The following is a 72,089-nucleotide window of genomic DNA, read 5'->3' on the forward strand; positions in this document are numbered from 1 at the left end:
GTTTAAAATATCTAGTTAGTGTGTATGTGTTGCAGTAGTGCAACTTCTAGTTCAGAGACGTAAACTTTTTTAATGTATAAAATTAATTACTTTCAGGGTGACTTGAAATTTGTTCATAATTTTTGTTACAGATTAAAAATATCTTCTCCTTGAGTTCGATCCTTTCGTGAAATGACATCTACAAGATCTCCATGAACATTGACATCTGAATCGACACTCCTTACGAATATAGCTAGCTGCGCCGTATCTTTGCGGTCGGTGCTTTCATCAAGAGCTAGTGAGTAACAAGTAAAAGTTTTCATTCTTGCTATCAGTTGTCCTTCCAAGTTACCTCCCATTTCTGATAAGCGCTCTGCAACAATATTACGAGACAAACTTATAGATTTAAAATCATTAACGTATTCCGGACATATCTCTTTTGCAACAGCTATGAGATTCTCCGTCAATAAATATAGCTTTGAAACCTTACAATAATTTCACAAATTTTGTAGCTAGCACGGATCAAGCTTGTTGTGCTAACACCCGATGATAATGGAAGATTTTCTAAATTCGATCTTGATTTTAATTCCTCTATAGCTTTTTCACGAGCGTAACAGGAAAACTTTTCGGTTCCATAAGCTTCAGCATGTGTTGAATTTAAATGTCTTTTAATATTATGATATCTTAGGTATCCGAGTTCCTTTCTACATATTAAGCAATGTACCTTTCCGTCCTTTAAGGTAAAGAAATATTTATCTATCCACTCACTATTGAATCGTCGTTCCATAACTATACCAGCCGCCAGAGTTGATAAACACACTTAGCACAGAATATCTTACTCCTAAAGCGAGCTCAGGTTGACCGTACTGACTGATGTTTCAACTCAGCTATACATAGTAGGAAACAGTACTAATCGTTTCACAGTTTGAGAGCGCTGTTCGACATCTCTGGTTTATAGGATACCTATAAAGTTCTTAGCCAATAAAATTTGTACAATTTCTTGCCAACACACTAGTAACTCGGAAATTAAACTTCAGGGATATCTTCCTCTTAATTTAAACACTTTTAAATAAAGTAGAGAAACAAAGGAAAGAAAGGAAAGTTCATACAACCTCGTTCGTGAGTAAATAAATCAAATCAAGAAAGAGAGAGAAATAAAGAATACAGGCTAAAGGAATGAAAAACTTATTACTCAAGACTAGAATAAATCAAGAGAAGGAACGACCATCTTACATGAAAGGAACATAGGATACACAAAAAATAAATGGATAGAACATGAGCAAAGATTGGCAAATCATTAGACTATTGTTCCTAATCTATTTTATAGATTATCAGGGATTAGATGTAGTGCATCCAAGTAAATGTGGGTAGGTACAAAATTGTTTCAGTATAAGTGAGATAAAATTATGATTGTGTCTGTACGACTACATGAGTCAGATATAAGTATTTTGATTGTTGTAGAGGATTCAGTTCATAAATACCTTAATTTTTGAGAGGCTAGTCTTTAAAAGATCACGAAAGGCCAGCTGATTATCACATGCAATTCAGAATTAATAAGAAATATAAAAAGAATAAATAGCATGGCCATGCAGTAGAAATAAAATTGCTCCACGCAGAATTTTAAAGAAATCAGAGATCGAAAAAACGTTGGCCGTCTTACAAAGAGGTGGGTTATCGTATATGAAGTGTTAGTGATAGAACAAGGTTATGTATGATGGTAATCATGATAACCTTCGTGATACTGAGGTAACATAAAGGTACAAGAAATTGTAACACAGTTTTAAGCAATCCTGTACCCGTTATAAAAAGGATTTCTTATGTCACTCCACCGCTACTAACTATGCCTTATAAAATTCAAATATGTTATAATTACAGGCAATAAAATTTAATACACGCCACAATTCCTGCGGTCGGTCGAAAAGCCGCACCTTCTAGTCTTTCATTATGCATAGATTGTAAAGCAATGTAGACTCCCCAGCCAGATTTGAGCCAGTTTCAGCCATATGACAGTGGACCACACGTGTTCCAGTTAAAAATTCATATCAGAACTATGTTACCACATACGTATTTAAAATCATAAAATTGTTATGAGATTTTTGTAATAAAGCACGAGATATGAATGTATGTGGACATTTTTAAACACCCGGGTAGCGTTTTTTTTTTTTTTTTTTTTGTAGTTTATATTAAATTTGATTTACTTTCTGAGTTTTAGTCACGAATTTTTATTCCTATTTTTATCATACAAAAATATAGAAAAGTAATGTGATACTGGGAAAGGAATGAAATGGAATTTCGGGAAGGGAGCACTACGACCCAGCACTGTGACCTTTCCAGATGTATTCCTCTAACCCTCAAGCTAGGCGCATTCTCAAAACCATACCGGCTAACTACACTAAGGTTCCTTGCCTACCCATGCATGCAAACCTCCTCGTCCCTAGGCCATTCGGAGTTCGGGGAATGCTATGGAATGATGATGGAATGGAGAAATGTTGACATAATGATGTAGACGCCAAATTTTTGGGGAATGGCGAGAGTATAATCCTAGATCATATATATCCAGATTCCTCGGCCTTCTAGGCTTTGACGGTAACAACTTTTGTCAGGTTTAATATGCTGCCATCTTGTTGTTACATAAGGAATCACGTCATAACTCCCATTTGAATTGCATTAGCGACTGTACTGCCATCTCGTGTTCGTTACGGCGGACGGGTGGTGATGCTGACTGTTGTTCTCTTCAAAGTGTTACCATTTTAACATATAGATGAGCAATCTGTTACATATGTGATCTGGGTTATAATGCAACATATGCGCCATCTAATGGGTGCGTGGTAAAACAGTGATTTACAGCTGCGGTTCTGGCAAAAATTCGAATAAGAGGGGGAATATGTCACCCGTGAAAGCTCTTGTTACCTTAATTTTTAATCACCCTCGTACTTGTAATTGGGCGTTTTAATTAAAATTGGTAAAATTATTGTAATGAAATTAATATTTTACTTGCACTTAACCTACATCACCATTATCAATGAATATATAATCTTGTATAATTTAAATGTTAGTGAAGGTTGCACGGTGAGGTTTTACGAAATATATTACCATATTTTTTGCGCAAATACACGTTTTCAGAATCCCTGGCGTGGAAAAATTGGTTTTCACCATGCCGGCTATTTATAGGTCTAGCGAATTGCCTTTTACCGTAAGTAGAGTTTTGTTCATATTGCGAGTATTCCATATTGGTGCTGGAATTATATAAATAAAATATAATATTATAATATTATAGCAAAAATTTAATGTTTTTATTATAAATTATAAGTATAGTGGCAATTTACTCCCAGTAAAATTAAGAAATTGTCTTCATTATTATTATTATTATTATTATTATTATTATTATTATTATTATTATTATTATTATTATTAACATAATGTACAGCAAACTAATAAATGGGAAGGGGAAGTTGTTCATTTTCTTAGTCACTGCCTCAGATTTTGAAGTGGTATTAAAAGTTACTGAGGAAATGGTGATCTTGGTGATTTGGCAACAACGATGTACTAAATTATTTTTACATAGGCCTACAGTATATGTAATACTTACTTACAAATGGCTTTTAAGGAACTCGGAGTTTCATTGCCGCCCTCACATAAGCCCGCCATCGATCCCTATCCTGTGCAAGATTAATTCAGTATCTATCATCATATCCTACTTCTCTCAAATCCATTTTAATATTAACCTCCCATCTACATCTCAGTCTCCCCAAAGATCTTTTTCCCTCCGGGCTCCCATCTAGCACTCTATACGCATTTCTAGATTCGCCCATACGTGCTACATGCCCTGTCCATCTCAAATGTCTGGATTTAATATTCCTAATTATGTCAGGTGAAGAATACAATGCGTGCAGTTCTGCGTTGTGTAACTTTCTTCATTCTCCTGCAACTTCATCCCTTTTAGCCACAAATATTTTCCTAAGAACCTTATTCTCTAACACCCTAAAACAGTATTTGTAATATGAGACAAAATCGAATTGGCCTATAACACTAATTGTGAGCTAATATTTGTCTACTAGTGCATGTTCTGCATTTACGAAGTATCCTACTAATTGGCTAAGAATATATATATATATATATATATATATATATATATACATAGCCTAATTTCAATTAATTTCTCGTTCTAAATGGAGATGTAATATGATTTTCTATTGCATTAATCTTTTTAATGTTTTATGTTTTTAATAATTTTCAATTGGCGTAAAAATAACATTTAAGAGATATGAGAGAATTACCTATTTAACTAAAAGATATTTCTTAATGAAATAAAATAGTGGATACAACGATTGTGAAATAAAACAGATTGTAATTTATCAATGACAGCATGCTAAAGCGAATTAAGGGGTAATGTAGGCCTAAATTCTGCTGATGCTGATATTAAGAAGTTTACGTTTTACAGTAAATGGCACTCACTTTTCTAAATTAAAATGTTAGTTATCTGTTTTACTCCCAGACCTGTGTGGTTCAGTGGATATCGCTTGCGTTTTTTTAGACAAGTGGTCCGGGTTCGGTTTCCGGCGTGGTCGGAAATTTGTTTCCACTATAGGATACTGAATGTATGTTCTTTGTCTTGTATTTGTTTTGTGGCGTCTCCAGGGTAGTCTTACATTGTGCGGACCACATGGTAAGGGAGCCCTGTTATGTGAGAGTGTGCAAAAATAAAGTTAAAACATCTATATCTAGCATTAGAAGGAAAAGAATGTACGTACCAAAACATTTATGTTAAAGTTTATTCACATATAGGATTTTATGCCCGTTTTTATGTTGGTACTCCCGAATTGCAGTGATGAATATTTGAGGATATTTTTCGATATCCAAAGGAAGTAAGTCATAAAGCTGTGTACAAAGTGAAACATTCATCTCACCACATCTCAAAATGGAGATTTTGGATTCAGTTCTTTCTGGCTTCTGAGATAAGATGGCCTAGGAGACCACAAGAAGAAAAAATATACTTCTCAGAACATGGCCTGTTTTGTATTTAGTTTTTTTTCGTTGTGGCTCAAAAGGAAGGGTATTTAACTGCAAAGGCAACAAATATTTAATTCAGTTCTCTGCAGAGAAGTGACTATTCTTTTCCTTTCCATCAAGACTACAGTATGACCCCTGTCTTGTGTTTTTCTTAAGTAATGATTTCGTGCTAAACTGATCACATGATCAGGAAGCCACGTTATTTGTGAATATTCAATATGTGGTTCATAGCACTGACAAACGTGAGGAGCTAAATTCTGCATAATTATTTATTTGTTTATTAATTTATTCGTTTATTTACATATTTAGTAGTTACTTATTTAGTTGTTTACTTGTTTATTTGTGTGTTTATTTATTTACTTCCTTACCTATTTATTTATTTGTTTGTTTGTTTATTTGTTTGTTTGTCTGTCTGTATGTTTGTTTGTTTGTTTGTTTGTTTATTTGTTTATTTATTTGTTTATTTATTTGTTTATTTGTTTGTTTGTTTGTTTGTTTATTTATTTACTTACTTATTTACTTACTTATTTATGTATTTATTTATGTATTTATTTATTTATGTATTTATTTATTTACACGAATGCAATTTAAAAATTCACTTACACAATATAGACCTGTATATGTCGTATTACTTTCCCGACTCTTTTCTCGTATCCTGTTTCCAGAATCCGGTACTCCGAATGGACATTTTCCCAAATCGATTTTACTGAATGATTTTATCCAAATTCCCATTTATCAAAAAACCGGAATGCATATGTACTTTTCCTGAAATTTGTCGAAATAAAGTTGCCAGAGTGAAAGCTGGGCAATTGTTGTAAACAGTTTTTGTTCTCATTGCTTGGTTATCACAGTTTGCTTATCCACACTATGAAAATTAAATTTAAAAATTGGAAACGGAACAAAAAATTGTATTTACTGCTACTACTACGTTAAAACTGCTTCTCACTGGATATATACAGTAATTCCCATAAATAATTGGACTGGACACTTTAAAGTATTTAAACAATTTTATTAAATAATGAAATAGCTTACATTGTAATGTTGATTGAAATAATCAGATATAAACTGTATTATATTTGGAAAATAAATATATATAAATTTTATATTATGAACACATGCTAATATGCTGATATACAAAGCAGAGTCGACAGCAGGAACGAAGATGAAAACTTGCGCTTGGTTACTGTCAGAAACTTGCTAAAAGGACGTAATAGCCTACTTAAAGCGCTTCCTACTACCAGTGTTGTCTGTATCAGCGTATCTCTTTGCATTGATGATATTTGCCTGCTGAACAGCTAGTGCTTGAATTAATTTCGCTGTTCATTTCGAAGTCCGACTTGAAAAGCCTGATATCTGATAGCATTGTCTTTAATACCGCGAATCTGTACTTCTGACAGAAAGGATTGGAACACGTTTCTCCGGCTTTTCGAAGAATAATACAGAATAAACCTGCAAAACTTACTTTGCTCCATGAAAAGGAAATAGAATAGGACAATAGCTCAATACTATTGAAAAAGTCGACAGAAGTTGACTAAAGCATTATACTGTAATTTTCGACACAAATACAAAGAGAATATTCTCATGCAAGCGAAAGCATTTGCTGAATTAATCTGATTGATAGTAAAACATGAACTATAAACTTTGCTATTGACTATTCTGATATTTTCGTCTTCGTTCCTTCGGTTGAATTAGTCCCATACCATAAAATTATATAGCCTATGAATTAGTATTTCTTTGATTATGCGTGTAGAACGTATATATATATATATCATTATGTTACGAACTCAGTACTTTTCAAGTTGAACGCTTTGTTCATATTTTCATCCAGATGTTGACTATTTATTATTATATCATAATAATAAAATATTTATTATATTAATAAGTATTAGTGTTACATTTAATCATTTTCATTAATTGCTGTGTTATTACTGTAACTCTTGTGCTAACTTATCATTGGCTAATCTCTGTTAAGTAGCAGAATAATAAAAATATATAAATAATAACTATTATCATTATTTATTATTATTATTATTATTATTATTATTATTATTATTATTATTATTATTATATTAATAGATCGTACGCTGTACTATATAGTATTAAAACTAAGTCTGGAGGAAGTTTGCGCAATACTTTAATTTTTCTACAAGTTTGATTCCGCTTGAACATTAAATACATTTTTCATTATTTCATTTAAAACATAGTTTTCTCTTTGAAAGTACAAAAAAAAAATAATAATATGGTTCAATTCAGAAAACTCAGCGTGAAAAATGTTTTAACGCCGTTATCTGAAGCCTGTCCATGTGTCATCAGAATAAAGGAGAGACGTTTTTAGGAGAAAAAAATACGTGAAAGGTTTTCGGCAGTTTCAAAGGCCTACACTAGAATCAAATCGGGGGAGAGCTGCCATTACGAAATACGGGGAAACTACAAAAGTTTGGACGTGATAGGTTTCAGTAAATTCTACTGAAAGCGAGACTAAAATGATAATGGATTTGAAGGATCTTGTACTCTTATCCCTAAAGGTGTTAAACTAGCTATCACGCACCCTCCTAAAAGACTGATACATTAATACTGATAAAAGCTAAGCTCAAAATAGACTAACTTTATACTCACAAGGCATTGACAAACAAAAGTGCACTCAAATTAGTGTTAGAAAGAAAGGCTGTTTGACTGAAACTTCCTGTAATGGATTGAAAATCAGAAAATAAACAACTACAAGTGCGGAAATTTTTTACGTACGTAGGCTGTGTAGATGGAATTAAAATGTACGCACATGGAGATATGTAATCATTCAATGGAGTTTGTTGTGTAGCTGTATGTTTGCTCTATCTCAAACGCGATATAAAATTACGGTCTGTCATACATTCTCTTGTAATCCATCCTTGAAATAACCACAATAAAATTGGTATTGTTAAAGATGTATTATCCTGTTATAGCTACATACATGTGGTAATGGGAATAATCATTATCCTTGACCACATTCCTTTGAACAGCTTTATTTTCAGAATTAGGCCTAGATATAAAAGGAAGGTTGCTATAGTTAAAAGAAAAGTCCATAGACTACTCAGACAAAGCTGGGATAAATATATAATTTACATGGAACGTGATTTACATGGCAGAAAGAATTGTGCATATAATATTTTAAAGGAAATAAACCAACAAGAAAATGATAAACTTAATTTTAACTCAATTTACGAAACCAAAATGGTTATATTATTACAAATAATTACGGAATTTTAACAATCCGGATGAAACAGAAAGAACACTGAAATAGAATGTATAAATCGGGAAGAATTTACTAACACAGTAGGCCTTATTAGTTTTAAGACTAAAAAGCCGCGGGTATTGACAGAATAAATATTGAACTCATCAAATGTGTTATAGACCTATAAGCCTAGATTATTTAATTTCATAAATATCTACTGCAAAATATTGCTACGATAGAAAATCCATAAGTATCCTCGCTTTTGTTAAAAACCTTACATAAGTTGGGTGTGCTGTTTTGTGCTTTGTGCGCGTTTACGTCGACGGTGGAGCTTTTGTTTCAGCTTGTGGAATATTTGACCGTTATCACTTCAGTTAGTGTTGCACAGTAAACATGACTACATCTCTCGCCGTGTGTACCAAAGAAGAACAGCGTGAAGTGAACCGTTTTTTGTCATCTGAAGGTATACCAGAAACCTAAATCCATTGAAGGCTTACAATATAGGCACAGTGTTTTGCCACAGTGAAGTGTGCTCGAATGTATTGAAGAGTTCAAAAATGATCGGACAAGCGTCAAGGACGAGGAAAGAGCACGACGCCAATCCACATCCACTAGTGACGCCAACATTGAGCAAGTTCGTGCCATGACTCGGACAAACTGAAGGGCGACTATCGATGAGATTGCAAACCATGTGGAAATCAGTCATGGCTCTGAATATGACACTGATAACAGGTTTGACTTACATAAAGTATGTGCAAGGTGGGTCCCAATACAGCTCACTGAAGACCACAAGCATAATCGTGTGTCCAACTGCCAACGCTTACTGGACAGCTAAGCTGACTAAGGTGAAGCTTATTTGACACGAATACTCACTGGAGATGAAACATGGATCCATCACTTTGAACCTGAAAGCAAATAGCAAAGCAAGTAATGGAAATACTCCGAATCTCCAGTCAGAAAGAAATTCAAGAGTGAATTCTTCGCGGGAAAAGTGATGCTCATACTTTTCTGGGACTCAACAAGGGCCAATAATGCAACATTAGTCGGAGAAGGTTTTAACAAAATAATATAATACACGTTACAGTGATATGCTAAGCAACGAGCTGAAGACCACAATTCGAACCAAACGTCGAGGCCTATTCTCAGGAGGAGTTCTTTTGTTGTTCGGCAATGGGCGCCCACATACTGCCATCCACACTGCTCAAACTATTGAGAAACTGAGTTTCGAGATGTTTGGGGCATCCTGCTTACGGTACTGATCTCGGCCAGTCAGATTTCCATCTTTTTGATTCGCTTAAAGATGCTTTAAGGGGCTGTCGATTCATCACAGATCAAGAAGTGAAGGAAGGGATGCATACGTGGCTTGCTGCTCAGCCGAAAACCTTTTTTGTGAGGACATAAGGAAGCTTGCAGGAAGTGCACTGGGAAGCAAGGGGACTTTGTTGAAAAGTGAAATAATTGTAAGTTATAAAGAGACTGTGTGTACTTATTGACTTACCAGATCATTGGAATGAGTCTATGTATTCTTAACACAATATGCAAGAGGTTACTGCACAACCCAAATAATTATAGATGAATAGTATTTTGGGAACATGCAGTAAAATTTATACTAAAATATCAACTTAACATATCGAAATAATATCAGAGGAAATAATGTCAAAAGAACAGCATGGATTTAGAAGAAGCCGCTCAACAAGAAACTGTACTTTTTCTCTCCAACAATTGATTGAAAAAAGAAGGAAGTATAATCAGGAAAATCATATATGCTGTTTGTGGATTACGAGAAGGCGTTTGAAGAGATCACACGTCCAAAATTGAGGGAAATTCTAAAAGATAAAGGATATCCAACTCATATTATAAAATGCAGTACAGAGTCTGTACCGAAAAACAAAATTTCGAATAGATGAGGAAGGAAGATACTGGTGAAATATCAACAGAGGTAAACAGTGGAGTCAAACAAACTTGCCCAATTTTGTCATTAATTTTTAGTGTATACACGATGCCATGGATAAATGACAGAATATTTTAGTAGAACTCATTATTGTAAATGAAATGAGAATAATTATCTCTTATTTAGAGATGACCGAATTCTAAGATTCTAAAAAAAAAGAAAAAAAATTACAAATTACGGAAACAAGTAATTATAATTTAAACATATCAATTCAAAAATGCATAATGTCACATATCGGAATTTCGTACAAAAGAACAAATATATTAATAGGCCCGTAGCTAGGAACTTCTTTCAAGGGAGGCAGCTGCAGCATTAGGGGAGAAGCAGGACTTACAATTTTTCATGGAATCGTGTAACTATTAATCAAACAATATATTTCTATGCCACAGTTGACTAACCTAACTTCATTGTCATTACTAGTTACGTGTAGGTTCTCTTTTCCAATAGTCGGTTTAAATATATCCATCCGTCCTACTTTAGCATTGAAATACCCCAATAAAATTTTAATGTGATATCTAGATAACTGATCAAAAGTGTGTTCCAATTCCTCGTAGAAGCTATCTTTATATGGTCGTCTTTCTCTTCTGTAGGGGCGTGAGGATTTATAACTACGATATCTCACCATCTATCCTTAAGTACTAAATATGATATCCTATCATTGATAAATTCGACCTATTTTACTGCTGTTTTTATTCTTTTATGAACAAAGAATCCCGTTCCTAATTGGCGATTATTGTTTCCTTACCCATAATACAACAAGTAATTTCCATTTGTGATGTGATATGACATTCCCATCTAATCTAACCTCTTGTGCTCCCACAAAGTGTATATCATATCTAGCTAGTTCTTTTGCTACTAATGTTACCCCTCCTGTTCTATAAAGACTAGTTACGTTCCAAATACCAAATCTCATAACCTTTGCTATGGTCGTACCAGAAAACCAGTTCCATTCCGCGGCTAATTGTGTGTGGTTTCGTAACAAGCTGTTTTCTTTACGGTGATGAGTTGTTAGCCCTTCGCCCAACCCCCAAGCTAGAGAACCATCCCTTATCGGCTGTCCACGACTGCTTTATTCGCAGCTATCCTCCATATCCGGAGGCCGTCTCCTCTATCCGCAACCTGAGGACGCGCCATGCCGTGGTGATAGGGATCCACAACGGAATAATAATAATAATAATAATAATAATAATAATAATAATAATAATAATAATAATAATAAAATGAAAATGTGACATGCATAGTAGCAAATCCTGACATATAGGTTCAAAAGTTGGGAAACGATCTTAAATATGCGCGTATATCCAGTTATTATAGGCATATTTACTAAATTTTAAATGGACGAAAATAGGTCGGAATTCAAGAAACGTGGCCATATACCGTATAATAATACACATCTTGTATGTTATGTTATGTTATTTTATGTTATGTTACGTTACGTTACGTATGTGTGTATGTATCGGTATGTATGTATTGGGTTATTTTACGACGCTGTATCAACATCTACGTTATTTAGCGTCTGAGTGAAAGTAAGGTGATAATGCCGGGGTCCAGCACCGAAAGTTACCCAGCATTTGCTCGTATTGGGTTGAGGGAAAACCCCGGAAAAAAACGTCAACCAGGTAACTTGCCCCGACCGGGATTCGAACCCGGGCCACCTGGTTTCGCGGCCAGACGCGCTGACCGTTACTCCACAGGTGTGGACTGTATGTATGTATGTGTGTATATATATGTGTGCCCATCTATTACCATCAAACCAATGATAATGTTCATTTCTTTGGGGCACGATTTTTCGTAACGCCATCTATTTGCGTCTATCGCCACAATCACTAATAATATATCAGCGTTTTAGTAATGTGAGCCTCCAACGCAGGAGGACTGGGAGGAATATTGTCTCTGAGTGCAGTGAAAAATAAGATTTTATATCTTCCATCCTCAGAAATTTCTGCCCTATTCTTCCCCTCCTTGTGAGATGATGGAATCCATTTGTGAGGTGGGAATTTTCTTGGGTAGAATTCCATTTCTTCCGATGATTGCGTGATTATGAAGATGATGGCCAAGAGAGGGGACCTCTATCTTGATGAAACCTCTGATCCAAGAGGAAAACCATAGAATCTTTCTCATCTCAATCTGAAATGACAGAGTTCTGACCTTGTTTGATTGAAGTCCATTAAATTAGATGAAATCCTAATTTATTTCTTAAAATAGATACAGCATATATTTTATTCTATTAGTACTATGGATAGTAATATGTAGGATATGAGGCATTTTATATAGGCCTATGCATTATATGAAATAAACACTGCAGTCATTTTGTTCGTCAGTTTATCGGCTTGTTAATAAACATATCGGGATTGAATCTACAATATTTTGTGGAAATTTCTAGTAAAAATTAAGGCTTGGGGTAGAATTTTGGTGAGTAATTTCATTTGTCTTGTCATTTTCTTACCGTTTTCGTTCCATTATTGTCAGACTGTCAACCAGAGTGAATTTGCTCTGTTTTTAATATTGTGATCAGTATTGCATAATTTGATTTTCTTCCTTTCCTTAAGTAACAGTGCTGGCAGTGGTGGTGGTTCAGGTGATGGTGGTGATAGCTGTAGCGTCGTTACAGTGGCAGTTTTATTAGTAGTTGTACAGCTATAAAAAAGTGACCGCTCTCTAGAATCTAAATTTCCTTCGGGTATCCTCGCTACAATTCGGAAACAGGTGAGTGTGAGGCTGTGGTATCTTTCTCACAATGTCATTTTCTTCAACTGAAGCGATATCTTCAACATTTGAAAATCAAAGTTGAGTATGAGATGTTTTCTGTTTAAGAACTTTATTCCAAAATTCTCTTGTTCAACACTGAGAATTTTACCAACAAAATAAATTACTGATTATACATTTTCAAAAAAACTCTCCAACAATTTTTCTTATTGAAGCTTGTGCTTCAGATAAGCTTGTTGCTTCTGGTTTCCTAATTGGTAGAGAAGGATTACGATTTGCAAATCCTTTCCGCCAGTTGTCACAGGCAGTTCTAAGTGTTTTCAAGTTTTCTGGAATTTTTAATCCATTTGCATCTGCAAATTGTATCGCAAATTTTTTCGCAGTAGTCTTTGTTAATCCATAATGTATTTCAGAATACGTGCAGACAGACAGACACTGACAGACATGGGCGAAGGATGTTATGTTTTATTTAACGACGCTCGCAACTGCAGAGGTTATATCAGCGTCGCCGGATGTGCCGGAATTTTGTCCCGCAGGAGTTCTTTTACATGCCAGTAAATCTACTGACATGAGCCTGTCGCATTTAAGCACACTTAAATGCGATCGACCTGGCCCGGGATCGAACCCGCAACCTTGGGCATAGAAGGCCAGCGCTATACCAACTTGCCAACCAGGTCGACATGGGCGAAGGAAAACATGTCCAATCTCTCTCTTGGTAAACTGTCCCAAGTCTCCTTTGATAGCCATTAGGAGATAAAAAGGCGAATTTTAGGTTCGAAGTTATGAATCACTCAAGTCATAATACATGCATTTTAGATATTTTCTGATACTTAATAAGGAATACATCTAACTTCAAAATTTTACTTGCTAAACTGTGAATTAATTTTACTTACTTATATCCAATATTGAGACAACTTCGAATAATAGTAGGCCTATGTGCCTTCTCAAGCTTCTTCTGTCTATAATCTCATTTGATTTCTGTCATCAACGTAATAGTGAAAAGTGTATCTTGTCCCAATTCTCCCACTGTAAAAACTCTCCCTCACCTCCCCTATATACTGAGTTGGAGATTTTCTAATGTATTTGTCTCTATTTTCAACTGCAGATGTCATTCAGCGTCGAAATTCTAACTAGGCGAAAAATGCTCGACAAATTTGTCCTGAAAGCTTCTTTCTTCTGCGTACCATAAATTTATGACATGATGTTCTCTCAGAGGAAGCCATGCTAATGAATTTATCATTTTATGTACATAATAGTGAAAAATGTATCTTGTCCCAATTCTTCCGCGGTACAAACTCTTCCTCACCTTCTCAATAGTTGGAGATTTTCTAATGTATTTGTCTCTGATTTCAACTGCATATGTCTATGTATATAAAATCCGATGTCTTCGACTTATTTTGAACCTGGAAACTTGGATGAAACGACCAGTGTGGGAACCGCCAGGCCATCAAAGAATCTGTTTCTTAATAGTTAAGTTCTTTGTGACTGAAGACGATTACAATTAACAGGTAGAATGTCCGCAAAGTACATTTGTAGAATATTGTCAGATTGATTTCTCCTTCCACAATGACGGGAACGTACTATTGCAAACTACAATTATTTTCTTTTTAAGTATTGCGTTGGCTACAGTGAGTCTCGTTTGTGAAACGTGGATAACTTATTTCTACCTCTCACTTATGCAAGAAAGGCAAATTCTGAACTTTGTTCCAACAACGCCGACAACAAATTCTGCCAGTCGCTTTATTTAACATAGCCACCCTCCCGAATAACAGACTTGCCCACAGAATGCAGATATATTATCAAATACCCCAGTTTCATTATTTGGAAATGTACGCTACACAAAAGATTACAGTGATTTGATTCCTTTTAGAATCTCGACTGACCATTATAATAAATTATATAATTATCGTAATATTAAATATTAGACAAATTATTATATCTCAGAATGAAACTTGCTATGTCAGGGCCAAAGATTAGAAAGAAATTGATTCAAGTTTCAAATTAATTGGATCTATGTTAATTCTTGTGTCCGCTGTATACGTGCAGGTATTACAAAAACATTTTGAAATACTTTGTTCCTCTACCGATCATTATTTTGAAACGTTCCTGTTGCAGATAAGGAATTACAAGACCCGTTTAGGAATGTTTCAAGAAATGCTTTTAAATTGATTCAATCGCAAACTCCTAAATTCTTCATAGTGGGAGTTACTTGTTAGACGAAAATGATTATACCGGTCCTCTTAGTCGGTGTTGTTTGATGTAGTAGTATCCGTTCATTGGTCCAGAGGGTCTTATCTTTCATTGAGCACGATTTTATCTTGACAGGCCCTTACCCTCAACACCTTCAGTGTCTTCACACCCGAAAGGCATTGCCACGTTATTTCCAGTGTATCGTTCCTTTGAATCAGGCATAATATTCGACCGACGGCTGTGTTAGTTTCGTTTCTTAGAGTTTCAATATCAGCCTTCTGTACTGCTGGGTATCTGCGATCAAGAGATCTAACGATAATACATAAAGCGGGCATTGAATAATAGGGCTGCATTGGGAATTCCAGCTTTGTCGGACGTGCGTTCCTGTTGGATCGGATTACTTCGGACGCAATAAATGGCATGATGCACTGAAACAAAAGGACCGGAGTTTCCGAGATATTTTCCTTAAAATGAAATTAGACGCTCTCTGTGCAGGGGTGAACAAATTAACTAGGTCAAATGTTCATTGTCTCAAAACTGAGTATGAGAAATATTTTTGTCCTAAAAATGAAACGGTGGCTGTAGCTAAGTACATACATACATACATACATACACACAGAAGAGAAGGAAAAAAACTTAAAAATGGCAAGAATAGTGGACTATCTCAACTAAAGGCGCAAGAACGAAATCATTCTTCCCATCAGTTGAAAACAGATTGAAGATAAAGTTACCTATCGAAGCCGAATTTACTTCTATTGTGACAGGCTATGGCTTCACAAGATCGTAGCTTCACAGGTTCAAGATTATTCCAACTCCAACGTGCCCTTGCAGACTCCAAGAAGAACAGACAGTCAACCATATAATACTAAGATGTGCCGAACTGGAAAATGAAAGAAGAATTCTGCGAGCTAATATAATACGCACAGGTCAAACTTGGCCTCCACCATTTGATCAGTTCATAAAAAACATACCTAAAAAGCTTCATAAAATTTGTAAAATCCATGGAATTTGGCAAAATGTAACAGTAATTGAAATTAGAAATAATAATAACAATGATGGTAACCTAAAATAGAAGTACAATTAGACAACACTTGAATCTATAAGAATTTCAAGATCTTAATCAAAATTGTAAATATCTTGTTCTCATGTCATAAATTATGTAACTAATTATTGTAATATTTTATGTAAAGCATGTAGTATTACTCCAATGTAATGGAACATGCTGATATACACAAAAAATACATACATACATAGATACATACATACATACTGTATATAGACTACATACATACATACTGTATATAGACTACATACATACATACATACATACATACATACATACATACATACATACATACATGCATACATGCATACATGCATACATACATACATACATACATACATACATACATACATACATACATACATACATACATACATACATACATACATACATACATACATACACACACACGTTAATATTTCTCTGTCGGGTTTCAGAGCGGTTCTTTTAAGTGAGAGATCAATAGGCAATAGATTATATACCAAGCCTTTTATAATACTCTTATTCGTCCACATCTGTCATTCTGTTAATTCAGTGCTAGAGTACGGGCTTATCATTCCAAGACTCGTTTCCGGATTTCGGAGTTGCTGGAATCACTGTGACAAAGAAGATGTAAGAAATATTTTCATAAGTTTCTCCCATTTCTCTTATTTTAACAAATTTTATTCCACAAACATTCTTCAGTTCACGTATTACATTAACCTACTGATTACCTCATAGGCCTATTAATAAACGCAATTAAAACACCTTGACATAGGCCTATGGGAATACAGAAGAACTTAGCGATACCGGGTTGAAATTGAGGACCAGATAATATGAAACTTTACTTTGTGATAATGACGGCCATGGATCAATGCAGCTGACGCGAATGGGTACATAAACCTGTTGAGGACGTTTAGTAACCAAAACACGATGGTATAAGGCAGATATGGGCAATATGTTCCCGCGCGGGATCTATATACACCACCCCTTCCTTCCTCCCTCCCTCTACAAATATTCTGTCTGCGTGTACATACAGTAACTAGGTATCATAGCGTTCTAATCAGGATTGTGTAAAGTGGTGGAATATGGTGAGTAAATTGTAGGTTTCGTTTTAATTTCTAAGAAAGTTGGGAATAAAACTTCTGTTATTATGAATAAAGGGAAAACTGTTGAGTTGAGGTTTATATAAAATGTTATACCAGACGGTACTTTGATCAGGAATATAAGAAGGATTTTGTCAAACATGAAATTATGGTAAGAGTTTATAATAGGATTGTTAAAAATGCCTTATATTAATAAAATAGTTGTTACATGCGATAAAGCAATGTGTTATTTTAATTTAATTTGTCGTGCAGGTTGAAATGGTGAGAAAGTTTTCAAGAATCTACAAGAATAATTTGTTAATGAAAAAGCCAACCCACAATCACTGCTAGTTGAAAATGCAGTCCGATCAATTTATCGCATTTCAAATACATCGGCGTGTCATAGAGAACAATATCCTTATGCAAATCTCAGGTAAAATCGACAAGGAATAATATGAATTATTGACTAATTATGTCTCTTAACTTAAGCGTAATTTCGCGACTAAGATGCTGACAATCTTTTAATACACGTATGCCTGGGAACAAATTTTTCTAACATATATCAGATGAAAAATATTGCTCGTAAACGTCTAACAGCCTATCATCTCGTAACTGTTTACGTTTATGTAGTAATAGTATTCATCCTAATATAGCCAGACTCGTCCTGATCAAACAATATAGGCAATCTGGAGCTTATAAGTGATTATTTATAATGAGTGCTAAGCCATAGTGAACATATGAATACCTATATTACGTATTTGGTTTGATTTGAAATGTTTAATGTAATGACATGCCGCATTAATTTTGTACACCCCTAAGCGGAAGAGAAAAACAGTTCATGTAGTTACCTATTGATGTAAACACATCAGCTACATCCGAAATTTTGTGAAAGAAGTCAACTCGATCATTTATATCTTCTCTCCCTTATACCCATGACTTATATAAGGGATGGCCTTGAAATCTGGAGACAGTTAAGGGAAAGCCAGAGTTTGTATTTGTTTTGTCTCGGGCAGAATGTCCATAATTGAGTTTATGACAAGTCTTTCCCCGTAGAGGATTTTTTGCATAATAGTTTTCGATCCATATTTGAGCTCATTTTCATCTAATGTAATATAAAATTACACGTATGAGACTCAGCAACGTCGGGTTAACACGATATTCTTTAAAATAAAAAATTAAGTTCACAAAATTCTATAATATTGCAGGTCTATGTACAAAAGAGAAAGATTTATTATTTGTTGAAGGTTCAGTTTTTAGATATAAGAAGCGGTAACACTATCTTGAGAAGTGAATGTATGGAATCGAGTTTTTTTTCAACGTAAGCTTAGAAATATAAATTACCTTTTATTCATTATATTTACAAAAGGGGCATTAATCTGTAGACACCTTTGTATGTGCACATTCCTTATGTTTATTATGTTCACTTTAAAGCTTCTTCTTTTAATATTCCAATTTCACTTCTTTTAAAGGTCTATAAGGAGGAATACGGAGGTCGGGGGTAACGTTTTGAAAGTGCATATGTGTAGGCAATACGAAAGGCGGACCTCCTGGAGAGCTTCTGCGAACTAAGTAGATCTACTTGAATAGTGTGACGGCGACAAAGTGCAAATCTCCCGCTGAGCACACGAATTCATAGTAATACCCTTTATTCTCACCTTCATCCATTTACGGGATGAAGAAACACGGACACATCTTAAAGCTGGATGAGAAACCTTGTTTGATGTGCAGAGGTAAGTCTAAATAAACTGTTGATCCGACTTTGCAATTTAGGATTGGGGAGTACGCCCCACGTGAAGAGAACACTTGCGCTCCCTGGCGCAATTCACCGTCATAATGAGTCCTATACAACTCTTACCGGAACTCTCACGTAGCAGAATGTTAAGTTAATAACACTGTAAATGAAACAAGAAAGGAACGAACGCTGCAGTTACTGCGATAAATGACAGCGTAAATTTTAATTCCTCAGAATTTCGCAAGGTTGTAATGAACAAGAGAAAACAGAAGACTCATTTACTATCTCTGCACATTTTGTTATTGTAGTCATCATCGCCACCACTTCATTGTCGCTATCGTCGTCGCATTCAAGAACTGGTTCCTTAAGGCCTATTCTATCTCTAAATTTACTTGTGATCTTCCTGTACAACAAGGAAGCTTTCCAAACTGAGGCCAAAATCTTTCTTGCGACACAAAACATTCAAAATCAACTAAATATATATTTTTTGTCAGACTATTGGATCATTAATATATTCTTGACATTCTCTCTTTGAGTCGGCCTCGGTAGCGTACTTGGTATAGCGCTGGCCTTCTGTGCTCGAGGTTGCGGGTTTGATCCCGGGCCAGGTCGGTGGAATTTAAGTGTGTTTAAATGCGACAGGCTCATGTCAGTAGATTTACTGGCATGTAAAAGAACTCCTGCGGGACAAAAATTCCGGCACACCGGCGACGCTGATATAGGCCTAACCTCTGCAGTTGCGAGCGTCGTTAAATAAACCATAATTTAATGTTTTTTTCCCCCCTCTGATCCCTTCATTTTTGAAAAGACGATCATTCAGCCTTAGGTCTTCTACTTGATTTCCACTGTCCAATAAACAAGAAAATTCTTCACAATATAATAATAATAGCGATAATAAAACACATAATTGTAAATACACACTGATAGAGATAAATAATAATTGAAGACCTCCATGGGAAAAAAGATGTAGGCCTAACATGAAATTATTGAAACATGTGACTTAGGTGGTAAAAGTAATTTTGAAGCATTCATTTATAATTATAACAACAAATTATTACATTCAATAGCAGAATAAACTTGTATCCTTGATTAGTCGAATGGTTCTGCTAGTAATAAAATATGCCCGTGAAATAATTTTCCTTTCTTCTGAAGCATGAATTATAGCTTTGTTGCTTACATCCTTATTCCAGAGACGTCTACAATTATGCTCCTATAGTAGCATAAGATATACCGTCACTAGCGATAATAGAAAGTAGGCCTAAATCTACTCAGTTGCTAGTAAAGCGTAACATTTTACACCACTTTCCGAACCACAGTTTTGTTTTGTTTTGTTTTTTGTTTCCTGTCGTTTTTTTGTCAGCTATACGGAGTGTAACAAGACCTCACCGACAAACTTTGAGGTGTGATAGGCCACACAGAGAGGATAATTTTTAAGGAACATAAGCTGAATGATACGTCATTAAGGAGCTATGCATCCAGTAACACTGAACAACAAGAATTTTGCTCCGACTTAAAACAATTTGTCCCTTATGGTTTGGTGTGCGCTGAATCCGAAAATGCATCTCCTTTCTTCGTATCACGTAAGGTGTTTAAGATATACTATGATTTCACTTTTCGATAACCGCTCTCCCAGGAAATATCTGGCGCTTGTTGAGGGTTGTAAACCAAAACAAAAGGTGATACATTTTATGAGTTATGACTTATTTCCGGTTTCTTATGGTTGTTGGCATGTTCTTTTGTACTTGTAATAAATAAACTGATATTGGTCCCTTCTATTCAGTAAATTTCATAACAGTTCAGAGTGAGATCTAAGCAATGAACAAACAAGGTTGTGGTTTTCAGCATTTAAAAGAAAAGTTTACCATTTTGAGTGAAGGCAAATTAAAAGAGGGCATTTTCATCGGTCCATAAATTCACGAAGTTATGGCTGACTCTTTGTTTGAGGAAAAAATTTTCCGTTACAGAAAAATTGACATGGCGCGCTTTCAAAGATGTTTGGTAAAATTTCCTTGGAAATTCTAGGGCAGATAACTACATAGAACTTGTGAAAACCATGTCAAGTGGATATGGGAAAATGGGGGTGTAATATGTCTCTCGAAATACACTTTTTACATTCTCATTTGGATTTCTTTCCTCCTAACCTTGGAGCGATATGCGACGTGCATGGGGAAATATTTCATCAAGAAATATTTGAAATGGAAAGGCGATATAAAGGAAGATCATCATCCAGCATGCTTGCTGACTATTGTTGGTTCCTTGTAAAAGACAATGCCGGGTATAGTTATAAACAGAAGTAATCTAGAAAATTCTTTTAAATATAAGTTCAAATTCCGAGATTTTTCTCATTATATGCATGAAATATTTTTATTGTTGGTGTGTTTTAAACTATATAACATCATTTTTGTGTCCAGTACACATTTTTCAAGTATTATTAGACATTTTGAATCCCTAGTGTGTTGTAATTTTACCAGTAGCAGTGAAAAAAAATTTTTTTTCATAAAAAAATTCAATTCATTTTCCCCGGAAAATGGTACGTGATGGGGCAATTTGGATTTTAAATTCAAATTTAGGGCAGACATATTAGTAATATTCACCTATTTTTATTTCGGAGCAAGACAAAAAGTAAAAATTTGTTGTTCAGTGTAATCAGATCGCCGGTAAATTATTTTGCACAGATAATATTTATTTTTCTACTCATTTTCTGATAATTTACAGTAGCTGATCAAATTCCATATCCTGCACTTTATTACATTTTTTTTACACCTACGCAGCATTGATCGTCCAATGAATGGATTCGTTGAATGACAAGACGAAGAGAAGGCGCACTACATAGGAAAATAAACCTATATAAGTACTGCAATGAGACAGAGGTGATAAAATTGACTTAAAACATACTACACAGGACAACAAACTTACGTACATATTGCAGTATAGTCCACACCTGTGGAGTAACGGTCAGCGCGTCTGGCTGCGAAACTAGGTGGCCCGTGGCCCGGGTTCGAATCCCGGTCGGGGCAAGATACCTGGTTGAGGTTTTTTCCGGGGTTTTCCCTCAACCCAATATGAGCAAATGCTGGGTAACTTTCGGTGCTGGACCCCGGACTCATTTCACCGGCATTATCACCTTCATATCATTCAGACGTTAAATAACCTAGATGTTGATACAGCGTCGTAAAATAACTCAGTAAAATAAAATACCGCAGTATACAAGGATGATAAGACGGACTGAAGGTGAACCCCGCAGTGTAACAGAGATTATAGGACTTAAGGCGCATATTTACATAACATGCGCAATGCGGAATGCGCTTCTAAAAAGAATGCATAACTCATAAAAAAACTTGTCATTGAGCAAAAAATGATCCTATTCATTTCTCAAAGTTTATTGGTGAGATCCTGTTACATCTTCTACAGTGCTTACAAGTGCGCACAATTTCAAGAGGGGGAAGTTTCGAATTGATTTTATAGAATATTTTCTTATAACTTGCTTTAATTGGTTATGTTACAACGCTGTATCAACTGCTATAGTTATCTAGCGTCTGAATGAAATGAAGGTGATAATGAAAGTGAAATGAGTACAGGATCCAGCACCGATAGTTACCCAGCATTTACTCTTAATGGGTTGAGGAGAAAATCCCGAAAAAATCTCAACCAGGTAACTTGTTCCAAACAGGATATGAATCCGGGCCTCTTAGAAGTTTCAGTCAGTTCTTGGGTTTATTTATTTTATTTTATTTTATTTTATTTTATTTTATTTTATTTTATTTTATTTTAAATCCACCACCAACAGAAGCAGGCTTCCAATTACAGGTGGCTTACACAGATGTATACACAAAATACATAATAAGAGAAAAAAAACAACAAAACAAACAACACAAACAAAAGAAAGAAAATACATAATGGTAATAGATGCTAGAATATTATAATATTACAGTTAATATAGTGTCAAATGTCAATATAATGATGCAAAATTATTTAAAAACTTGAGTAAAAACATTATAATACACTTCTTCATAATTAAAATATCTAAGGAAATACAATGCTTTTTAATATTGTATGAAATTTTTCAATTGTTAAACTGAAATCCAATTGAGAATCACAGTTTAAAGACAGAGAGTTGTAAGTATTACACATAACAAACAATGGAGAGTTCTTGAAGAAAACAGTTCTAGGAATAGGAATAATAAAAGGTTGCCTATGACGTAATTCTGTTCTTTTTGCATTGAACTGAAGGAATTTAAGAAAATCACAGTTATTCAATATACCATTAACAGTCTTACGATGATGATGATGATGATGATGATGATGATGATGATGATGATGGTATTATTAGGCGGTACTAGTTTATCCGTCCATCGTGTTCTTTCAGTTCAGTCTATGTATTAGAATTCTCTCTAAAAGCGGATCTTTTATGCAGTTCTTTCCTGATTCATTGATTCTTATGTCGAAACGACTCTTGAACTAACATTCATGTAGAGTGATGATGAAGATGATGTTGTTTATGCTCATGTTGCTGACTTTGATGTTAATGATGATTATGAACTCGATTTTGATATTCTGAATGCGTTTTATTATTTTTTTTCTACTATAGTAAGTAAAGTTACATTTTACTCACTGTTATCAGCGCGTAAAGTGAGCATTTAAAACACTAGTGTGTAAAAAGTATATAATCACTTTACATACTGCTACTCATTTTACGCACTGCCAAAGAAAATGCAACATTTATTACACAAATTTAATTCACTACCTAGACTTTTATGACTTAAATATTACACGTAACACAAAATAAGGAACAAATTTAACATTCACATTTACATTTTAGCCCGTATTATTCTGGAGTTACATCAATAGTACTATTTCAACAAAGTGTAGTTGGCATTCAGCTTTTCGTAATCGCTTTGTTGATTATCGGTTTAGACGGCCATGAAATCGTGATCATGAATAAAACAGGCAATAATTTCATGGCTAATTATTTGTCAATAGTTCTGAGTTTAGATGGCCGTGAAATCGTTATTTCATAACCTCTCTAACTTTAAACATTTATTTAATGTAAATTTGTGCTACCGTAGATGAAAACATTTATGATACACATTCTTAAAGTTAGCTTCTTGGCCCTTGTGTGTTTTTTAAACGAGGCGAAGTCGAGTGTTACAAACTTTACACTCGTTCCAAAAAGAGAACCTTTACGAATTTGTATCCTAAATAACTATTATTTAATATATGTTTCATTGCCGTATATTATAATCAAGTAAGCACAGTCGTCACTTTCGTGTGAATCTTACTGTATATTAATATTAATAATTTTATATTAATTATGCAAATATAGTTTGAAATGTTTTAAATTTATCTTAATCTTATGATTATGAAAAAGATTATTAGGAATATGATCTACCTCTACTAAAAGCTGTTCTTGAACTATCATCTGTTTACTTCCATTTATCGTATATAATTGTTTCATGTTTGACTAATGTTTTATATTTAATAACTCAAGAGATAAATTTATTTCGAAATTATGCTCATAAATTACCGAAGTTTTACAAAAAAAGCTGAAAATAAAAACTCTCCGAAATCTCATTTTAATAAATTCTTTCGAGCCAAAATTTTAAAATTGATGACATGTGAACGATCGTGCGACGTAAGTTTCACATAATGTTTATTTTATTAATCATTCTTCAAGGTAATACATTTTTGTAGAACTTTTGGCCTGTAGAAATGTTCACTCTAATATCTTCGCATACGTTAGAGAACATTCGCCATTAAGAAACCGTGAGAAAAAGCTGATGATCTGGCATATCTCTTTTCCTGCTCCTTTGAACACACAAGACAGTATACATAATACCATTTTCGAATTTACATGGATATTATAGCCTAATGTCATGCTCGAATATTCTTGTAAACGATATGATTTATATAAGTATATTTAGCCTACGTTTTTGTATTTTTAAGCTAGCGACTTATTTAACTTATATGCAATATGGTTTTATTAATATTTTAATGTGTAGCTACTGTACAACAAATTTCATATATACCTGAGCATTCTGTTACTGGGTATGTTTAAATTAACAATTGTGCCCCATATACTGATTTCAGATACATTCAGAAGGGTCTATTCGTACCCTAGTATTAATAATATAACCTTGTTGATAGACTACAGTTTATTTTCATGGTTAACAACTTGGAATGCTTTCTGTAGTTCTGTCCAACCGAGTGGTTATGTCGCAGGGTTTGTCGAAAAGTGGGAAAACATGTAACTGTTATCTACTTAACGGGACCCTTTTCTTTAAATTATTTTACACAGTTTTATAATATTACTTAGAATTCATATTCCATACAGCAAATATTTTCAGGAAAAAGTCTAATAGCTCAGTCACTAGCCTTTACAGAGGAGCCGGTAGAAACGGATAGGGGAAACCGAGATGCAACATAACCACTGGGTCGGACAGTGCTTTCAATCATGAAAATATAGGTCCACATTTTCAAAGTTGAATTGGCTATGTGGATAGCGTATGCCCTTCCCAACTACGCGGTCCGTGGTTCGATTCCCGGTGTGGACTATGAAAGAGATTTATCTTCCGTCCACGTGACTGGACGTTGTCGTGTGTTATCTCAGCAGTGACCCAGTGCCTTGACTACACGACCAAGGAGGCCCGGAATATGTTCCTGTCTATACTTCGATCCATAATGTCTGACAGGAGATTGCCGGCAGAGGAGATGAGAAGTATAACTGCTATTCAACCAATGTCAGAGGTCTCATTCCACGCCTGTCTTGAAGTTGGGAGGGTGTAGAACGCTTCAAACTGCCCAACTTCAAGTCAAGCTTGGAATGAGACCTCTGCCATTAGTTCAATAGCAATTATACTTTTCTTCTCCACTGCCAGCAATGTTTACTTCTCTTATCAGACATCATGGAACGAAGTAGGCCTATAGTGTCGATCAAAAGATAATACTCTCTCTCTCTCTCTCTCTCTCTCTCTCTCGTCGGGCAGATTGATGCAGTTGATATAGCACTGCCCGAGGTTGCGGGTTCGATCCCGGGCCAGGTCGATGACATTTAAGTGTGCTGATATAGGGGAGAGTCGGGTAGTATTGGACATCGGGTAATATCGGACACTGAGTTTCTTTCATCTACCACACGATGATAGTACCTGATTGACATGGTTACGTTTCTGTGATGTCGCATAGAGAAACGTAACCATGTCATTCAGGTACTACCATATGGTGGTAGATGAAAGAAACGCACTGTCCGATACTACCCGACAGGGCCGCCGAGAAGGGGGGGCAAAGGGGGCAAGTGCATATGGGCCCGTGAGCAGTAAGGGCCCGTCAGATTAAGTGAGTCTGATTACTTTTTATTATCACGAATAATTATTCACAGATACATACCGGTACTATAAAATTTTGTAAGAACATTTGTTACATGAATCTGACATATTAACCAAACAATAGTAGAATTAATACAAATTACCACTTCATTATGTAAAAGTTTAACTTTGATATAATAGAATATCAGTTTCCCACGTTAACTATCATCGACACGACACTTGAGGGTTCCGGGATTTGCTTGAAATTTGTTCCCGTCGCTTGTACCGAACACGTTCAATTGGCTTGTCCTTTTAACTACCAACCCCTGCCGGCCCACCGCAATATGCTAGTGGACTCTCCCAAATTCAAGCCGGAGGATTACGTTTCCTTTTCAGTAGGGCCTACATAGTAGCCTATGTTTCGTCTTTCGTTGTCGTTTTTTTCTAGCAAATTCTGTTCATTAGTGTTACCAATGGACAATGGACAAGTAGAAGCACAAGTCAGAAGCTGAGAAGCCCAAGGAGAGACAGAAAAATTGGAAGATATTAAGAAAGGGAGTAGAACTTTGAAGTTGGTGTGAAATTGAGCGACCTTGGAAAACTAAAAAGTAACAGACAAATTGTGTCATTGAATGTGTTATTCGAAAACAAGAACCTTTCCAAAAACAGTATTACAGTATTTTCAAAACTCAAGAATGAAGAATGCGTTCCCAGAGACTGGCTAATGTGGTGTGCCGGTGGCTCCGTCACTTAGAAGGTTATTAGGCAGGTTGGGGGTACTTTTTCGAACAACACATTCAATGACACTTACAATTTGTCTGCCACTTTCTAGTTTCCCAAGGTCGCATGTTATTTGCCATGACTCAGAGTTAGGAACTGGTGTGTGTAAATTTGTTTCACTTGCACATATTATCACATGATTTTGCTATTGTTTGCTTGTTCTGATTCAATACTACTGTTATTAGATTTTTTTTCTAAATAGCCACAACCATCAGTATTCACTTCTAAGCATGAACTGTCTTCATTTTTGACAACCTGAACAGACGGGCTTGAGATTGGTTTATTTTCTGCACCTTCACAAGCAACTCTCAATTTCACATCAACTTCAAACAAAATGAAGGAAATAAAAATGTATTCAGAGTTACAATGTATGAAGAAAGACTGAGTAACCTTGAACTCCTTAGTCTGGAGAGCGATCTTGATAAATATTTAAATTTTGATGATTTTGCATCATTGAAGTCAAGGAGAGTTGTTTGTTGATGTTGGCCTGCAAGTCAGAAATTACAGTTGTTTAAGAATAGTGTTTTATGAAAACGAAACAAAACAAACAACAACGAAAAGACGAACGTATCGTCACGAAACATACTATGTAGTATCTACTGAAAAAGAAGCGTAATATATTGTGCTAATATGAAGTTTTGCTAAAAGTTTTCAATGTAACAAAAGTGTATATTTTTGGATTCGTATCTGTGTATGGGGTTATCTTTTATTTATTTCGCAAATAATTATTATTATGGTCAGAAAAATTGGTAACTTGTCATTTTTAAGTTTTCTTTAACGGGGCCCAAGCACAATATTGCACAGGGGCCCATAAATCCTGTCGGCGGTCCTGCTACCCGATGTCCGATACTACCCGACTCTCCCCTAACCTCGGCAGTTGCGAGCGTCGTTAAATAAAACATAACATTTTAACATAATACTCTCCCCCTACATGGCACTGAATTAAGTCGGTAATAGTAGTACAAAGGGAAGATAAAACTGAAGAAGAAGAAGAAGAAGAAGAAGTACAAAAATGTTGGAAGTTTTGAAGCAACAAAATACAAGTAGCAAAGCTTTACAATTATGTGGTCAGCATGTCGAAAACCACAGCTATAGCCAACACATAACAAGAAGCACTACTGTAACATAAATTCCCAATTGATTTCTGGGAATCAAACTGAAAAACGCAAGACTTGCAGCGAAATGTCTTACCATTCGATTACAGTGGAAGGTTATTAAGGTAGAAAAATTAATATTCAACAATCAGCATTAAATTTGCACAAAATTGCTGGACGTTTTGAACACCTGGACTACTAGATGTGCTGTGATTGTGTGAAACTAAATTTCCTGGACGATGTTCTTAATGTTCCCCCCGTTTAACGCGTTGTGGCATTATGCACGCGCAGGCCGTCCTGTGCCGTGAGTTCTTTGATGTGGCTGTGGCAAATCGTGAACTCGGAGAAGCAGAACAGCACGAGGGATGGAAGAGGCAACTTGATGGACCTTGGCTGGAACTAATTTCTTATTAGAGTCACTGAATTGCCTCTGGCTTGACAAAGCACCATACCAAGCATCGTCTATATTAGAAATTTCAACGACTTCAGGAAACAATAGCATAATGACTTACAAATCTTTTGAGCTAATGAGTGCCCTAAAATAAAACTGTATTCTAGATATGGAAAATAGAGGAATTTGGCTTCAATCCTACTGTACTTGCCCGACACTTAAAATTCGTCGTTTCTTTCCCAAATTAAAGGTTCCACGTATTTTGATTAGAAGCGCGTTAATCTCTGCGGTAACTATAACTGACTATAAGTTTAGAATAATCTAGACTCTAGATTCTAAAGTCAAAATCCGACCTGTAAGAATGGAGCTCTCTAAAGTCTCGGGATCTAGTTCCAATGACTATATGATGATAATGCAGATAGGCAGCTAAAATGCAAAATTACCTTGCGGTTGAGGACACTGTATTTGGTACTTGCATTTATCCTCCCTTTTACGTATCTATATACAGGGTGTCTCTAAATTAGACCGACAAAATTAGGGAGCAGATAGATAACCTTCGTGGAAGCATATTTTGTTAAGGAAGCCATGGGCTACGACGCTTCGTTTCATTGCAAGAAGGCGGAAACGGATAATCACTCTTTTCAGTCCAAGAGAGGTATGTCATTACTACTATCACTCGGTTTGTTTGCGTCCGGAGCCCAGTAACATTTAGTATCGATTACAGCACGTTTGTTTACTTCCATTGGTACGACTTCTTGTTATCCGCGTTATTCGTCTACGTAGTTTAGTACTTGTACTGCACTCATTCTGTTGTAATGTTCAGTACAGTTTAATGCGTCGTTGGTTTGGTTTTTCTGTACGTATTTTTTCTCTGTTTGGATTAACATAAAGAATCATGTGACACAGAATCGCTTTTTATTTGCACATACCTACTTACGTTATCCCTACCTGTAATTCCTTCTTGCACTCAAACGAAGCGTCGCAGCCCATGGGTCCCTTAACAAAATATGCTTTCACTAAGGTTGTCTATCTGCTCCCTAATTTTGTCTGTCTAATTTAGAGACACACTGTATAGGACTACTGGACTTTCCTTTCAAAACTTACCAGATCAAATAACTATTTATTTCAAGTAAATTTAATTTAAACAAAAAAATCTCAGTTTTGTTATTAAAGAGGAAGTTGTCCGCCTCCTTGGTCTTGAGGTAGCGTGCTGGACTCCTGATCAAGGTGGCCCGGGTTCGATTCCCAGTCGTGAAGTCAGGAGGATTGCATTCGGACCTCTTCACCGGGACTGGTTGTCTGTCCATTGTCCCAGTGTGTGCGGTGTCTCGCATTGGCCCCCCGGGTACCCTAACCCAGTAAACGGGGAGTCCTGCAGTGTGTGCGTGTGTTCAGTAGAGTTGTGAGTCTAGGCATAATATGCCTCAGGCTGCGGTGCAGAAAGTAGTTAAAAAAAAAAAGGGAAATTTAAAATCAGTATTTTAGGTTTCACTCCCTCGCCCAACTCCCCTTTGAAATTTAAAATGTCAACCCTATATTATGAAATGTAAATTTTAAAGAGTATCCAATAAGTGTTTATACAACCCTTAAATTTGTTCTCACGTCTTTTGTTTTCTAACGTCACCTGATACCCTTGTCAGTTGATTGTAGAATGAGAACACGATTTATTTTGGATAATTTCCTAAATTTAATTAATTACATTTTTCAAAATATGCTCTATAGCTGTCTAGATAGTAATACAGCCCATTTCGGAACTCCTCTATATAGCATTGCCATAGTATCAAAACCATACATAAATAACGTAAATCCGAACTTAGGCTTTTATTATTCTCTACCCTGTTTCAAATTTTTAAACAATAGATTTATAATATACAACCATAATATTTCTTAGGCTTTATATTAGTTTGTGTTACTACCTGATACAACCTGTAGGCTATTCAACAATATTTTTTGTACTTTTATTCAATTCAGCGTCAATAAACAAAACAACAATCCAGGTTGCAGGTCTGTCGCTTGATGAGAAGCAGAAAGAAAAGGAGAAGGTAAAAAGAGAAGAATTTTAGGCCTAATCTGGATTTTATGATCATTGTATTAATAGAAATACGTAAATTCTGTGCCTAAGAAGAATGAATCTTCATAGCTTTATTTATACAATACCTCTTTCCCCTTCCCTTTGGTTTAAAATATACAAAATATGTATTGAAAGTCATTCTTCGGCCTTGTTCATACCATTACTATCACTGTTAATAGAGTAACTTTCGGGGCTGGATCCTAGACTCATTTCGCCGGCATTATCATCTTCATCTCACTCAGACGCTAGATAACCATACTAGTTGATAAAGCGTAATAAAACAACTGATTAAAAATATTAATAGTACAGTGCTACATCGAGAAAGATGTTGGCTATGCTTGTTAACTTGCAGGGATTATAATTCATTGCAGAAATGAAATCAACACATTTGGAAAAATGTCAAAATAATACTTAATTAAGTTGCATTAGTCGAGAACGAAGATGAAAACTATTCTATATCATAAATCTTAAAAAGCTTCGGTAATAGGAATGAGCAACCATTACTTTTAAGTGGGATATTTCGATTTACAAAATTCGTCTTATATTTTATCTACAAAGAAATTTTGTGGAAGGTAACAATCTAAGCCAATGGTATTGTAGTTGTTTTACAGTTTTCAAAGTCTGACAATTTCAAAGAAGTTTGCAGGGACTGACTTTAAGCGCTTTCTACAATTTATTGATTATAGAATTTGCTGTAATTTTAATTTCTTGAGACTTTTCTTTAGTGTATGTTTTGTCATTGCATTGAAAACATAGCTATGAACACTTTAGGGACTTTCTTTGACCTCCAAGTTTGTAGAAATTCTTCATCAAAGGTTATATTTAGTACTTTTTCAGTACATTTCTGCTTTTGGTTGTAAATGCTTGAAACTGATGCTTGCGACTTGGCATCATTTTATTGTACACACACTATGAAGAAAGCTAATAGCTCTAAACCAGAATGAAAAATTAGGGGTATGTAGTTTCAACAACAGTGTTAGTCAGTTTTTTCTCCGTAATTACTGCAATTTTCTGACAAGCTTGTTTTCTGGCCTGGTAAAGTAAGTTAATTATTTTCCGCAGTAAAATTTAATGTGAGTTACATAATTGGGGACTCTTTTACTCTCCCAAACTAAGTCACTGTTCTTTCTGAAACACTATGTTTACACAATTACGTAATATGCTGAATTTTTGGTTGATTGCGTCAGGAATTATGATTCGTTCGCTGTTTCCTGGGGCAGCATGATAGAATTTAGACTTATGGAGGTATTGAAGCCCTCATAAGTCAAAATATTGGACGACATACTTAGCAGCGATTGTGTGATGTCACCGAAAATAAGCATACCTCTAAGACCTTGTCTAATGTCGAAAATCCAAAGACTTGCAAGTATTTATTTCCGTGAGATACAATAGGTCAAGAACAATCTGAACATTAATACACTCTAAGAACTTATAACATTTATTTCGAAATGATTTAAAATTACTTAGCTGCACTAAGTCGGGACCTTGCCATAGCAAGCATCAGGACTAATCACGTACACTTTTCCTGAAATTTGTCATAAAAGTATAAGATAGATAAATGGCATTTCTAAAGCTCAGAACAGTGTAGTACATCTTAATAAAATTCATAGAAATTGATGAAGATGAAAAAGAGGACGTTGAGCTGAAGATTAAATCAAGTAAAACACACAAAAATTTACGAAAATTTACAGTAATAACTTATTTTAAAGAATTAACACATTAGACTTGCTTTCGGTGAAGCAATTCAAAATACTGTAAGTTAACTAAAGATTAATAGTGATATCAAAAGAAAAATAAAACGACTGCAAACACATGAGAGTCCTGTTCTGTGGGACTAAATAGTTCAATAATTTTTGTATTATAGATAAATAATTGGGTTCAAATTAAGCTGCTAGTTAGATAGGCTATTGTCTTTAAATGAATAAGTGATAGGAACAACTTGCAGATATTTTACGTAGATCTAATATAAGTTGCAGACGCTAGAAAGCCACGAATAAAGGCTCTCAATTGTACAGGGTGTAATAGACATAAACTTTCAAAATTATTAGGCAGTACACATCGGTTTACTGAACAAAATGCCTAGTAAAGTTTAATTATTTCGTATAATTTCAAATTTAATTTTTAAGTACCATGTTTTTAAGATTGACAGTAGTTTCATTATTTGTTCACATTTCGACTGAACGTAAACGCCAATGCCAATGATCTTGCGCCCAACACGTACCAATACACAACAGAATAATAAACGACTGCTTTAGCGTACGTATCGGGCAAAGTTAATAATGGCTGTCTATTCTCATTTTAAAAAAAAAGTTAGACTTACAAAATACATTTCTTCTCGGAAAACTTTGATAGTTATACAAAAATATTATTTCACTTTTTTTCTTTTTTCAGTTATTTATGCTCTTCCACCAGTATTTTTGGTATTATGTATCGGTATAGAAGTGAATATACAATTTGAAGAGTTTTAAGTACTTTTGTGAGGAGAAGCTAACTTATTATTGTACTTGAAATCATTTCACGTGCACCCAAATAAGATGAACCTTCAGTTTTTGATCGCACAAAAAAACCGGTGATTAACTCAGGCATAATATCTTTATCACAGGCTTTGCTGATTCTATAATTAAGCGTTCTTTGCTAAAAGTAGTGACTACCTGAGTTGGCCTGATAAGGCCTTAGAGCTTTTGGGGAATTGTATAATTCGCAACGAGAAGTAGAATTAATTCTGTATATAATAATTAATTTCACAGGGATCTAGGGACATAGTGGACAGCGCACTTCATTTGGTACTTCATCTTATGTAAGAAACAAAATTGATGTAAGTAATTTAGAATCGATTTGCCATTTTTTTTCTCCCAATAAAGGTCTGGTATTGTCTATCATTTCCGATTAAATTAACTTGTAGAATCTGAATATGAACAAAATCCGTGTAATATTCTATGGGAAATCACTGTAGCCTATAGCTAGCAGGCCGACTGGCAGAGAGCCATGTGTCTACTTTTCCGATGTAAGGGTTACAGTAAACCTTGAAAATCTTAAAATCTACTTTTAGCATCAAGATAGGCTACTACATATTCTAATGTTAAATTTAAGATTCATACAGTATGAGGCACTTATCAATAAATGTAGACTATTCAACATTAACAGTTTACTCACTAGTGAAATACGGTAGCCGCGCTAGCGCTGTGATCTACAATCTATACAGACAACCTGCGTTGTATCTCCGACCTGGTCGTGATGGAATTTGTGGTGCAAGAAAACAAGCATTGCAAAGGATTTTCTCGCGGTAGTCTCGTATAGTTATAAATAGACTTGGGTTAAGTTTTGGCATGGTACTGGTCTCCGATGCTGATATTGGATTAAGGACTTGGGGCTCCAGACCGTAGTGCTTAGCAGGCACTCGTCTGAGAATGGGACTGGCTCTTTCAGGATTGAGGTCTGATGTCTCGCCTGTCAACATCGGATTCACGATCACCGGACGGATTTGAAACAGGAATGTCATAGATAGGGTGCAGAATACTCCAATGCATGCCTGGGTGCATGGATCCATCCCTATCCGGTCCTTGAAAAGACAAGCACACAGGAAAGCCGTAGGAATTTGAAACAATCATCTCATAGGTTGCATAAGGCGTAATGGACCAATGAGAGCATGGATCCGTCAGGGTCTGTCCCTCGAAAAGCCAAGCCGAACCAAGATAACCAAGCAAGTCGTTATGGTTATGCTGTTACTAATATGCAAGACTTCATTTTTGCCTATACATATTTACAATTTTATTGGACTCAATGTGTTCTAATTAAAATCGTACTAGTGACGTGTAATATTATGAAATTTATTTATTGATTTTTATTTATATATTATTTTTATTAATTTGCTTATTTACTTATTATTATTATTATTATTATCATTATTATTATTATTATTATTATTATTATTATTATTATTGTTTCTATTGTGTTGTAAAATTGCAAAATAGGCCTAATAGAATACATGACTATAGAGAAAATGATGATATTGATGAAAATTAGAGCTCACCAAAACATTGGAAACGTGTAAGTGATATGGAATTGATCTGGAGTTTGACGTAATGAGCTCTGAGCGGACACTGGAAACTATTACTAGAATATCAAAGCAACAGTTGCAGTCGTCGCGCATGTTTGAGTGTGCGTCGCAGAAGCTTCTCTGATTCATTCAGAATGCATATTTTTATTTATTGTAATGGAGATACGTGAACTAGTTATAGTTGTGTTATATATATTTAAGTGTAATTAGTTTATGTATTGATTTTGTACTTTTTAAAAGTCAGCGAACCAGTGAATATTTCTATCATATAAACAAGTGCATTTAATTTATGTGTTTATTTTGCATTATTTAGTCGATGCACCAATTTTTTTACTGTAATTTTGTTGTGCTTAGAAGTATATTTAATTTAAGCATTAATTTTGTATTTCTTTAAAGTCACTGAGCCAATGAATAGGCTACTTCTGTTATACAGTATGCGGCAAATAAACGACACTGAAATTATTGCTCATCTGCTGTCCACTTTTACCTAGCAATGAAGTATTTATTTATTCGATATAATGGTTTGACATATTCTGAATTCAGTGTTGTGTTCATTTCTGCAATTATAGTTTTCACAACAGGGGAGAAGATACGATGAAAGAGTAATGGAACGGAGAAAAATTCCCTCTGGCGCCGGGATTTGAACCCGGGTTTTCAGCTCTACGTGCTGATGCTTTATCCACTAAGCCACACTGGATACCCACCCCGGCGTCGGATAGAATCGTCTCAGTTTAAGTTCCAACTCTTGGGTTCCCTCTAGTGGCCGCCCTCTGCACTACGTCGTAGATGTCTATGAACGTAGGACTAAAGTCCACACATGTGCTGAGGTGCACTCGTTATGAGTGACTAGTTGGCCGGGATCCGACGGAATAAGAGCCGTCTTAAATCACGAAGTGATTTACGCATATCATATATATTATTTTAATGTACCGAAGTACATATGATATTTCCATGCAGATATTCTGCGTCATCATACGATGAAAGAGTAATGGAACGGAGACATGTGTGGACTTTAGTCCTACGTTCATAGACATCTATGACGTAGTGCAGAGGGCGGCCACTAGAGGGAATCCAAGAGTTGGAACTTAAACTGAGACGATTCTATCCGACGCCGGGGTGGGTATCCGGTGTGGCTTAGTGGATAAAGCATCAGCACGTAGGGCTGAAAACCCGGGTTCAAATCCCGGCGCCGGAGGGAATTTTTCTCCGTTCCATTACTCTTTCATCGTATGATGACGCAGAATATCTGCATGAAAATATCATATGTACTTCGGTACATTAAAATAATATAGAGGAGAAGATGTTTATCGTGGAACATTATTTCCTGTCATATAAAGTATGACGTCAGAATGTGCCAAGTTTGTTTCACGTTAAAAACAATATCAGGATCATATGCAACATATGGTTTTCAGATGAAAAGCATATCCATCTTGATGGCTACATCAACCGACAAACAACTCGGTTTTTTAGGATTTGAACGGCCTAATGTCGTTATTCAGAAACCATTGCTCAGTGTGTCATGTCCGGTCATGGAATATTGGGCCCTTGTTTCATCGAGAATGCTACACACAATCCAAAAACAGTAAACCAGGCACTCTACAGAGACCTCATTATTACTCCATTCGTGTGGGATTTGCGCCGTTTTTGTCGCGCCAGAAATTTACCTCTCAAACGACACTGGTGCAGCAAGATGGAGCTACAGCCCACACCGCGAGGGAGTCATTTGCCCTTCTGCAACGACTCTTTGGAGGTCGCCTAATTTCTTGTCGAACTCCATTCCCGTACCCTTCCTGCTCTCCGGATCTCACAGCCCCAGATGCTTACATATGGGGCATGTTGAAAGAATCAGTTTTAAGACAGATGACCCACCTACGAATTTTTCCGAATTACGCGAAAACATATCGTCACTTTTTGTATCCTTACAGCAACCTCTGTTCATCAACATGTTCAATAATCTCCAGAAACGTTATGAATAGTGTGTGCCACGTGAAGGTACACATTTTGAACACACACTGTATCAACGCAATTAAATAATATTTTATTGTCGTTTGTTTTGCCGCATATTGTACATAGAAGTGTATTTAATTTATAAATTGTTTGTACTTTTTTAATATCGGTGAACCAATGACTACATTTGTTGTATAAAAAGAATAGTTAATTTATGTATTTATTTTGCATTTTCTTTAAAGTCAGTGGAAGTTTTGTTTATATATAGAAGTGTATTTAACTTGTGTTACGTATTTATTTCATATTTTTCTGAAGTCACTGAACAGATCACTACGTTTGTTTTGCATATAAGTGTATTTGATTGCTGTATTTTTCTACCTTTTTAAAGCACTAAGTTTTGTGTGTTGAGTTCCGCTTGAAAGTCCAGCAAAATTTAATAATGTTAAACTTACTGCAAAAGAAAACTGTATTTGATTGCCCCACAATGTTCTTCGTGCAACTCTACCTCCTATAGGGAAGCCAGCATGCCTCAGAACAGGTTGCGAATGTGTTCTGTTTATATTTATTTCAAGTTTAAATATACTGCCTGCGCAGTTAACAGTAGCGAATATGGCAATGAAATTCGAGCTTTAATGACAACGTGTAGAGAAATGAAGAGTTCGCGGGAAAAACGATTACTGTCACATTTCTGTTAAGGATTACATAATGATCTAATTGTGTATATAACTGCAAGATGTAGTGCTGTTTCTATAGAAAATAAAGGAAAGGATTACTGTTATCTTGGTGATAATTCTCCTATTTACCATTTTTCATAAGAACAACATTAAATTCCGCAGTGATCCATTGAATTAGATAATGACATCAATCTTAAGAATACTGTGAATTCATCGTTTTTCCCGCAAACTCTTGAAATTATAACGTATTAACTGATTTTAAAGGAACTCTTCATTAAAACGGAATAGAGCATTTTCGTAACCGAAATTCGCTACCAGGCCTTATACCTACTTTCAACGATAATCATTTTATTGAATGTAGGATGTATGGTAGTTCGCTGCAGACTGATACTCCAGTAGATATCCCTCAAGACAAATCCCATCTCTCATCTTCGCTCTGAAATTTCAACAAAGCAACAGACTGGCGAAAGTGTAAATTCAGTGGAAGACGGAGAAAGCATGCAGCATACAGTATTAGATTATGTATTCGATGAGCAGTGACTATGTGTAAATATAGAGCAGTGGAGCCGAAGAGCACACAATTTCTCGGTCATTCATTATTCTAAATCTCCTGGGAAACGTATTATTTGAGCGGTAAACGCATCGCTTGAAGCCCGTATCGTTTCCAAGTTGGACGGACTGCCGAGCGCCTTTGAATGCGAGTCCCGGGACTTAGCAGTTCACTGATTACAGCGGGTGCTCGCCGATATTGTTACACGAGTTAGTCATGCTGGAATAGTCGTTTGATCATAAGGAAGTGTGTTTCAGGGACCGAGAGAGTTTCGACGCTGTAACCGGAGACCTGTGAAGGGTTTTCGCTACATAACACATTCCGTGTTAGAATCTGCCCTGTCTCGTCTATTTTTGTCCCCATGGTTTACTTTTAAATTACGGGCTGCAGTAACGGAGATCGTTGTATAACTGTTATGATTGTAATTTTTAATTTAGTGTAATATGGACGAAATAATAGTTGCGTACGTATTCCATATAAAATTTAGAGTCAACTTGTGAGCATAATTTAATAATTTCAGTATGTCTCAGATTAAGCCGCCATGATACTTTAGTTGACAGACCTTTGGTTTACGACGACGGCTGACCCGGGTTAAAATATCGGCGATGGCGGACTTATTTTTGAGATTGATAAACCCAAAGTGATAATTAGGGTTAGATATTTTATGATGTAGCATATATTTTTAGGTGAGACTGATATGTTCCTTAAATATTATATAAATGCTTGTTATGAAAAAAACTAATTGATTTAAAGTACTTTGTTGAGTCATAGGACGCATATTTGATCATTTCTATGTGGTAGAGCATATTTTAGTAATTTAATGGTCATATTCGGCATATTTTTATTCTTTCAAGAAGTAAAGAACATTTCTCATACTATTTCTTTCTTCCATATTCATTTGAGATGTTAAATTTCTAAGAATTACATATCGAATTTTGTTTCCTGGAAAATGGAAAATGTAACTTCTTCCCCTATTTCGTTTAAATTCACAGTATGAACTTTACCCGTACGTAAAAAACAAATGTATATATTTTGGAGCTGTGCCCTTTTCGAAATGCATGGACAATTTTTTCTTATAAATAAATAATAATTTAAAAACAAAAATGGTTAAAACAATAACACAAGGTATAATATACAAAAGAAATGTATTCATTGACAAGTATTAGTTGACAATGAATATTTCAAGCAAAATAGCATACAAAAATCCTCTTCTGGCATGTAATCGATTGGCCGACGTAAATGGCCACTGCAATATTTCGTGGTAAAACTCTTTGAATTCCGAAGGTATAATCAATTTTCCACTTTTGCAGTGTCTGCTATATTTAGTTGGTTGATCAGTACTTTGCCATTGTAAGCTGGATAATCTGTATTGTTAGGTAATGGAGCGCAACAATCTTTCACTTTTTAAAGGCTGAAAATTTCTGCAGTAATATCTTTATCTATGTCAGGGCTGGGCACATTACGTGATTCTGAGAAATGAGCGCTGTGTGCTTTAAAGAGCGGGTCTAGCGAGCGCTCTGACGTATGCATACTGTACTTCATTCAGTGTCGGTGCAGTGATTGACTCTGCAGTATGATGGCAAACTTTGAAGACGGAGCTTCCGCTCATACACTAACCGCCCCGCTATTCCCAATGCTTTTAATGTATCATGGGAGGAGGAGTTCTTTTTGGTAGAGAGCACAGTGGATTAGCAAAGTGTTTAATTTGGCATAAAACACTCCAACTGATTAAGAAGTTCAATATCCAACGACATCATTCTTTACAACATGCTACTGAATATGACAAATATGTTGGTAATGAACGCCATAAATTAATACAACTGAAAGAAAATGTTTCTCAGGTAAATTATATTAGAGTATCTATTTGATATTTACATTGCATTATAGGTTATTATACATTTAGTAGACTAATATATAATTTTAAATTACACAAGTATTATGATATATCATAGTATAATATATTACAGTTCATGATATATCATATATCATATTATATATCATGAACTGTAATATACTATACTATGATATATCATAATATTTGTATAATTTAAAATTATATATTACTAAATGTACTATAATAACTTATAATGCAAAATAAATATTGAATAGATACTCTAATGTAATGTACCTGAGAAACATTTTCTTTAAGTTGTATTAATTTATGATCATATTATATCATATCATATCATATCATATATCATATCATATCATATCATATCATATCATATCATATCATATCATATCATATCATATATCATTTTATATTATAGACTATCATATTATATTATATTATATTATATTATATTATATTATATTATATTATATTATATTATATTATATTATATTATATTATATTATGTATTAACAGGATGACAATAATGCACTTAGTGAATCGGCTATGAGAATTAGCTACAAAATTTGCCACGAAATTGCAAAGGAATTGAAAACATTCAACGAAGGTAACTTCATCAAGCGATGTTTAATTATATTGGCAGATGAACTCTGTTCACAGCAAGTAGGGGAAGTGGAAGCCATACGCCTGTCTCGTAGAACCGTGGTGAGGAGATTTCAGTATGTGCGTATGGGTTATGTAAATAAGCCTAATGATTTGTGTGTGTGTGCACAGAGCGAAGTTTATTTCATTAAATTAATAAGAGTGTTATAAATTCTGTAATGTACAATGGATTGGTGTAATATCCTTATAAACTATTATGTACTGACAGACTGAATGACTAGAACAACCGTGGCTCTTGTTATATTAATGCAGGGAAGGTAGCTGTAATGCGAGTCCGCCACTGAGTGAGCGTTCTGCTCTGGCTTGGAATTGAAGTGCCTTGCGGAGCGAGAGCAGCTCTGGCCGACCAAATGTAGCTGCTCTCATGCCCGGCCCTGATCTATGTCATATTTTGCGATCACTTCACCTCGTTTTTCTGGGGTAAATACAAATTCATAGAACGAGGATAACTGAAATGTTACTTTCTGATACTTTGGTACTTGTTTTCCACAGATTCTCTCAGAAAGCGGTTTTATTTTAAAGTTGAGGTAAGACCATGTTTTGAAGTCGATTATACTCGTATCTTCTGTATTTACTTCTATTATTATGTCGAATTTACTCGTAGCACTTGAGCTTTTGATGAGATTGATATTAAACCAAAAAAATTCGACATGTGCCCTTTTCGAAATTGCATATGCAGTTATTTCTCATTTAAAACACATGAATTAATTCACACAGCATTTCTTCTTTGCAAGCGCAGGCTGAAACTGTTTCCTTCGTAACTCCCATATTATATTCATCTCAGATCTCTATTTACGAATAGGTACATTAATACTTATCCCATCAATATCAATTACTAATAATACTGTCTTTCATAATATATTACTTGATGTAAAAGTTATGGTCGTATTATGATGTAGTTTAATAAAAACTCAAAACGCTTATTTTGTTTTTGATAATCTTTCCAGAGGCTAGAATTAAATTGCAAAAATGATTTACTCAGAATCCACTAGACATCACAATCATCATCTTTGTCATATTTCATCATGAATTAGGTTCTTTAGACCTGTTTCGATTCCATCCAATAGTCGTTCAGAGATCTGCCTGGTCTTCTTTGTCCTCTTGGTTCATAGAATATAATTATCTTTCGTATTCGTATGCTGTCAGTTCTGAATAGGCCTACATAGTGTAACCACTTAAACGCAAAGTTGTTAATTTTCTCTCCCACTGATTCAACATTTACTGCCTATTTTTAAAATAGTTGTATTATATCTTGCTATTTTCAGAGATTTCATTTAAACTGTTTTCAATCTCTCTTATCCCATTGTTTTAGAGTCTGTATTTCATTTCACTGTGAAACGTTTATAAAAATATCGGATGGGCTTAGCTATTATGTATATTTCGGTTCGAAAACTTTCTTTTCCCCAATAAATTAGATGTTCCACTGTTATTCATTGTTTCTTAAATTTGTGTGACCTTTCTGATTTGTATGTACAGTAGTGGCAAAAAAAAACCGGACCGACCCTTGTAGCTGATTTCAGAGCCTTGTTCACTCCAGAGCACGATAGACTGGTAACTAAGGCTTTCGTGGTTCGAATCCTGCCTGGAAAGGAAACTTTTTTTTTTGTTCTTTATTCAAATTTATTCCCAATACTTTTCGATTGCTGGTAAAATTCATGTTCTGGAAATAAGTTAATTAAATAGTAAAATATCGCTGCAATCGAAAAGTATTGGGAATAAATTTGAATAAGGAACAAAAAAAAAATTTCCTTCAGGATTCGAACCACGAAAGTCTTAGTTACCAGTCTATCGTGCTCTGGAGTGAACAAGGCTCTGAAATCAGCTACAAGGGTCGGTCCGGTTTTTTTTTTTTTTTGGCACTACTGTACATCTTTCACATTTTCATGTGATATATCACATTTCAAGTACTTTAAATTTATAGGCTACTTATTTTAAAGTTTTGTTATTTATTAAGATTTTGCTTCTTATTGGGTGGTGTCGTAGAAATGCTATCTTTTTTTTTTTTTTTTTTTTTTTTTTTTTTTTTTTTTTTTTTTTTTTTTTAATTTTCTGTCTGTATTTCCATTCCAAAACCTTTTCGCATTGTAGTTACATAGTTATTGATATATTTCTTATTTATTACTGCAAAATAATATAGTCCAATAAACAACCTAGACACTAGGCAACCAAAATTTGTATCGGAATAATAATATATGAATATTTATATAAATAAGTCTTCATTGGGAAGCTACTTCAGAAAGTAAGTTCAGAGCTTTCAAAGATGTATAACAATTATTCCGCACAATTTGTCTCGCTAGATATTTTAGGTAATAGATCATAAGCATTTATAATCAGTCATTCCTAGTTTTCTGCACAAGGGCAGATTTTCCACTGCAAACCTAGCATTCTCGAATCTTCCCTATTTATCGCGTTCCTCTCAGTATCAACATATGATCCATATATCTTAAGGGGTCATACACATCTTGGGGAGTCGAAAAAAATTGTTTTTTACTTTCTTTTGTTGAATGGACTTTCTTCATTAGTATAGTGGAAGAAAAGTTAACCATCTCAAATTCTTTTCGAGTAATGACTTAAAACGTGAGCCTGTGTCAATAGACTTTGTCATTTAAATATGGGCAGAACATCTTCGGTAAGAGTGTTGCTCATTTCTCGTAACGTAATTTTTCCAAATCCCTCAGACTCATAACTTCCACATTTTAAAAGATAAATGTGTGCAATTTTGCACGTCAGTGTATTTTATACTGGAGAATAAAGTCGCATTTAGCACTATTTCATCACTCAAGTTTTTTTTCTATTAATAATTCTTTATGTAAAAAAATACATTTCGTGGTAAAACATCACGAAAAAAATTATTATTTATACTACGAGGGAGAGTCAAAAAGTAACCTTAATAACTGTTTTATTAATTGAATATGTACAATAAGACTACAAACACTTTATCACTTTTTAACATAGTCACAGCTACGGTCAATACATGTATTCCTGTTATACTATGTTAAAAGTGATGAAGTGTTTGTAGTCTTATTGTACATATTCAATTAATAAAACAATTATTAAGGTTACTTTTTGACTTTCTCTCGTATATTCAACTGATACGGGCAGGATTTATGAACCTACTCATTATGAATGAAATAGAGAAGAAAGCATAAAAAATATTCAAAATTATGCAATATATCAGAGAAACCAATTTTTCCTACAAGAATTACACCCCCGAATTAAAAAAAATGTAACTACCGTACCCTTAACAATAAACTTTTTTGGATTTTAAAAATTACTTATTAATCTAGAAGTTTTATCTAATCACTATAGCTACTAAATTCCAGCAAAAAATTAATTCAGCTTATGTAGAAATTAAATTATGAATTTTACTAAATTTATACTAGTGAAAAGTGTATACTCGTACTCAATGTTGTCTTTAATCTGATATCTTCTTCTGCTCCGAACTTTTCCCCCGTTCACCATTCCTTCCAGTGCATTCTTTAGTAGCTGGTTTCTTCTTAGCCAGTGACCCAACCAATTTATTTTTTCCTTCCTGATCAGTTTCAGTGATATTTTTCCTTCACCCATTCTCTCTAGTACAGTTTCATTTCTTATTGTGTCTGTCCATTTCACGATAAAGATAAATATTTTATTTTATAACGGCTAATAAGACACGTTTCCCATTATCATTTACTAGACGAATTTAATCCATAGTTCTTCAAAATGACTAATTAAAATATTAAGAAAAGTATAAGAAATCATGTGATATATTAGGTACCTGGAATACATTGTGGTATTTTGTAACTTATAGTAAAACCCGAAACTTTCAATTCCGAATAAATATCATTGTAATAGTAACGGAAAGTCATACTCCCAGTTTATACATCTCGAGTCAAAAAAAGGCCTTTGTGTACTGAGAGAAAGGTATACTTCTCGCTTGCTATAAATAATTTAATAAAGGATTTCAGTTCCATTCATCAGAGATTAAGATCTTTTCAGTTAGAGTTACAGCAAGAAAAGTATTACTTACGGTTCAGAATACGCCTCAAGTAAGCTCTTACCCATTATCATCTTTACAATAGCAGTCTCGGATTATCTTACCTGAATAAAGAGCGAAGGGATCTTCAATGATGCTAAATTATGCCTGAAACTCTTCTACCTTTGCTGTCACATTTTTTTCTGCACAGAGTTCATGGAGGTTCCGTTCCGAAACAAGAATATTTCTACTTGTGAGCATTATGTTTGCCGGGATGGCATTTCAAGATAAGCTTCTTCCCAACTGGGGCAGGGGACGAGATGTAAAAAACGAAGCTGTAAAAGGGGAGCGATTCATTTGAAATCAGTATCTTCTACACAGCAGAGGCTTGATAACCATAAATATCGTATTCCAACTGTAGTAACCTACAAGTGTCAGAGAATAAGGTCAGTAAGGTTAAGCTTTTAAACTTTTTTTCTTTGTATCTTCCCTCCATTTCTTTCCCCTCGTCAAGACTTCAAAAATCTTAACATTACAGATCTCTGACGCCAGACACATACGTGGTCATTCAACTTTATTTCTTAGGGAGATGTTTTTATCTTTAAGAACACTAATTTAACTTCCCCTTTTTTATGAGAGTTTTCATGAGGGTCGCCGAAAACCATAGCCATCAATCGACATTGTAAACCGCCGCAGCATCCTGTAACCCCAACTGTTATCTTAGGTTGGAAGAGATGTATCAGCAGACTCATATTTCCAACATGTTCCTTATACAGCACCAACTTGTGTTCTCAAACAGCACAGAAACAACTTTCTTATACGTCATGTTCAAACTATTTTATGAACGTCATTTCCAGCAGAGACTTTGGGAGCCGATTCGATGAGCTGTCTGTGCGTTTAGACACTATCGCTATCTAGATAGAGCTATTGAGGATAGTTAATTGAATAATTCTCAGAACTGTCATCACAACGGCGAGAGATAACTTACAAAGTGTTTTCGCAATTCTTTTATTTAGTCGCCGAAATTGCAATGCGAGGAGCATAAACTGACCATTGTGAGTAAGAACCGGTTCCATCGTGAAGAGCGTTCGATATTTGACACATACTTCCCCCCTCAGTTTGTGTCTCTTTTCTTCTCTTAAACTGTTTTCATTTCAATTGGTTGTTCAGATATAAGCTTCTATCACGCGCTGAATATAGCCTACAAAAAAAAAAAAAGCTATGCAGATACGAAACAAGATGGCGTAAAAGCTATGGTAATATTAGATAAAGATGATCATTCATATATGAGCTAGTTTGTCTCTAATACGCTCACGATCAGTGAATGACATTAGAGATGCATAGAAAGAGACCCGATTCAGTCGCGGATGACATTTTAATCTATTGACAAAGGGAACTTTCAAGTCTAACTCTATTTTACCTCTATTCATGTAAAGTCACCTGTACAGGTTCACTCATCTCATGCCTTCAATAATTACAGTAGACTTTAAAGTTGCAATACACAAAGACTTTCGACCTCTTCTGTTGTGAGATATTAAAAAGGAAGGGGCGGTTGTGGAGGATATTCTGCATGTTTTATCACAAACAAACATTCTAATGGTGACAGATAAAAAAGTTATTTCTTTTTCTTCCACCATGTTAATAATGTCAAAACAAGTGCTTATATAAATTTTGGCTACTCGAGCGCAATTATGAGGGCTGTAAAAATAAGTTTCTCTGGGACCATTTAAAGAAAGAAAACACAATTTCATGGAAAGATGTATTGGAACAGTCAGCCTATAGCAATTGTTGAGCTATATTTCACCGGAACTGAGACATTTGTCATACCGTAAGATCGACTTCTGTATCCCTGTGTTGTAGAAGTCTGCCGCTTGGGATCGGAACCAGTGTGTGACAACCTTCTGCAGCTCTCTGTCGATTCCATGTTATGACAAATGTCTCAATTTCAGTAGGGAATATGTTAAAAAATATCTCAACAGTTGTTGTATCTGTTCCAATATATTTTTCCAATGAAATTGTGTTTTCTTCCTGTAAAAGATCCCAGGGAAACTTATTTTTACGGCCCTCATAATTGCGCTCGAGTGGCCAAAATTTGTATATTCACTTGTTTTGACGTTATTAACATGGTGGAAGGAAAAAAATAGCTTTTTTATCTGCATGGCATGAGATGTTTGCTTGCCAGCGATAGGTTCTCCACGTGCTAAGTTTTTCTTTGACATTTTTCGCTTCAAATTCCTCTAATAGATTGGCGTATCGATACTTCGGAGTTAGGTAAGCGGTCAAAAGACTTGGTGTTCACTCAGATATTCCAATCAGTGCCTTACAGACATTACTGTATATGAGAACGTACATGTCTTGTATTCTATTAATATTATTATTGTAGTAAGATTTGTATTCCATACCGAACATTTTAGCTTTGATGTTTCAACTTCTGTTCCTTTATATCTTTATTCTGTATTTATATCATTACCTTTGACTCTGTCTTCATTTATTTTCCATTTGACGTTGACCCACATATATCGTGCATTCATCGAATGTCAATCCTTATATTTATAAATCTTTAATAACTTATATATCTGTTTGTAAAATGTTTGTATTAATAAATAATTAATATTACTGTATACCAAAACATTGAATTGGGTTTAACCTGTTCTTGTTCACATTTCGAAATGAATGAATGAATGAATGAATTAATTAATTAATTAATTAATAAGGGAGTAAATAAGTGAGTGAGTAAGTGTGTAAGTGAGTAATTAAGAGAGAAAATAAATAAATATATTGTAGATTATCTCTCTTCACTTTAACTCTCCTAAAACTGTAATCTCAGATGCTCTTTCATAACACATAGCTTTCGATACTGAGAAGCACATATCAATAATAATGAAATTGTACTTGAGTGTTAATCGCTTTAAGAGTACATTTGTTCATTGTAGGCCTACTGTTAAATACGAAATACATTTTTATTAAGTGCATAAGAAGCATATCAAATTTAGACTTTTTTGGCGGAATAAAACTTTAGGCCTACTTACAATGTTTGTAATATTTAATAATTAATTAATAGCATAATTCTTCAGTCATCTTTGTCGTTCGAGTATAAAAACTGGTCACCAGCGTAACTCTGGCGTTATCGCGATTACCTACTTACTGATCGGACGTGGATTCGATTCTCGCTTGGACTGATTAGACTTTTAATATCTGGTTAAGTTTTCTTCTTTGAGGTTTTCTCCAACTGTAAAGCGAATGTCAAGTAATCACAAGTTGAATCATCGACTTCATCTCGCTAAATATAATCTGGTTATCAACAATTTCATCAATATTTTTATTGACATTTTCACTCGGATATGTTACAATATTTTCAAGAATATAATCAGTGATAAATAAAGCGGGTAATAGGCCTACAGCGTTGTTAAATAATAGGTCTTCCTCTAGAATCTAGATCATGTTTACCTGACAGGAACATGAATCAATAGATATATGAAGTATGATAAACCGCGACGAGCTGTATGGTCGGCCTATAGGAATTTTATGGCTGGAGAGGAATGTGTGGCCTAGCCGGGCAACACAATCGGTACCCAACTCAGTCCATGACGGGCGCACAAAATCTCTATTTGGGCTGAAGAGCTAGGGATGCTTCACGCCTCGCCCTTAGAACTTCTATACGTTTATTCATTTCCATTACAAAAATAAACTCTGGAGTTTATTCTTTCATTGCTCGCCAAAGTCTTACGATGCATAAAGAAGACAGATTCAGGGTGTAGTGACATTTTTCTTTGACAACTGTTTTCCAATTTGTGTCGAAAGGAAATTACGATTTAAGCATTAGAAAACAACCGCCTATTAAGGAATGAACCGAGTTTTAATTTTTTGCCTCTGAGAGTTTTATATCTTTGTCTCGTTGCTGTGCCTCGTGTTAATGTGGGCAATCCTCTGCAGAGACAGTTCGGTTGTTGGAATAAAGAAAGAAAGTGACGTGGTGAAGCAAAAACTAAGAGGGGAAAGAGAGTATAGGGCGATAGTTAACTATCAGCACAAATCTTGTTCCGAGAATTACAAAATTAATGTCATTACAGTGGTTGCTATAAGACATCTAGAATATCTAAAGGAGAAGGAATAGGCCTAATGACTTGAAACATAGAACATATAATTAAATCCGGACTGACCTATTAGCCTTCCATTTAACTAAACGTCTTATGGCCAGATGCATCAACACTGTTTTAAGTTTTAACAACCATTAAATGTCGACTTAGTAACTGTTAAGTGACAAGTATGGTGCACCAACGATAATGATTGTTAAAATTTTGGTTAACAGCAAAATTGCCAATTAAGTTAGTAAACAATAGTTAATTACTTTGAAAGAGCAGAAGATGGCGGAAATAATCGGCAATGATAATTTTGAAAATGGAATGCTGTATTTAGAATATCTAAGTCGAAATGAAAACCAATGTGATTAAATAAAATTAGGACACCCGAAGAAACATAAGAATAAAAAAATGTAGAACTACTTTAATAATGTTAGAAAATGTTTCTTTTTATCTGCACTGAAACCCGCCTCTAAAGACAAAAATGATTTTTTAATTTTCCACTCACCTTCACATGTAGAATCATTACCTAAGCTGCTCATATCTATACACGCCTTCTACTACGTCACCTAATTGGTGCTTAAATAAAATAATTTATTCTAAATTAAATTTACTGTTTATTAACACACACTTGTTCATTTTAAGTTCAATATCTTTGGTTAAGGGGAGAGGATGGTATTTTTTGGTGAAAAATGAGCAAATTAAAAAAATTATTTAAAATACTCTGTGAAATGTGTGGAATGTAGAGCATAATATTTTCTGGGTATTTGATGTTGAGACGCCATTTTTAAACTTCCTGCGCTATGGATTTTTAAATCACTCGCCCCCTTTTATCGGCTTACGTTAACTTAATATTTTTGCTACATTGCCAGACAAAAATGGATATAACTTCTGAACTATTAAAGATACACGCATGAAATTTAGAACACACATTCTTTAGACTAATGGGAAACTTTTCTCTGTAACAGAATTTTGTTAATTGATTTCATTTTAAAACTACATCCGTTTGTTTGCAAGAAAGGAAATCAGGAAAGTGTTATTAAATTTTAATTGTTTATTTTACAAAGGTAGGGACAAATATCAAAATTCTGTTACAGACAGTTTGTAGAGCATGCTTTTTCAAGTACAATGCAAAAAACTGGATGAATCTACCTTTAAAAATGGTTTAGATGTATCGGTTTTAGTGAAGTCCTGCATTGGATATATATATATATTTTTTTTCAAATCCGGGCCCCCAAATATTTTTTTTTTAATATTTATTTTTGCTTGAGTTGCTACAGCTATGAGCTCTCTACATACAAAAAAGTAATACTGTACACCAAATAAGAAAAAGGTTAAAAAAAATACCATCCTCTCCTTTTCCTTTAAGCATGGCGAAGTTTGAATAAGCCAAAATGTGTTAATTTTTGTTCTGGTGTTCTGAATAATGTTATGTGAAATACTATCACTTACACGTTGTGATTTTCAAGGCGGAATATTCATAGGGCTAAAAAAAGAGCAAAGATGTCTTAAAGTTTGCTTTATTTGTTGACTTTCAATGAAGTTATATAAATTAATACGACCTATTTCCTCTAGTCTTACCTCAAAGCTAGTCTTGTTCAAAATAGAAAGTTGTATAACTAGGGTTCTGTTGATAATATTTATATTTCCCTGCTTGGTAGTCCTCTTGATCTTGGTTTGAACTCATACTAAAATATTAAAGAAATCTGACTCAAGATTATATAAATTACGTGTTTTTCCTGAAAAATTATTTATAATGGATAAGGCAAAGCTAGAAAGAACGGCCTCATATTTAACTGTACACCTCGATTACCTATTACGTAGAAATATTATCGAATACAACTCATTTATATGCCTATACAGAATACTACTGGCTAATCCTTTATTCCGAACTTTGGCTTTGTCCTTTACTTCGGTCCGTCACGTACATTGCAACTGTGTTGATATATTTTTTTAAAAAATCAGGGTATTCTGTTGTCTTTCTGTTGTGGTGGTGTTAGTGTGTGTTGGGCAGAAGGGCATGGCAATGACGTTCACATTTATTCGAACAGTAAATGTTAGACTATTCAACGAAACAATAGTAATATGCGTTACAAGAACGGTATGTTGATGTTTTCATGTCCGAGGAAAAGATTGAAAAAGCGAAACGTAGTTGAGCTTTTTTAATTTCCGAGAACATGAAAACAAACATACCGCTCGTGTATTGTACATTATTTTGTGCGAAGATCGTTTATTACATACCTGAAAGACGAATTTCTAATTAGTTGCAATGAAATCTCCATCTTGGTTTCTGTTCAATGACGGCAACTTTTAAAAACAAAAATATCTGTCTTCAACATTGTTGCTTTAAAATGTTTTCTGTGTTTACTATATTCCAGCAGGCCGTGATATACGTCTGTCTTTTTTCCCCCAGTCTATAAATGCGAACTTAAAACAAACGGTAAGGTTATGTAATGATTTATTTTTCATTTTAATATTTTAACAATATTATTTATATAACATATTGCAGTAATAACATCGGCATCTGGAATCTTGTTGATTTTTTCACGGCTTCCTTAATGTTACTTGAATCAGGAATGCAATAAGTTTCATGGAATAGTAGACTTTACTTAATTTTTGCAAATATTTAAAAACAATAATTAACATTGCAATTCAGGTGAAATTGCAGTGGTAAGTTTCCATTTTATAATTATTACTACGAGTATGTTAAACGTCTCTAAAAATAATATGTTAAAAGCCTAAAGCAGTAAAATGAATATGGCGCTTAAGCGGTAAGAAGAGGGAAATTGTTATGTGTGTTACGTTGGGAATACTGAATGTGGTATTTCACACTTACCGCGTATTGGTTTTGTGCGGAAAGCAAGCAAAAACGCACGATCTCGCACAAAATATTTTATATTGCTTTTTTAACCATGGGCCTACTAATCTTAGCTTTTTCATGATATCATGAAGCTGTGGCTGTCAGTCTTAAATGTAAAAAATTGAAAGGGAAATGTTGCATAACTTTGAAATTGTTTATACCTGTGTATGTGATGGCAAGCAATTCGGATGCCTTCTAGAATATCGTGGCACTCAACTCTGACATTTATTTTCCTTCCTGCACCTACAGGTTTTCCTGCATATGACAAGTCATATTCAACTTTCATTTTTAATACAAGATTTCATAAGTTCAAAATCACTGATTATAGTCTTACTAAACGCTTCGGGATCTTTCTGTGATTTGAAGTTGATATACCATTCCATCCTTTCCAGATATCTAGACTAATTAGATCACAATATCATCACGAACAATTTAGAAGTGTTTAGTGAACGTCAAAGGTGCCGCCTCTGGAAAAGTGTCCACAGAGAGTTCTAAGAAGGACAACATTTTTTTGAGTTTTCTGTATTAATATTGATCTTTGTGACAGGACTTCTTCGATCAGTGGATAAAGAAAAGTAAACGAAGTCAACATTACGCACAGACACTATCCATTACCACAATTACATGAGTGCGACAGAAAATATAAAGACCAAAGCTGCTCCCACCAAGCTGTAACCATGAAATGATGAAAACCGTCACCAGCCTTCGATGACTAGTAAACTCTGGATTCTGCATCGGCACGGTGAATAGCTAAGCAACGCTGTGTGGTGTCGGCTTGTCGTTTCAATGGATAAAAGAAATGAAGAATTAATATGAATAGCTCGAATGAATTACCTCAAGTAATGCATGCTGGTAGCTTGGGAACTTGAGTAACAATTTAACACTTTATTTAATGTTGTTGTTTAGTGAACTGTCCGAGGCGTCACTCATGAGGCAGCTAAGCCAGGAGGTAATGGGGGTAGGATGGCCAGTTCTTTTCCTCCTCTATTGCATACATCGCTGACTAGTGAGACTTTACCACAAATTTTCAATTTATTCCAGTTTTTACATACTTACTTACTGGCTTTTAAACAACCCGGAGGTTCATTGTTGTCCTCACATAAGCCCGCCATCGGTGCCTATCCTGAGCAAGATCAATCCAGTATCTATCATCATATCCCACCTCCCTCAAATCCATTTTAATATTATCTTCGCATCTACGTCTCGGCCTCCCCAAAGGTCTTTTTTCCTCCGGCTTCCCAACTAATACTCTATATGCATTTCTAGATTCGCCCGTACGTCCTACATGCTCTGCCCACCTCAAACGTCTGGATTTAATGTTCCTAATTATGGCAGATGAAGAATACAATGCATGCAGTTCTGTGTTGTGTAACTTTCTTCATTCTCCTGTAACTTCATCCCTCTTAGCCCCAAATATTTTCCTAAGCACCTTATTCTCAAACATCCTTAACCTATGTTCCTCTCTCAAAGTGAGAGTCCAAGTTTCACAACCATAAAGAACAACCGGTAATATAACTGTTTTATAAATTCTAACTTTCAGATTTTTTGACAGCAGATTGGATGAATAATAACAGGCATTTCCCATATTTATTCTGTGTTTAATATCCTCCCGATTATCATTTATATTTGTTACTGTTGCTCCCAGGTATTTAAATTTTTCCACCACTTTAAAGGATAAATTTCCAATTTTTATATTTCCATTTCGTACAATATTCTCGTCACGAGACATAATCATATACTTTGTCTTTTCGGGATTTACGCTACTTCCAAACCTATCTCCTTACTTGCTTCAAGTAAAATTCCCATGTTTTCCCTAATCGTTTTTGGATTTTCTCCTAATATATTCACGTCATCCCCATAGACAAACAGCTGATGTAACCCGTTCAATTCCAAGCAGTTTTTACATTAATGATATAAATTGCGCATTTTTTACGCCTATTTTACGCGTTGTGTAGAAATTAATTTTTACGCGTAACTTCCCAATCCTGGCACTAGAGCTGAGCCACAGTCACAGCGTGTCCTGTCTTTATAAATAGCCTCCATGTTTAAACGGGGCGTTAAATGGTTCACTACTACAAAGGCAAATGACGGAGTGTAAGGGTAGCATAGTCTTCTTTCGCAACCACACTGTATCTCTAAAGCAGAAACGTGTTTCTTGTTAATATCCAAGGTCTTCGGTGTCAGCAGATGTATCACTTCCAAAGCAACTTTTCCACTCTTGTTTATTGAGAGTTAATTGAAAGGTTTTATCTTCGCGACTGTCAGCCATGTGTCTCCTCGGCCCTTCTTACAAGATATTATTAAGCCGCGCTCCAAGGCCCCGACTGACCAACCGCATCGCTGAGCTAACAAAAGCTTTCTGTCGGAGGCTATATATACTATAAGAGATTTGCGTGCGTTGGCGAAGACATACAACAAAACAGAGCTCTTAAGTGCATCGCAGATACAGTCTTGATATAAAAGAATCAACTTCAGCATTAATTCTAGTCACAAATCACCACCAACATCATCTCTCAAATAAACTTGATATTTATACCAGTGAAAAATAAGCTTCTTTCCGTGGCACAGTAGGGCATATCAGTATAGGCAACATACTTTTTAGCTATTAAATAACAACTATAGTGGGAAGTAGCCATCAGTGGACCACCTAACGATTTCTTGTTTTATCTAACAAGGGCAATGCCTTAAAATTCCGCTCATAGGCTTGAACAATTACATTGCTAATAAGGAATGATAAAATGAAGTTTCAAGGCTACAGCCTATTTATATCTGTTTAAAGATTAGCTCATTTAAAATTCGGCTATTGGTTCAATGAAGGCGACAGGGTTCTATGAATATACCAAATAAAAATTTTAAAAATATCTCAAAATAATGTCAACAGAGGAAAAATCATAACAATGTAGAAACAGAGATTCGATCAATGGATGTTGAACTTACTTTTAATCCAATTGTAACCGTATTTTGAAACTGAAAATCATGAAAAACACAGTCCTTGTCATTGCAATGTTTTAAAGTTTTAGGCTATTTCAAAATAGCTAATACAGTAGTTAAAAATTTTAGCATACAACTTTAAATTACAAGACAGCAACATAATAATGTGATTGTACATATAAAATTATTTTCTGGAGTCTAAGATTATTCTTACACTGTAGATAAAACAGCCTTCCTTCTCAAGACACAAATGCCCCACAAAGTATTTCTTTTGACTCCGCCTAACATTTGCACAAACTTCATGTATCCATTTTCTGCAAGACATACACTAAATCGTATTTTCCTCGATGGTTTCTTTACACATGAAACAAAACCAGGAGTCTTGATTTTGATTGCTTTCTGAAGGCAATTGCTTTCCATGAATGATCCATTTTAAAATGCAATCCATTCATGGGAACTCCAGCTGGTCCATCCACAGTGACTTCGCCATTTTCTAATCACACTTCAAGAGCGCTGAAGCGGTTATACAAAATTTATGAATATGTAACTAAAAATGAAGCAAACAGAACACTGCTTCCAGCTATATATGTCATTTCATAACTTAATGTCATGAAGCCAATCTACTCTGTACTTAAAGTTACTTTAAAATTATAGTAAAAATAACAAAAACGTATTTGAGCTTCTTGTTCAGTCCACATGTTTGCTGCCGCCACCAAACACAACTCAGGAGTGACTTACACAAAGAGGAACCTTGACGTGACGTTTCACGCCTACGCAGTCAATATGACTAAGAATGTGGCAACGGTTCATTGAAAGAAACGGTTCATCAATGGCTACTGTCCCCTACCAGTATTAAGTAGACTTGTATCAGGTTACTACGAACACATTGTTTCTTCAGCAAACACTACTTTCCCATTGCAGTACTTCTCTGCCTCCTCTAACTCTTATCTGAGGGACTCCCCCTCCCCACAAAATAATCACCAGTAACACAATACACTCAACCGAATGATGATAGAGCGGCAGTTTATGACCTGGTGGAGCCTGATTTTAAGTTCGGATTAAGGAGAGATTTTAACTTGAAAATAACTTTCAGAACAACTCCAAAAATTTTTCAGCCTTCTGTAAAATTGAGTATCGGATCTTTCCCTATGGAAATGTGGGATAGCCGGAAAGTAGTTCTTATTACAGCATCTGCTCTGTGGTATCGAGGTCCAATAAACATTGAAACATTTCCTCTTCTCCTCTTTGTACCACAGTGAGTGGCCCTTTTACGGACAACATAGGCCTAAATGTAGACTGCTACTCCCACTAACTGACGCTCTATTGTCACTCAAACCTTCAACCATAAACTTGGAGTAGCGAAAGTTATCACATTAAATAGCTGTTCTATTAACCCTAACAAAATACTGCGAGTAAATTAAGCTAAATTATTTTGAACTGGAATTTGTAGTGATATTGCGCCGATAGGATTTGATTCGTCACCTTTCGTGTCTAACGAAATTTCATAAATAATATTATTTGGGTTTACTTATATTAAATCATGTCCAACCGTTCGTCCGTGACGCGAACAGCTCACGAAGAGCCACTCAAGGCCGTCCAGACGGCTTTTGGTCTCACGTCCACATGCCTAAGCAGAGGTGAAGGATCATCCAACCAGAACGGAGGTATCGTGTGGTCAGCAGGATGATCTTTCCAGTAGTTATAGTTGATTTTCGAAGCCTGATTTCGGTACCTATCGTAGCTCTTCAAATTCATCACGATACAGAGTGGGCACCGGTCTCATACACTGCTCGAATTTGAAGAGAAACTTCCTTCTCCATGAGTATTCGAACCAGCACGCATTCCTTAACATGGGTTCTAGACATGTTGTTCCCAAATTCTACGACGCGGCACACATTAAGCCATATAGAGATAAAATAATCTCACTTATTGATGGAGTAATTATGATTATATTTTATTTCAACATTTTCCGGAGCAATTGATTTGTATTCAGTAAAATACACCAATTGATGTAGTTGACGGGATTTTCTCCAGACCAATAACGACAGTTTTTTTTTTTTTACGAAGCCGGTAAATTGGAAGTGTGTTTTATCAGACATCCACAGTGGAAAAAAAAAAATATATATATATATATGTATTATATATTATTTAGTGGTTCTGCCCAAGGACAGATCATTCACTGCAAACCCAGCTTTCTCCAGTCTTTCCTATTTTCTGCCTTCCTCTCTGTTTCCTGATATGATCCACATATCTTAATGTCTGTCATCTGATATCTTTTACCCCGAACTCCTCTCCATTCACCATTCCTTTCAGTGCATTCTTCAGTAAGTAGTTTCTTCTCAACCAGTGACCCAATCAATTCCTTTTCCTCTTCGTGGTTAGTTCCAGCATCATTCTTTCTTCACCCTCTCTTTCCAACACAGCTTCATTTCTTATTCTGTCTGTCCACTTCACACATTCCATTCTTCTCCATATCCACATTTCAAATGCTTCTATTCTCTTCTCTTTACTTCGTCGTAATGTCCATGTTTCTGCACCATATAATGCCAAACTCCAGACAAAGCACTTCAATAGTCTCTTCCTTAGTTCTTTTTCCAGAGGTTCGCAGAAGATGCTCCTTTTTCTATTAAAAGCTTCCTTGGCCATTGCTATCCTCCTTTTGGCTTCCTGGCAGCAGCTCGTGTTACCGCTTATAGTACACCGCAAGTATTTGAAGCTGTCCACTTGCTCTACTGCCTCATTTAGAATTCGCAAGTTTACCTTCATTACTTTTCATCCTATGACCATAGTCTTCGTCTTGTTGGCATTTATCATCATTCCATACTGCTCACATTTGTCATTTAGCTCCAGTAACATATCCCTTACTATCATCTCCTCTTCTGCTAACAATGCCATATAATCAGCAAAACTTATACATTTTAATCTTCTTTCTCCTACTATCACTCCTCCCGTTTTCTGAAAACAATTCTTCACTAAATCCTCCAAGTAGGTGTTGAACAGAATAGGTGATAAAGGACATTCTTCTCGTACTCCTCTCCCTGTTTCACTTTCTTCAGACATTTTTTCTCCTATCCTGTATGTTGATGATGTAGGCTTTAAAACATTCTAGTAAAAAAAATCATGCTGATATTTAATTAATTGTATATTTTATTATGTAAATACTTGACGGTAGTAAAATAATTATACAAATTTGATATTATTTTTACAGGTAATTATTAGCTATCTTAATATTCTGAATAGCGTTTTATAAAGTATAATGTATGTTAGGCTATATTAAGCACGAAAAGTTTTGTTCATTTAGTTGAGATATGAACAAAATGATTTTCACTAAATTTTGCAGACGAATGGTGTAATAATAATAATAATAATAATAATAATAATAATAATAATAATAATAATAATAATAGCAATAATAATAATTCTTTATTTATACTGGCAATGTTAAGGCCATAGGGTCTTCTCTTACACTTTACCAGGTCACAAAGTATACAAGCAGTTAAAATTTAACAAAAAGTTGAAGAACAGAATACAACATATTACAAAAAAAAAATAATAGCATAATAAAATCGACACTAAACAACATGAAAATAATACCTTCCCCCTTAAACAAAAACTGAATTCTGGTAGAAAATTGTATTATTTTATTACATTTCCAGTACTCTAATTTCTGTATAGATGTTACACGCAATTATGAGGATATCCTCAAATCCTTTGTTATCTTTTTAAAAATCAGTAAAACTTTTAACGTCGGGATTAAAACATTTGCAAAATAAAATTAATAGAGAATATTATTTAATTTAAATAAATAACTTCCTGTATTTGATTGTAAGTACTCTGTAGTTAGCTTGATAATGCCGCAGTAATCTGTCATGCAATAATGTTTGTCTTGGTTAAATAATGTTTTTCCATTTATGGTCTCTCGCCACTAATGATGCTCAGAAAATGAAGCAGAGCAATTCGGTGTCCATACTGTGATCACACGATTTGAACGCTCGAGTGTGTGACTTAAAATAATGGACTTGAGGAAGTTATGATATTATGGTGATTGCTTTGTCCAGGTGCAGGAATGAGAAAATTACGTTTTTTATTCGTCCCTCTTATTACTCCTATCAAGGATCAAATCGTCCGTCACGAATGTGCTTAGCTCAAATTGCTCTACCTTCACTAGTGAGTAGCGGTATTTCTATTATGGATGGACAAACAACTACGAAAAAATAGCATATATAGATATCATAAGGACATAGCAGCCTATATTTGTGCGAATGTGTAGGTATACAGAGTGATTCACGAGGATTTACCGTCCTTTACGAAGCAAAAAATGTCATATAAACATAGTTTCCATTCTCAATATTTTCAGGGTTATACTAATTTAAAGTTGTTTGTAAAATAAGTTTGTTTTTCTTCAGTTTGTAGGTAAAAGTATAATATAAATAGAGAATGAACCATTCAGAAGTATCATTTCTTTAAATTACAAGTATTATGAAGCTAAAAATGTGCTGTGAACTCCTCAGTTGCTTCGTACAGACATCTTTTCCTATTTCTAACTAGAAAATTACATTATTCTTACGCACTTATCATAATTATTACATATCACACCACTTCCAGCTACTTAATTATTTGCAGTTCAATTTTGGATCCTAATTTAAGTCTTGGAGAGTTTATAACACATTTAAAAAATGTTGCCTTCCGCTTGAGTACACTTGGCCGCACGCTTGTGAACGGCACTCGTCGCTCTACGTAACTGCATATGGCTATCTTTGATTTCCGTAGCGCTCGCGCTGGCTGCTGACTGCACGCTGACCAAGATCACGCGTTCACAGCAATGTGTTCCAATAATGAAAGTAACTCTGTAAATATTGAGAATAGGACCCATGTTTATATGACATTCTTTGCTCAGAATGTCTTCAGAAATAAGCTCCGTAAAGGACGGTAAATCCTCGTGAATCACCTGTGTATATGTTAATAGACTTTATATGTGTATATTGATGTTATCGATATCTACGAATTATGAATGAAAGTATATATATATATATATATATATATATATATATATATATATATATATTTGTTTATTTATTTAACGACATTCGCAACTGCCAAGGTTATATCAGCGTCGCCGGTGTGCCGGAATTTTTTCCCGCAGGCGTTCTTTTACATGCGAATGTTTATATTACTCCATAGAATATACACGTTTCTGCTCATGTGTTTACAAGAACTTCTCCGTTCTTGTATAAATTTGTACGTTTGTAGGTATGCAAGTATTTTTGACAGTAGTGTATGTAGGGTCAATATGAATAATATGATACATTTAAAAAAAGGCGGGATAATTTGATATAGACTTTAAAATGTACCAAATGCTCAGTTTAAGAATACAATACTGCGATTAACAGAAGTACATTTTATGCAATATTGAACAAAGTTGAAAAAGATCATCATCAGCATCATAAATGCATTAAAAGAAAAGGCAGTTTTTTCCTTGAAAAAACTTTGATATGATACTCGATTACTTTAGTTATTGCTCTTGAATGTATGAAGATAGAATATATTTTTTTTTTAATTTTCTTTTTACTCAGAATAGTGTCAGCATCATTTTTCTCTAAAAAAAAAAAAAAAGCTGTGAATCTTGAGCAGTCTAGCAGTAATTGGTATATTATGAATGAGAAAGGCTGTTATAATACACACTTTAGGGCTATTATGATACGCTATGATATATTATGTTTACAATGAAAGGAATTGGCCAAATTTTTCATTTTTCTAAGTTAATGCAATTTATTAGACTACCTCTTGAGAGGTATTTCATAATTTGTCAGTTCTTTGGAGATGTTTCATTGGCAGTTGGCATAGCACCACAATACAGTATGTTAAAATATTCACATAATATTTCTTCTTAATGCTAAAATTGAACACAACTTTGTAAAATACTTTCATCTTTACTCAAAAACTTATTACAGTTTATTTCAGCAATACACATTGTATCACAGTTTCCTCAATCTATTACCTTACAAAAAACAATATATATATATATATATATATATTTGGACATACAGCAATTTTCTAGCATTGAAACTAAGTGTTAATGTTTCAGTAAAATATTTACCGATAAATTTTATGGGAAAAAGAGGTCATGACAAAAGTTGCTAGATCTTAGTCAATTTTAATGTGATTTCAACCAGAGATTTCTGTATGTGATTTGATCCTGGTTGAGTGGAAGAGAAGGCCTGATGGCCTTAACTTTGCCAGGGAAAATAAAACTACTATTATAACTTTTACAGGTGATAGGCTACAATAAGCAACTGTGTATCAACTGTGTATCACAATAGCCGTACCACATTACTCTGTATAATATGGCCAAATTTATAGCACTATATTAGAATAGCCCTCTAGATGTATCACAATAGCCCACAAAATGGCTATTATGATATACTGGCTTTGTTTTAATTTTATCCATTATTACAAATAGCCTAAAAAAATAAATTTAACTCCAAATTGTTCATATATGTAAAAAAAATATATATATACATACATATATACTGTGTATATATATATATATATATATATATATAATTTGTATACACTTTGATACACAAGATTGATTTTTTGTATCGTATTAGCCCTACTTGACTCTATTAATCTGTTTTCTTACGTTTATGATTTCTTGTATGGGTCATATTATACTTGAATGTATATTCCTATGTCCATTCACGTCTCCATGTAGCCTATATACCTGCATGCAGATGTGTACTTTGTGGTTGGCTGTCTGGTTTTTGAGGGACGGATCTGGGACGTCTCCTTTCACAAGGGCTTACAGTGGCCCATTGTGCGCCCTACATGCGACGATTGTCCCAGCTTGATAGACGGTCTGGATTGCTTTCGTGAGTTCGATACTGAAAGGCGACCCATCCTGCCTCAACCTTGATAGAGCCACGTCCTAACCGCAGATGAGGAGCCCAGTGGTTCCCAACACTTTTTTGACTGACGACACACTTTGCTGAACGCCTACGATATCGCGACACACTTATTTGTTTTATTAATAATGTAATAATTACAACCAGTGCTTTTCTCCTATAGAAAAAGGTGGTGGAACTCTGTGTAGTACATTTTATAGCGGACGGGGAGATGATTACTGTCGTTTTAATCTCTTTTTCGTACAACTAAGACTTTCAAAGCCTAAGCAGAATTCAAAGAAAAATTATATTAAAACATAGTTATTCACACAATTCGGTTTCATGATAAAAAAAATACAAGAAAAAGGTGCCGGAACTCCGTTCAAGCACGTTCCGCCAGAAAAGAAGCACTGATAACTTCTTTGTAGTGTCGAACATTCAGTGTTGTAGTTAGATCGATGTTAACACGCTATCGAAAATTCTAAAACAACAAGCAGCAACTTGAGTGGCATTAGAAAAAAACAAAGGTATGTGCCAAAAATCCCAACGTATCTATGATGAATGTCCGATAAAAAATTTTTATTGTCGTTTTTGAAAATTCATCTATTTAAATTAATGTGAAGGCTGCGCTTGGTGGGGTTGCACAAAGTTTCTTCAAGATGCAGCAGTCTGTCCTTTTGTTTAGATTTCACTATTTTCATGGTAGAAAATGCTGACACACAGTTATGACGTTGAAAACAGCAGTTATACATTTTCTTAGTTTATTCGACACCATCGACTGATTTGACAAAACATTTCCGCACGTAAGATACTCGGGATATTGTTCATATTCATCGTCACGCCACGTAAAACCATATTGCAAGTTTTCATCACTATATTTACGAAACGTCAGTACGTTTTTGTGAACACTGAAGGGAATTTTCGCTCACATTATTTGAATTAGCACTGCTGTCATCTAACCCAGAACGTGATTCAGATTGTCTTTTTCGAATTAAAAATTTGTTTATGATAAAATCTAAATAAAGCACTTTTGATAAAATAGTCGCACTATCACCTGCTCACACGTATGCACTGAAACTGACCAATATGTTCTGACGATTCTAAACTCTGTTACTAAGTGGAAAGAGTAAACGAATTACTAAGCATTGTTGCAGTGTTCGCTTTCATTCGAATTATTGCCATGCAGAAAAATTAAACTGAGCATTGTTGGACGTGTTCACGTTTCATTGGTAAAGTCTGTCTCAAATTAAAATATACCATATCAAAGACTTCATTGTAAATAAAAAAATGCGTTGTAAAGAGACTATCTGAGTGGCATAAAATTTATTTTGTGCGAGATCGTGCGTATTTGCTTGTTTTCCGCACAGAACCAATACGCGGTAAGTGTGAAATACCACATTCAGTAGGCCTATTCCCAACGTAACACACACAACAATTTCCCTCTTCATACCGCTTAAGCGCGACATTCATTTTACTGCTTTAGGCTTTTAACATATTATTTTTAGAGACGTTTAACATACTCGTAGTAATAATTATAAATTGGAAACTTACCACTGCAGTTTCACCTGAATTGCAATGTTAATTATTGTTTTTAAATATTTGCAAAAATTAAGTAAAGTCTACTACTCCACGAAATTATTGCATTCCTGATACAAGTAACATTAAGGAAGCCGTGAAAAAATCAACAAGATTCCAGATGCCGATATTATTACTGCAATATGTTATATAAATAATATTGTTAAAATATTAAAATGAAAAATAAATCATTACATAACCTTACCGTTTGTTTTAAGTTCGCATTTATAGACTGGGAGCAAAAAAAGACAGACGTATATCACGGCCTGCTGGAGTATAGTAAACACAGAAACATTTTATAGCAACAATGTTGAAGAAAAATATTTTGGTTTTCCGAAGTTGGCGTCATTAAACAGAAATCAAGATGGAGATTTCATTGCAACTAATTAGAAATTCGTCTTTCAGGTATGTAATAAACGATCTTCAACTACGTTTCGCTTTTTCAATTTTTTCCTCGACCATGAAAATGTCAACATACCGCTCTTGTAAAGTATATTACTATTTCAATTCCAAAATTTCGCGATACACTCCAGGGCTTGCGCGACACACCGGTTGGGAAACTCTGACTACCTAATAAGCCCCAAGACCTGCAACTCGTAGCCCTTAAATCCTCTATCAGCACTGGTAACCCGTACTATCCCGAAGATTTCATCCCATCCTCTTTTCAACTATTTCAGATGGTTATACGAATAGAATGAAGGTCGGTGGAGAGTGTCCGTGAAATTAAAGAGAGAACGGGTGTACCCCGAGAAAAATCCTCTGCTACTTTTACTCTTTCCAGCACACATTCTATCATGAGCAGATCGGGGATCGAAACGGGACTGCGTGGTTAGGAGATCAGCGCAGAGTCATAGACGTGGAGTTTATGTGTGTACGTGCATGTGTGTTTATACGTAGACCTATACGTGCATGAGGGTTTCCATTTATGCACGTACGTTTGTGTATGTATCTGTGTACGTGTGTTCATTTATCTGTGTGTACGTGCATGTACCTTCGCACCTGTGTATATTATAGGTCCATCTCTGTGTATTAACATGTATTTGTCTACGTAAGTAGGCCTATATGTATGTCTATACTGCATATGTGAGTACGTATGTGCGTTTTATTTCTGAGTGAACGTGCATTCATTTATAAATGAATACATGGTCTCTACTGACCTATTAGTGTACGTGTGTACTTTTCTTTATGAGTCGAAAAAATCGAAAAATCGAAAGAGAATTGGGAGGGCAAATTTAAAAGGTACGCAAAACGCGTCCTTGCAAGGGGTTGGGGGCTTTACGAAACTAAATATGTGAGCTCTAAGCCTGTTGGCCACTAGTCTCACTCCGGGTTACGCTGCTCCACTGAAGGAGCTCTAGAAAATTTTGAAGGGGAAGCCGAAATTGGACGTAACCTCTTAGGTACCACATACGCGAGGGGGACTGAGATTTGATCAAATGACCACGGAACGGGGCGAGGAGGAGATGGCTGGTTTTTGCCGTTAGGATGGCAAGACGCTGTCATCTGTAGTTCGATGACAAGGCATGTGAAGGCCGTCGGAAGAAGCGCCGTGAAATCTAAATCTGCAATTTGAGAGGTCCCTGTCCTTTCAAATTGGGACTAATTGAGTGACCTCGAAAATTTAATAGACAACTTATAGGTTCTGAACTAGGGCATACGTCGTTTACAAGAAAAGGGGAATATATATGGGGAAGGGCATATAGGTCCGTGGCCCATTTCTTATAGGGCTCATCCCGACATTTGTCTTACGCCCTAGGAAAACCACGGAATACCTTAGGCAGGATGAGTTATCTCATATATAAGAGACTAGCCAATTTGGCTATTATGTAGGAGGTGATGATTTTTATGAGTGAACGTGCATTCATTTATATATGTTTACGTGCATGGATAGTCTATTTATATGTAGTATAAGAGTACATGAGCTAAGATGCATTTATTTGAAAAAGCCTCTGTTTTCATGATCATGATCTAACAACAATAATAATAATAATAATAATAATAATAATAATAATAATAATAATAATAATAATAATTATAATTATAATGGTTCTATAATAAACACAATTATTTTAATAAATATATTAATTCATCTTTCGTAGGTATGTAATTTGTTTGTAAGTGAATTCGTTTTGCCTTTAATTATGTTTAAGTAAATGCACGGTCTATACAAAGTGTTCGGGAATTATCTGTATTAAAGTGGAAAATAATATTCTACACAGCAAAACAAACAAATGATTTCAATTTTATACCCATTTTCGTTCCGATAAGTTTGTTAATTTATCAATTTTCTTTTTCTTAAAGTCAGTCATAAACTTATCTTATATAATAGTGTGATATTTTATTTTATTCTACTTGATGAACGTTTTCGGTTTTTATAAACCATCTTCAGATCACATTGCCTCTATTGAACTGTTATGACGTAAAGGTTAATGTAACCCATTGCACATCAGTATAACAGTTCAATAGAGGTAATGTGATCTGAAGATGGTTTATAAAAACCGAAAACGTTCATCAAGTAGAATGAAATAAAATATCACACTATTATGTAAGATAAGTTTATGACGGACTTTAAGAAAAAGAAAATTGATAAAAACGATTTCATATAAACATGCAGCTAATCACAGTGAAAAATTGGAATAAAGACGAATTTGTATTTCACACGGTATGATATTTGGGGCTAAGAAGGATGAAGTTACAGGAGAATGGAGAAAGTTACATAACGCAGAACTGCACGCATTGTATTCTTCAGCTGACATAATTAGGAACATTAAATCCAGACATTTGAGATGGGCAGGGCATGTAGCACGTATGGACGAATCCAGAAATGCATATAGAGTGTTAGTTGGGAGGATAATATTAAAATAGATTTGAGTGAGGTGGAATATGATGATAGAAACTGGATTAGTCTTGCACAGGATAGGGACCGATGGCGGGCTTATGTGAGGGCGGCAATGATTCTCCGGGTTCCTTAAAAGCCATAAGTAAGTAAGTATCTATATATTTTTGCGTATTTGTGCGCAAGTATATACGTGTGAATGTGCTTTCATTTATACATTTTTTCATGTGTATGTACTTGTGTACATGTGGCGATACAATGGTTTGGTAATTGTGCCTGAAGGCCTCTCATTCATGGTAACTTTTCATTTACGTGCTTCGAATTCCGCTTATAAATGTTTCAGTGTCATTCTGATCCTAGGTTGAGGAGCTTGCCTAATGGCAGGTCAGTTATTCTCTTTACTTGCTACGCTAATGACGTGTATTCTTACTTCTCTTAAAAGTCGTTCTTACCAGTCCAAATTCGGAGCTTTAACCTCGGAGTCACTGGGAAGTACGCCACTGACGATGACTACATGACCTGTAACTTTATTCATTTCTCTCCAGAAAAGCTCGAAGAATATCGTGTGAGTACATGCAGTACATTGGTTGAAATGTTGCCATTCATCATTTTACTGCCAACAACCATCGGCGTCATTATCGCGAAAATAGACGAAAAACAATTGCGAATTAAATGGAGAATGAGTAATGAGAAATTTGATGAAGTGTAAAAAGTAAGGAAACACTTAGAAAAAGTTCTTAAATATTTTCATAAAAAGACGATTTAATGATAAATGGAAAAAGGGATAGGTTTCTCTACTGATTTAAGTAAGCTTAATCTATTAGGACATCAAGATAGAGGGGGAATGTGGCTGCAAAAACTGAAACAGTAGTGTATTAACATATTGCAAATTCAAACTTAATGGGATTATAGTTTGAGCTACTTTAAATCAAATTAGTACAAAAGCTTAGGTGCAAGATATAAATTCGTCGCGCTTATACCAAATCATGAAAATGGGGAAGATCCCCAATGTATCTGTACATAGAGCCATAGAGACATACAGTCACAGAATGCTGTAGACTTTCACATCCCAGTTTTAAAACGCAACGTAATATCTTTGAGAAACACTTTCCCTGCGTTGTTTAGCTCACACTATGTAATATAAATAGATATTTTCAAAATGTGTCTTGTTCTTTTCTCTTTTAAGGTCTAGACCTCTCGATCATTACGATTGGTAAATAATTAATCTATCACAGTACACCGCTATGGAGTAGGCCTAACGATTACCATGTCTGACTGTGAAACTAGGGGGTCCGTATTCAAATCCTGTAACTTCTTTGAGTTTTTTTTTTCCGGTGTTTTTCCTCAACCTGTTAACATCAAATGCGAGTAACTTTCAACCCTTGAACTTGGGACTCATTTCTCTGGCATTATCACCTTCATTTCACTCAGACGCTAGATAACCATCGCTATTGATGACGCGTCGTAAAATAAATCAATTTCAAAATCTAACAACATCGTCATCTTCATAGCCATCACCTTTCCTGCAGCATAATCATAACCAATATCACCATCGCTACCTATGTCACCAGCACCATTATCAACAACATCACTATTTCCATTTCGGTCACCCTCGTCACAACTGCCACGATCACCACCAACAGCACCCTTAACACTATCATCACCGCTACAATCATCATCACATCGTCGGTCCCATCACCATCTTAAATTTGACCTTCATAATCATCATAATAATCATCTTTGTTACCGTCAATATCATACCCGTCATCGTCATAATGATAGTGATATCATATTCGATATCACCATGTTAATCATCACCACAGTCACCAATATCAAAACCATTATTTATTTGTGTAATATTTATCTATTTAATCTGGTAGAGTTAAGATCATGAGGCCTTCTCTACCACACCACCAGAATACAACTACAGTAGGCCTATAGGCTATAAAAACAAATCCAGAGGGAAGAAGTAAATAACAAATAGAAATAAAATTACAAATAGAAATACAAGTGAAAATGACGAAAAATTGAGAAGAAAAAATATGTATGTATTTATTTACACTGCAAGTGGGCAAGCATCCGGTGGCAGTGGTATACACAATAAAATTACAATACAATACAATTATAATACACAATACAATTATATTTATATTTATACTTATATTTACATTTATACAAGAAAAAAATCACAGTAGGCAAGAAGTACTAATGTAATAAAACGACTGCCCAATACGTAGGCCTACTTATACTTAGTGATTCTGAAACTGATCAGGAAGAGAAAAAGGAAATGGTTGGGTCACTGGCTGAGAAGAATCTGCCTACTAAATGATGCAATGGAAAGAATGGTGAACGGGAGAAGAGTTCGGAGTAGAAGAAGATATCAGACGATAAACAACATTAAGATAATTATATGGATCACATGCGGAGACTGAGAGGAAGGCAGAAAATAGGAAAGATTGGAGAATTCTGGGTTTTGCAGTGAAAGACCTGCCCTGGGGCAGAACATGTATGTATGTATGTATGTATGTATGTATGTATGTATGTATGTATGTATGTATGTATGTATGTATGCTAATTAGATATAAAAAAGCTTTTTTGTTTCGTTCAAAATGTTTCTGTTCCGTAGTACCGAATTTAGCGAGTAAGATTATTAATAATCACAAGAGCAAAATAGAAGGGAAATGGAAGAGGAAAAAAGAGGAATAGGGTCTATAGAAGAAAGCACGTAGAAATGAAATAAGCAGTACGACGAGGACAATCATAAATTTCTTTAGAGTAATATTGTGTTAATGTTATTTTAGTTCATATCATCCTACTGGAATTTTTACTTCATCATAGCACTTCGCGAATTTCAGGACTCCCAAACTAGAATTTAAAAACTACCGGTTTTATAATTGTTGTAATACTATTTTCGTCAAAAGTATCCCACAGAGTAGGGCCAATCTGATGCAACATGAAGTCTAAACATATCCAGTAGCTGCAAGGACAGCAAAAACTATTTTACATTCCGTTGACTGTAAACAAACATTAATTTCAGCCTGTGTAAATTATAAATCAGAACCCTGTATCTACATCAATTTTAGTCGGAGTACATTGAGTCATATGAAACACGCGGTATAGGCTTAGTATAAATCAACATTTGTCTGCAAGAGAAAGCACTGGTTTGATCATTAAATTAATGGCGTTGGTAATCATTCCCTTCCACGCGCGAGAATGAGATATAAAACAAATAAATCGCACGTGTCTTCTGAAAGGGTTACTAAATGTCTGTCACAACTAAAAATAGCCTGCATGTAGTGAAGACTGCTTGCGTGAACCGCATCATAGTGAGCAAGATTGTGTGCAGAACTTGAAGAGTGTGTGTTTGCTACACTTGACGGTAGATTCAGGGTTGAATGTGGACTGATCGATGGAAGCGAGGTGTAAGAGTGACGCAAATACTGAGCATGACTTTCTCCGGAAGTGAAGTAAGTCCAGGCATCTAATTTGTGTCTCGAAAGTCGGAATACAAACAAAACCTAACTTTCGCTCCACATGGAATTATGTATGGAATTATAGGATGGGGTAGCTTATTTAAATCCAATTTTAATCCACTTCATTTATTACAAAAGAAAATAATTAAATCTTCATAAACCTATTGATTTTCTATCTCAAAAATTGTTTTTAGACTTTAATGTTCTTAAAATAAGACAGATTTATTGTATTAATAAAATTCATACATAAAAATCGAAATAATTTTGAATTGTATTCTCATAGTTATGAAACAAAAGGTATGAATTCTTTAAGATTGTTTGAACCAAAATGCAACACTGCTACAGTATTTAATCATAGTAGTAATTTAGGCCCAAGAATATATAACAAATTTATATTTAAATATTCTAATCTTATCAATTCTAACAGTTCTGGTATTAAATTAAAAAAGTTATGCATGGATTTTATAAAAATTGAAAAACTGTAAATTTAAATTTAATAATATATTCTTATTGCGTAGTAGACATAAGACAAATTGTATTTTATACTTCTTAATTTCAATTCAGGAATCCGCCCCTGAGCGCGAGTTCTACTCTTTCAGGGGCAAGCTAAAGTTTTTCAGTATACACTGTATTATATTTTATGTTACAATTATTAGCGAAATAAATAAGTAAATATACATAGAAACTTGGATATCTTTTTTGTTTCTTGCGAGTGTAGGTAATGCCATGTGTATTTTTTCCTTAGATGACAAGTCTTTATAAGCTCATTCCAACACCAAGGGAGTTTCACTGTGCTTCCATGTGTGTTAGAATATGAAATCAATACTTAAGATAGTGGTTTTCAAACCTTAAAGCATGGATGGCCATTTAGTGGACTTGCGTTGGCTGTCTGCGCATACGCGGAATACGCGGACTTGGTTAATAAAAACCTAAACTAACCAAATCTAACCTTCGTATATGCGAGATGTGTAATCGGAGCACGAAGGAAACTTCTTGATTTGATCTGGAATGTAAACACGAAAATAAATTCAGGTAAGGATCACGCTGGCACTACATGAAAGGTGCGCGCATGCGCCACAGCCAAACTGTTCCTCGCGAGCCCCACCTTTTAGAGAATCGCGAACCGGAAGTGTTTCGAAATTTCCCTCCAGCGCCGAGAGATGGGATTGTGACTCACAGTGCCGGTCTCTCGTATCAGTCGTTCTGTACTGTACAAATCAAACAAATTGAAAGAGTTGGAAACAAAGGGATATAAGAGCACTTTAGTTGGTTTTGAGAAAATGTTTAAGCTTTCGTAAATTCCGAGAAATTTTAATTTTAATTTTAATGTAATCTGGTTAAAAGATATATCCTTTGCCAATATGAAATGTGATTATTATGATTATATACGGTCGTTAAAGCTTTAAACGTTCACTCACGAAAACCTGCAAGAAATTAGACCTATATATATCATATTTTGCCTTGGACAAACAAATTTCTGAATTATTTTATTGTTATTTCAAATTGTTAACGCGGAAAACTCTTAATGAATTAAAAAAGACAGTTGGAAGAAACGTTTACAACCTACAATAAATATTTGTGCGAGATCGTGCGTATTTGCTTGTTTTCCGCACAGAACCAATACGCGGTAAGTGTGAAATACCACATTCAGTATTCCCAACGTAAAACACATAACAATTTCCCTCTTCTTACCGCTTAAGCGCGACATTCATTTTACTGCTTTAGGCTTTTAACATATTATTTTAGAGACGTTTAACATAGTAATAATTATAAATTGGAAACTTACCACTGCAGTTGCACCTAAATTGCACTGTTAATTATTGTTTTTAAATATTTGAAAAATTAAGTAAAGTCTACTACTCCACTAAACTTATTGCATTCCTGATACAAGTAACATTAAGGAAGCCGTGAAAAAATCAACAAGATTCCAGATGCCGATGTTATTACTGCAATATGTTATATAAATAATATTGTTAAAATATTAAAATGAAAAATAAATCATTACATAACCTTACCGTTTGTTTTAAGTTCGCATTTATAGACTGGGGGGGGGGGGAAGACAGACGTATATCACGGCCTGCTGGAGTATAGTAAACACAGAAAACATTTTATAGGAACAATGTTGAAGAAAGATATTTTGGTGTTCCGAAGTTGCCGTCATTAAACAGAAACCAAGATGGAGATTTCATTGCAACTAATTATAAATTCCTCTTTCAGGTATGTAATAAACGATCTTCGCACAAAATAATGTACGATACACGAGCGGTATGTTTGTTTTCATGTTCTCGGAAATTAAAAAAGCTCAACTACGTTTCGCCTTTTCAATCTTTTTCTCGACCATGAAAACGTCAACATACCGCTCTTGTAACGTATATTACTATTGTTAAACATGATCGTTTTATGATGAAAGATGAGTGGAAAAACGAAAAATTCTCTCCGGCACCGGAATTTTTCTCTGTTCCACTCATCTTTCATCATATGATGACGCAGAATTTCTGCACGGAAATGTCATATGTACTTCGGTACATCATAATAATACATGATCGTTTTAATATTATGGGCTTCGATATATCATACATAAATTTTAAATTATGTTCATAAAAATGATGAACAAAGAGAGAAACATAATGGAAGTATACCGATAATTAAAATGAACTTTTGTCACAGAAAAATAGGAAACATACTTTTGGGTCGAACAAATAAATAGGAAAGATTAAAATAATTGAAAACAAAATTATCGGCCTAATACTTGTTAGGAAGACGACGACGACGACGACGACGAAAATAAAATCATTCGAACAAATAAATTTTCTGCAGGCTTAGAAAGTGAACAAAAATAGAAAGCCTAGAATGAAAACAATTGGGAATCCAAAATGTTACAGCTGCAAGGAATATCTCCATGAAGACTATTGGATGAAGCTAAAACAGATTTAATAATACTTAATTTGTAACACGATTATCTATATGATTCAACAAGAGTATGCATTTGATTTTGAAGAAATGACCACACGAGAGAAATACAGTATATTTCACTGTTCTTACTTTACTGGAATAATTGCATTTACAAATCCGCGCCACTGATACGACACAGTGCATACAACAGATATTTACCCTCGTGCCTTCAATCACCTTGTTTGTGGTTAGGTGATAGAAGGGGGAATTCTGCAATTTAGGGTTGCAATGTCAGGTGGGGGAGAGCCATCCGCCGTGTTTTGG

The sequence above is a fragment of the Periplaneta americana genome, chromosome 9 (assembly GCF_040183065.1).
Source record: "Periplaneta americana isolate PAMFEO1 chromosome 9, P.americana_PAMFEO1_priV1, whole genome shotgun sequence".
Taxonomy (NCBI): domain Eukaryota; kingdom Metazoa; phylum Arthropoda; class Insecta; order Blattodea; family Blattidae; genus Periplaneta; species Periplaneta americana.